Genomic DNA, 72089 nt, shown 5'->3' on the forward strand with positions numbered 1-72089 from the left:
TTGACTCCGTCAAGGCGAGACAAAAATGAGTAACAGAAGATGTGTTGTATACATCAATGTGACAACATCCCAACAACACAAAAATATGACATCCACAGAATTAATTAAAATCTTTAAAACATTTGGTCAAATTTTGGTACTGATATGAAAAAAACAAACTTCTGACCTCTTACATCTTCAAGGATAGAGCATATTTTATTTCCTATAAGCTTATTTTATGATGAAAATAAAACTTGTTTAAATAGAGGAATTATATACCTACTTAAATATTAGACATATTATAGCACCAAGTCTTACTCCCATCCATGAAAACACTGAAATCACCTAAAAAGGAATTAAAATTGACATAAATTATACATTTTACAAATCTTGTTGAAATTGCCAGCCTAATATTTTTAATGAGTAATCTCCAAATGAATGAAACAGTCTTGCCGTTTGTTGTACTAGTCTCCCCTTGAAGGAAAAATTCTCTCTGAATTTTACTTTTGTGATTTGAAAGCTTTATTCATGTTCCTGGAAACCATATATTGAATTGATAAATTATTTTTTTTGTGTGTTGTAAGTGTAGAAAAAAAGAAAACGGATGTTGCCTTCTGTATTTTTATCACATATTTTTAGAGAATATACAGAAATTGTATTGCCTAATTGTACTTACATTATTTCTTTAATGGCCACTCATCAGACTTGGAAGATGATCAATGTAATAATATTCCTTGGAGCTGCTGTCCTTGCTTCTTTATTTTTTTCATGGCAGAGCCTCTGAGTTAGCAATGAAGATCTATGTTACCATCTTGCTTGGAACTGCTATCTCTGCTGCTTTATTTTTTTTTTCACTCTGCATGCAGATGGAAATCAGATAGTTATTGTATATATGTACCGCTCAGAAATAACCTAAAAAGGAATTAAAATTGACATAAATTATACATTTTACAAATCTTGTTGAAATTGCCAGCCTAATATTTTCAATGAGTAATCTCCAAATGAATGAAACAGTCTTGCCGTTTGTTGTACTAGTCTCCCCTTGAAGGAAAAATTCTCTCTGAATTTTACTTATTGTGATTTGAAAGCTTTATTCATGTTCCTGGAAACCAATATTGAATTGATAAATTATTTTTTTTGTGTGTTGTAAGTGTGGAAAATAAGAAAACAGAGTGTTGCCTTCTGTATTTTTATCACATATTTTTAGAGAATATACAGAAATTGTATTGCCTAATTGTACTTACATTATTTCTTTAATGGCCACTCATCAGACTTGGAAGATGATCAATGTAATAATATTCCTTGGAGCTGCTGTCCTTGCTTCTTTATTTTTTTCATGGCAGAGCCTCTGAGTTAGCAATGAAGATCTATGTTACCATCTTGCTTGGAACTGCTATCTCTGCTGCTTTATTTTTTTTTTCACTCTGCATGCAGATGGAAATCAGATAGTTATTGTATATATGTACCGCTCAGAAATAACCTAAAAAGGAATTAAAATTGACATAAATTATACATTTTACAAATCTTGTTGAAATTGCCAGCCTAATATTTTCAATGAGTAATCTCCAAATGAATGAAACAGTCTTGCCGTTTGTTGTACTAGTCTCCCCTTGAAGGAAAAATTCTCTCTGAATTTTACTTTTTGTGATTTGAAAGCTTTATTCATGTTCCTGGAAACCAATATTGAATTGATAAATTATTTTTTTTGTGTGTTGTAAGTGTGGAAAAAAAGAAAACGGATGTTGCCTTCTGTATTTTTATCACATGTTTTTAGAGAATATACAGAAATTGTATTGCCTAATTGTACTTACATTATTTCTTTAATGGCCACTCATCAGACTTGGAAGATGATCAATGTAATAATATTCCTTGGAGCTGCTGTCCTTGCTTCTTTATTTTTTTCATGGCAGAGCCTCTGAGTTAGCAATGAAGATCTATGTTACCATCTTGCTTGGAACTGCTATCTCTGCTGCTTTATTTTTTTTTTCACTCTGCATGCAGATGGAAATCAGATAGTTATTGTATATATGTACCGCTCAGAAATAACCTAAAAAGGAATTAAAATTGACATAAATTATACATTTTACAAATCTTGTTGAAATTGCCAGCCTAATATTTTTAATGAGTAATCTCCAAATGAATGAAACAGTCTTGCCGTTTGTTGTAAAAAATGTACTAGTCTCCCCTTGAAGGAAAAATTCTCTCTGAATTTTACTTTTGTGATTTGAAATCTTTATTCATGTTCCTGGAAACCATATTGAATTGATAAATTATTTTTTTTGTTGTGTTGTAAGTGTGGAAAAAAAGAAAACCGATGTTGCCTTCTGTATTTTTATCACATATTTTTAGAGAATATACAGAAATTGTATTGCCTAATTGTAATTACATTATTTCTTTAATGGCCACTCATCAGACTTGGAAGATGATCAATGTAATAATATTCCTTGGAGCTGCTGTCCTTGCTTCTTTATTTTTTTCATGGCAGAGCCTCTGAGTTAGCAATGAAGATCTATGTTACCATCTTGCTTGGAACTGCTATCTCTGCTGCTTTATTTTTTTTTTCACTCTGCATGCAGATGGAAATCAGATAGTTATTGTATATATGTACCGCTCAGAAATAACCTAAAAAGGAATTAAAATTGACATAAATTATACATTTTACAAATCTTGTTGAAATTGCCAGCCTAATATTTTTAATGAGTAATCTCCAAATGAATGAAACAGTCTTGCCGTTTGTTGTAAAAAATGTACTAGTCTCCCCTTGAAGGAAAAATTCTCTCTGAATTTTACTTTTGTGATTTGAAATCTTTATTCATGTTCCTGGAAACCATATTGAATTGATAAATTATTTTTTTTGTTGTGTTGTAAGTGTGGAAAAAAAGAAAACCGATGTTGCCTTCTGTATTTTTATCACATATTTTTAGAGAATATACAGAAATTGTATTGCCTAATTGTAATTACATTATTTCTTTAATGGCCACTCATCAGACTTGGAAGATGATCAATGTAATAATATTCCTTGGAGCTGCTGTCCTTGCTTCTTTATTTTTTTCATGGCAGAGCCTCTGAGTTAGCAATGAAGATCTATGTTACCATCTTGCTTGGAACTGCTATCTCTGCTGCTTTATTTTTTTTTTCACTCTGCATGCAGATGGAAATCAGATAGTTATTGTATATATGTACCGCTCAGAAATAACCTAAAAAGGAATTAAAATTGACATAAATTATACATTTTACAAATCTTGTTGAAATTGCCAGCCTAATATTTTCAATGAGTAATCTCCAAATGAATGAAACAGTCTTGCCGTTTGTTGTACTAGTCTCCCCTTGAAGGAAAAATTCTCTCTGAATTTTACTTTTTGTGATTTGAAAGCTTTATTCATGTTCCTGGAAACCAATATTGAATTGATAAATTATTTTTTTTGTGTGTTGTAAGTGTGGAAAATAAGAAAACGGATGTTGCCTTCTGTATTTTTATCACATATTTTTAGAGAATATACAGAAATTGTATTGCCTAATTGTACTTACATTATTTCTTTAATGGCCACTCATCAGACTTGGAAGATGATCAATGTAATAATATTCCTTGGAGCTGCTGTCCTTGCTTCTTTATTTTTTTCATGGCAGAGCCTCTGAGTTAGCAATGAAGATCTATGTTACCATCTTGCTTGGAACTGCTATCTCTGCTGCTTTATTTTTTTTTTTCACTCTGTATGCAGATGGAAATCAGATAGTTATTGTATATATGTACCGCTCAGAAATAACCTAAAAAGGAATTAAAATTGACATAAATTATACATTTTACAAATCTTGTTGAAATTGCCAGCCTAATATTTTCAATGAGTAATCTCCAAATGAATGAAACAGTCTTGCCGTTTGTTGTACTAGTCTCCCCTTGAAGGAAAAATTCTCTCTGAATTTTACTTATTGTGATTTGAAAGCTTTATTCATGTTCCTGGAAACCAATATTGAATTGATAAATTATTTTTTTTGTGTGTTGTAAGTGTGGAAAATAAGAAAACGGATGTTGCCTTCTGTATTTTTATCACATATTTTTAGAGAATATACAGAAATTGTATTGCCTAATTGTACTTACATTATTTCTTTAATGGCCACTCATCAGACTTGGAAGATGATCAATGTAATAATCTTCCTTGGAGCTGCTGTCCTTGCCTCTTTATTTTTTTCATGGCAGAGCCTCTGAGTTAGCAATGAGATCTATGTTACCATCTTGCTTGGAACTGCTATCCCTGGTGCTTTATTTTTTTTTTCACTCTGCATGTAGATGGAAATCAGATAGTCATTGTATATATGTACCACTCAGAAACGTGTCCATCCCCCCAAACGTGTCTGATTCCCCCAAACGTGTCCATATGACGTCAATGAACTGCAAAATATGACTTGTTGCTAAAGGGCATCAAAACGTGTTCTGTTTATGAACGCCCCAACATATCCAGTCTATATGGAACCAAAGGTTTCTTTTAAAATTCCCAGAAACAACTTTTGAAGGAAGCCTGTCGTGCAATACCCTCATACATCATACAGATATTTAGGCATCATCGGAATATATTAGTACAAAATAATTCACTAAGTAAATGATGATTTACACTTTACAAAACTAGTTAATTGCATTTTCTGTGCAATTGTTTGCTCTAAATATGCTTGAAATATTTGCCACTGGCATTAAGCAATCAACGGTCAATAGTTAAATTAAGCTTGCAATAATGCTTAATATAAACAATGGGCATTGAACAAATTAATGCTAATAAATGACCACTGTATTAACAGTGAAGCACTGGGAAAACATGCAATATAAATTGTATGAGATTTCTTAATTATGAAGTACCTCCATCTGTTATTTAAAACAATGACAATTCTATTGATAAAAAATTAATAAAACCGCTGTAAGTAAAAATAGCTTTTTATTTTGTCATGCTTTTTCTTACAATGTGTCTCTGTGCACATTGTAATATATCTTGGATATTTGTCTATGCAGATTACTATATCTTTCCTCCAGATGTCCTTTGATAGCTGCTTAGATTTATTTTTAGAATCCAACCCAAACCCGACGTCTTCATCATTGTATTGCCGTAAAATTCACAGGAGACATATATAGTTTTGAGACGTTTTGGCGCTTTAAAGTGGACACGTTTAGGGGAGTGAAATCAGTCACGTTTGGGCAATTTAAGATTCTAAGGCCACGTTTGGGCGAAATGGACACGTTTGGGGTAATCTGACATGTTTTGGGGGAATGGACAAGTTTGGGAGTGTTACATATATATCATGATTTCTTCAACTACTCTTAAATATGTTCACCAAAGTTAAATTGAATCTTGAACAGTTTGTACATTTACAATTTAACTTTTTTAAATATTAATTTTGCACATATGCAGTTTTAGTTGTTATTTCTACAGGTCTTTGAAGCATTTCATATTATTGTTGATATATCAAAGGACAGATGGGCATCTCACATCATCCTTTGGGCTCTCAGTTAATTCTCATCTGTGTTTTTGGACATTTAAGAAATTTTATTGTCTGGATTTATAAACCAAATTATTTTTATTCCCCCAAGTATTCTGTTGTCTGGTCACTATCTTCAGTTCCAACTTGTTTGGCTGCCATATATAAAGCTATAGGGAGCCATGCTGTGTTCCTTTGAATTGAAAGGTGTGTCACGATCTTTGAAGTTTGCTCCTTATGAATGGCTAATAAACTTTTAGGCCACAAACAGTCAAAATTTTTACACAGATGAGATGACTCCAAAAAAAAAATAAAATAAAACTTTTTCGACAAATTGCACAGACTGTAAGCTTACATGATTTTACTTCTTTCAGTCTTTCTTACATCACAGAGTACTAGAATGTCCTACCACAGAGTAGGTTACCTATTGAAAAGTTTTATACTCTGGAGTCAATCGGTAACATAAAAATAGATTATAACAATACATTTTTATTAAAGAATGTATCATTAGAATATTAATTTGAAAGCTATAAATATTAAACCCAGTTGTAATTAAAAAACCAAGCAATTTTCCCAAGGGGAAACTGATTTTATCATTACCTAACAAGGTTTAACCTAACTCATCTTCATCTTCTATGTACAATGGAACCATCTTCAAGCTGTACCACTGAAACTTCTCAGGCCTGCATTTGTAACAAAAACAAAAATTATAAATGAGTGATGTGTTGGATAACTTCTGGCACAAGTAATTTACCAATAATTCAGAAACACTTTTGCAAGGTTTTATTAATCTGAATAATGAGACAGGTTGCAATAATAAGAAACTCCAATTCTGATATCTGTATGAAGAATTTCCTGAAATTCAATAAAATAATCTTACTTTTAGTCCATTATGTAAAAATAGCAATAATAAATGCACACATGATGTACAGTAGTTGTTTATGTAAATCATACATGTTTCTCGTTTCTCGTTTTTACATAGATTAGACCGTTGGTTTTCCTGTTTGAAAGGTTTTACACTAGTAATTTTTGGGGCCCTTTATAGCTTGCTGTTTGGTGTGAGCCGATGCTCCGTGTTGAAGGCCGTACCTTGACCTATAATGGTTTACTTTGATAAATTGTTACTTGGATGGAGAGTTGTCTCATTGACACTCATACCACATCTTCCTATATCTATACACAATAATTTCTGATTTAACAGTAGTTTGCTTTGGTAAGAGAAACACAAAAGTATGAATTTGTGATGTGTATACATTGTAGGATATCTTTATATATATAACTGCTGGTACATCTTTATTTGACTTCAGTATTGAAGATTTTTTAATAATATAATCATTATATCAAATTAATGTGCGTGTCAAATTATAAGAAGTTGGTGTCTAACCAAAACATCTGATGTATACATTTATGTAGATATCAAAATTGACAATCGGAAACTTTACTTTTCGTTCAGGTGAGACTTTTAGAGAAAGGGTTTCCAAATTGTCAATGTTAAGAGACTATTTGCTGTAATAATTAATTCAGAAATTAATGTGATGCATGTTTTAATTCAAATCGTAAATTTGAGAACAAGTATACTTTCTTATTAAAATATATTTCATTAGAGTACTAATTTGTAATAAATTTTCAAGCTGTTTCTCCAGGGAAAACTGATTTTATTACCTTACAACTTATTAACAGTTTAAGTACAATTGTAATGACAAAATACCTACATCATCATCTAGCCATCAAGACATCTTCAATTTAATCGTCTCCAGGTTTAGGACTGTATTTTCTTCTTCTCTCTGGGCTGCCGTCTATCTGCAATACATATTCAAATTATTTTAATATCTATAGGACAACTATTAATAAATAAAAAAAAATATACTTACTTTCCGATTCATACTTTACCTGTTCCGAAGTAAATATCCTGGGGCTGGTATCTGAAACAAAAACAAAATAAGTTCAAAAATATTGAACCAAATATAAAACTTAAAACATTTGCTACTTTAATTTTTTTTTCTTTCAAAATATCTATATAGAAAAACTGGCATTAATGGCAGCCATCATCATTGGTCAATTGCTCTTTTTGACTATATATCATTCACTTATTTTCATTTTAAATCTATATTTCAATCAGTAATGAAGATGGTTAAATGATATAATCATTATTTCCGAAATTAATGTTCCTGTCAAATAACAGAAGTTGGTGGCTGAACAAAACAATCTGATGTATACATTTTGAACAGAAATGATTAAAACTGAACTGAATTTCAAACAATCTAAATCAAGTCATATTTTCCAAATTACTTTAAAAAAATCGACAAAATATGTAGATATCCAAATTGACAATCTGAAACTTTACTTTCGTTCAGGTGAGACTATTAGAGAAAGGGTTTCCAAATTGTCAATGTTAAGAGACTATTTGCTGTTATAATTAATTCAGAAATTAATGTGATGCATGTTTTAATTCAAATCCTAAATTGGAATACAAGTATACTTTTTTATTAAAATATATTTCATTAGAGTATAAATTTGAAAAAGAAAATTTCGACTAATTTGTAATAAATTTTCAAGCTGTTTCTCCAGGGAAAACTGATTTTATTACCTTAAAACTTATTAACAGTTTAAGTACAATTGTAATGACAAAATACCTACATCATCATCTAGCCATCAAGACATCTTCAATTTAATCGTCTCCAGGTTTAGGACTGTATTTTCTTCTTCTCTCTAGGCTGCCGTCTATCTGCAATACATATTCAAATTATTTTAATATCTATAGGACAACTATTAATAAATAAAAAAAAAATATACTTACTTTCCGATTCATACTTTACCTGTTCCGACGTAAATATCCTGGGGCTGGTATCTGAAACAAAAACAAAATAAGTTCAAAAATATTGAACCAAATATAAAACTTAAAACATTTGCTACTTTAATTTTTTTTTCTTTCAAAATATCTATATAGAAAAACTGGCAATAATGGCAGCCATCATCATTGGTCAATTGCTCTTTTTGACTATATATCATTCACTTATTTTCATTTTAAATCTATATTTCAATCAGTAATGAAGATGGTTAAATGATATAATCATTATTTCCGAAATTAATGTTCCTGTCAAATAACAGAAGTTGGTGGCTAACCAAAACAATCTGATGTATACATTTTGAACAGAAATGATTAAAATTGAACTGAATTTCAAACAATCTAAATCAAGTCATATTTTCCAAATTACTTTAAAAAAAATCTACTGAATATGTAGATATCCAAATTGACAATCTGAAACTTTACTTTCGTTCAGGTGAGACTATTAGAGAAAGGGTTTCCAAATTGTCAATGTTAAGAGACTATTTGCTGTTATAATTAATTCAGAAATTAATGTGATGCATGTTTTAATTCAAATCCTAAATTGGAATACAAGTATACTTTTTTATTAAAATATATTTCATTAGAGTATAAATTTGAAAAAGAAAATTTCGACTAATTTGTAATAAATTTTCAAGCTGTTTCTCCAGTAAAACTGATTTTATTACCTTAAAACTTATTAACAGTTTAAGTACAATTGTAATGACAAAATACCTACATCATCATCTAGCCATCAAGACATCTTCAATTTAATCGTCTCCAGGTTTAGGACTGTATTTTCTTCTTCTCTCTGGGCTGCCGTCTATCTGCAATACATATTCAAATTATTTTAATATCTATAGGACAACTATTAATAAATAAAAAAAAAATATACTTACTTTCCGATTCATACTTTACCTGTTCCGACGTAAATATCCTGGGGCTGGTATCTGAAACAAAAACAAAATAAGTTCAAAAATATTGAACCAAATATAAAACTTAAAACATTTGCTACTTTAATTTTTTTTTCTTTCAAAATATCTATATAGAAAAACTGGCATTAATGGCAGCCATCATCATTGGTCAATTGCTCTTTTTGACTATATATCATTCACTTATTTTCATTTTCAATCAGTAATGAAGATGGTTAAATGATATAATCATTATTTCCGAAATTAATGTTCCTGTCAAATAACAGAAGTTGGTGGCTAACCAAAACAATCTGATGTATACATTTTGAACAGAAATGATTAAAATTGAACTGAATTTCAAACAATCTAAATCAAGTCATATTTTCCAAATTACTTTAAAAAAAATCTACTGAATATGTAGATATCCAAATTGACAATCTGAAACTTTACTTTCGTTCAGGTGAGACTATTAGAGAAAGGGTTTCCAAATTGTCAATGTTAAGAGACTATTTGCTGTTATAATTAATTCAGAAATTAATGTGATGCATGTTTTAATTCAAATCCTAAATTGGAATACAAGTATACTTTTTTATTAAAATATATTTCATTAGAGTATAAATTTGAAAAAGAAAATTTCGACTAATTTGTAATAAATTTTCAAGCTGTTTCTCCAGGGAAAACTGATTTTATTACCTTAAAACTTATTAACAGTTTAAGTACAATTGTAATGACAAAATACCTACATCATCATCTAGCCATCAAGACATCTTCAATTTAATCGTCTCCAGGTTTAGGACTGTATTTTCTTCTTCTCTCTGGGCTGCCGTCTATCTGCAATACATATTCAAATTATTTTAATATCTATAGGACAACTATTAATAAATAAAAAAAAAATATACTTACTTTCCGATTCATACTTTACCTGTTCCGACGTAAATATCCTGGGGCTGGTATCTGAAACAAAAACAAAATAAGTTCAAAAATATTGAACCAAATATAAAACTTAAAACATTTGCTACTTTAATTTTTTTTTCTTTCAAAATATCTATATAGAAAAACTGGCATTAATGGCAGCCATCATCATTGGTCAATTGCTCTTTTTGACTATATATCATTCACTTATTTTCATTTTAAATCTATATTTCAATCAGTAATGAAGATGGTTAAATGATATAATCATTATTTCCGAAATTAATGTTCCTGTCAAATAACAGAAGTTGGTGGCTGAACAAAACAATCTGATGTATACATTTTGAACAGAAATGATTAAAATTGAACTGAATTTCAAACAATCTAAATCAAGTCATATTTTCCAAATTACTTTAAAAAAATCTACTGAATATGTAGATATCCAAATTGACAATCGGAAACTTTACTTTCGTTCAGGTGAGACTATTAGAGAAAGGGTTTCTAAATTGTCAATGTTAAGAGACTATTTCCTGTAATAATTAATTCAGAAATTAATGTGATGCATGTTTTAATTCAAATCCTAAATTGGAATACAAGTATACTTTTTTATTAAAATATATTTCATTAGAGTATAAATTTGAAAAAGAAAATTTCGACTAATTTGTAATAAATTTTCAAGCTGTTTCTCCAGGGAAAACTGATTTTATTACCTTAAAACTTATTAACAGTTTAAGTACAATTGTAATGACAAAATACCTACATCATCATCTAGCCATCAAGACATCTTCAATTTAATCGTCTCCAGGTTTAGGACTGTATTTTCTTCTTCTCTCTGGGCTGCCGTCTATCTGCAATACATATTCAAATTATTTTAATATCTATAGGATAACTATTAATAAATAAAAAAAAAAATATACTTACATTCCGATTCATACTTTACCTGTTCCGACGTAAATATCCTGGGGCTGGTATCTGAAACAAAAACAAAATAAGTTCAAAAATATTGAACCAAATATAAAACTTAAAACATTTGCTACTTTAATTTTTTTTCCTTTCAAAATATCTATATAGAAAAACTGGCATTAATGGCAGCCATCATCATTGGTCAATTGCTCTTTTTGACTATATATATCATTCACTTATTTTCATTTTAAATCTATATTTCAATCAGTGATGTAGATGGTTTAATGATATAATCATTATTTCCGAAATTAATGTTCCTGTCAAATTATCAGAACATGGTGGCTAAACAAAACAATCTGATGTATACATTTTGAACAGAAATGATTAAAATTGAACTGAATTTCAAACAATCTAAATCAAGTCATATTTTCCAAATTACTTTAAAAAAATCGACTAAATATGTAGATATCCAAATTGACAATCGGAAACTTTACTTTCGTTCAGGTGAGACTATTAGAGAAAGGGTTTCCAAATTGTCAATGTTAAGAGACTATTTGCTGTTATAATTAATTCAGAAATTAATGTGATGCATGTTTTAATTCAAATCCTAAATTGGAATACAAGTATACTTTTTTATTAAAATATATTTCATTAGAGTATAAATTTGAAAAAGAAAATTTCGACTAATTTGTAATAAATTTTCAAGCTGTTTCTCCAGGGAAAACTGATTTTATTACCTTAAAACTTATTAACAGTTTAAGTACAATTGTAATGACAAAATACCTACATCATCATCTAGCCATCAAGACATCTTCAATTTAATCGTCTCCAGGTTTAGGACTGTATTTTCTTCTTCTCTCTGGGCTGCCGTCTATCTGCAATACATATTCAAATTATTTTAATATCTATAGGACAACTATTAATAAATAAAAAAAAAATATACTTACTTTCCGATTCATACTTTACCTGTTCCGACGTAAATATCCTGGGGCTGGTATCTGAAACAAAAACAAAATAAGTTCAAAAATATTGAACCAAATATAAAACTTAAAACATTTGCTACTTTAATTTTTTTTTCTTTCAAAATATCTATATAGAAAAACTGGCATTAATGGCAGCCATCATCATTGGTCAATTGCTCTTTTTGACTATATATCATTCACTTATTTTCATTTTAAATCTATATTTCAATCAGTAATGAAGATGGTTAAATGATATAATCATTATTTCCGAAATTAATGTTCCTGTCAAATTATCAGAACATGGTGGCTAAACAAAACAATCTGATGTATACATTTTGAACAGAAATGATTAAAATTGAACTGAATTTCAAACAATCTAAATCAAGTCATATTTTCCAAATTACTTTAAAAAAATCGACTAAATATGTAGATATCCAAATTGACAATCTGAAACTTTACTTTCGTTCAGGTGAGACTATTAGAGAAAGGGTTTCCAAATTGTCAATGTTAAGAGACTATTTGCTGTTATAATTAATTCAGAAATTAATGTGATGCATGTTTTAATTCAAATCCTAAATTGGAATACAAGTATACTTTTTTATTAAAATATATTTCATTAGAGTATAAATTTGAAAAAGAAAATTTCGACTAATTTGTAATAAATTTTCAAGCTGTTTCTCCAGGGAAAACTGATTTTATTACCTTAAAACTTATTAACAGTTTAAGTACAATTGTAATGACAAAATACCTACATCATCATCTAGCCATCAAGACATCTTCAATTTAATCGTCTCCAGGTTTAGGACTGTATTTTCTTCTTCTCTCTGGGCTGCCGTCTATCTGCAATACATATTCAAATTATTTTAATATCTATAGGACAACTATTAATAAATAAAAAAAAAATATACTTACTTTCCGATTCATACTTTACCTGTTCCGACGTAAATATCCTGGGGCTGGTATCTGAAACAAAAACAAAATAAGTTCAAAAATATTGAACCAAATATAAAACTTAAAACATTTGCTACTTTAATTTTTTTTTCTTTCAAAATATCTATATAGAAAAACTGGCATTAATGGCAGCCATCATCATTGGTCAATTGCTCTTTTTGACTATATATCATTCACTTATTTTCATTTTCAATCAGTAATGAAGATGGTTAAATGATATAATCATTATTTCCGAAATTAATGTTCCTGTCAAATAACAGAAGTTGGTGGCTAACCAAAACAATCTGATGTATACATTTTGAACAGAAATGATTAAAATTGAACTGAATTTCAAACAATCTAAATCAAGTCATATTTTCCAAATTACTTTAAAAAAAATCTACTGAATATGTAGATATCCAAATTGACAATCTGAAACTTTACTTTCGTTCAGGTGAGACTATTAGAGAAAGGGTTTCCAAATTGTCAATGTTAAGAGACTATTTGCTGTTATAATTAATTCAGAAATTAATGTGATGCATGTTTTAATTCAAATCCTAAATTGGAATACAAGTATACTTTTTTATTAAAATATATTTCATTAGAGTATAAATTTGAAAAAGAAAATTTCGACTAATTTGTAATAAATTTTCAAGCTGTTTCTCCAGGGAAAACTGATTTTATTACCTTAAAACTTATTAACAGTTTAAGTACAATTGTAATGACAAAATACCTACATCATCATCTAGCCATCAAGACATCTTCAATTTAATCGTCTCCAGGTTTAGGACTGTATTTTCTTCTTCTCTCTGGGCTGCCGTCTATCTGCAATACATATTCAAATTATTTTAATATCTATAGGACAACTATTAATAAATAAAAAAAAAATATACTTACTTTCCGATTCATACTTTACCTGTTCCGACGTAAATATCCTGGGGCTGGTATCTGAAACAAAAACAAAATAAGTTCAAAAATATTGAACCAAATATAAAACTTAAAACATTTGCTACTTTAATTTTTTTTTCTTTCAAAATATCTATATAGAAAAACTGGCATTAATGGCAGCCATCATCATTGGTCAATTGCTCTTTTTGACTATATATCATTCACTTATTTTCATTTTAAATCTATATTTCAATCAGTAATGAAGATGGTTAAATGATATAATCATTATTTCCGAAATTAATGTTCCTGTCAAATAACAGAAGTTGGTGGCTGAACAAAACAATCTGATGTATACATTTTGAACAGAAATGATTAAAATTGAACTGAATTTCAAACAATCTAAATCAAGTCATATTTTCCAAATTACTTTAAAAAAATCTACTGAATATGTAGATATCCAAATTGACAATCGGAAACTTTACTTTCGTTCAGGTGAGACTATTAGAGAAAGGGTTTCTAAATTGTCAATGTTAAGAGACTATTTCCTGTAATAATTAATTCAGAAATTAATGTGATGCATGTTTTAATTCAAATCCTAAATTGGAATACAAGTATACTTTTTTATTAAAATATATTTCATTAGAGTATAAATTTGAAAAAGAAAATTTCGACTAATTTGTAATAAATTTTCAAGCTGTTTCTCCAGGGAAAACTGATTTTATTACCTTAAAACTTATTAACAGTTTAAGTACAATTGTAATGACAAAATACCTACATCATCATCTAGCCATCAAGACATCTTCAATTTAATCGTCTCCAGGTTTAGGACTGTATTTTCTTCTTCTCTCTGGGCTGCCGTCTATCTGCAATACATATTCAAATTATTTTAATATCTATAGGATAACTATTAATAAATAAAAAAAAAAATATACTTACATTCCGATTCATACTTTACCTGTTCCGACGTAAATATCCTGGGGCTGGTATCTGAAACAAAAACAAAATAAGTTCAAAAATATTGAACCAAATATAAAACTTAAAACATTTGCTACTTTAATTTTTTTTCCTTTCAAAATATCTATATAGAAAAACTGGCATTAATGGCAGCCATCATCATTGGTCAATTGCTCTTTTTGACTATATATATCATTCACTTATTTTCATTTTAAATCTATATTTCAATCAGTGATGTAGATGGTTTAATGATATAATCATTATTTCCGAAATTAATGTTCCTGTCAAATTATCAGAACATGGTGGCTAAACAAAACAATCTGATGTATACATTTTGAACAGAAATGATTAAAATTCAACTGAATTTCAAACAATCTAAATCAAGTCATATTTTCCAAATTACTTTAAAAAAATCGACTAAATATGTAGATATCCAAATTGACAATCGGAAACTTTACTTTCGTTCAGGTGAGACTATTAGAGAAAGGGTTTCCAAATTGTCAATGTTAAGAGACTATTTGCTGTTATAATTAATTCAGAAATTAATGTGATGCATGTTTTAATTCAAATCCTAAATTGGAATACAAGTATACTTTTTTATTAAAATATATTTCATTAGAGTATAAATTTGAAAAAGAAAATTTCGACTAATTTGTAATAAATTTTCAAGCTGTTTCTCCAGGGAAAACTGATTTTATTACCTTAAAACTTATTAACAGTTTAAGTACAATTGTAATGACAAAATACCTACATCATCATCTAGCCATCAAGACATCTTCAATTTAATCGTCTCCAGGTTTAGGACTGTATTTTCTTCTTCTCTCTGGGCTGCCGTCTATCTGCAATACATATTCAAATTATTTTAATATCTATAGGACAACTATTAATAAATAAAAAAAAAATATACTTACTTTCCGATTCATACTTTACCTGTTCCGACGTAAATATCCTGGGGCTGGTATCTGAAACAAAAACAAAATAAGTTCAAAAATATTGAACCAAATATAAAACTTAAAACATTTGCTACTTTAATTTTTTTTTCTTTCAAAATATCTATATAGAAAAACTGGCATTAATGGCAGCCATCATCATTGGTCAATTGCTCTTTTTGACTATATATCATTCACTTATTTTCATTTTAAATCTATATTTCAATCAGTAATGAAGATGGTTAAATGATATAATCATTATTTCCGAAATTAATGTTCCTGTCAAATTATCAGAACATGGTGGCTAAACAAAACAATCTGATGTATACATTTTGAACAGAAATGATTAAAATTGAACTGAATTTCAAACAATCTAAATCAAGTCATATTTTCCAAATTACTTTAAAAAAATCGACTAAATATGTAGATATCCAAATTGACAATCTGAAACTTTACTTTCGTTCAGGTGAGACTATTAGAGAAAGGGTTTCCAAATTGTCAATGTTAAGAGACTATTTGCTGTTATAATTAATTCAGAAATTAATGTGATGCATGTTTTAATTCAAATCCTAAATTGGAATACAAGTATACTTTTTTATTAAAATATATTTCATTAGAGTATATATTTGAAAAAGAAAATTTCGACTAATTTGTAATAAATTTTCAAGCTGTTTCTCCAGGGAAAACTGATTTTATTACCTTAAAACTTATTAACAGTTTAAGTACAATTGTAATGACAAAATACCTACATCATCATCTAGCCATCAAGACATCTTCAATTTAATCGTCTCCAGGTTTAGGACTGTATTTTCTTCTTCTCTCTGGGCTGCCGTCTATCTGCAATACATATTCAAATTATTTTAATATCTATAGGACAACTATTAATAAATAAAAAAAAAATATACTTACTTTCCGATTCATACTTTACCTGTTCCGACGTAAATATCCTGGGGCTGGTATCTGAAACAAAAACAAAATAAGTTCAAAAATATTGAACCAAATATAAAACTTAAAACATTTGCTACTTTAATTTTTTTTTCTTTCAAAATATCTATATAGAAAAACTGGCATTAATGGCAGCCATCATCATTGGTCAATTGCTCTTTTTGACTATATATCATTCACTTATTTTCATTTTAAATCTATATTTCAATCAGTAATGAAGATGGTTAAATGATATAATCATTATTTCCGAAATTAATGTTCCTGTCAAATTATCAGAACATGGTGGCTAAACAAAACAATCTGATGTATACATTTTGAACAGAAATGATTAAAATTGAACTGAATTTCAAACAATCTAAATCAAGTCATATTTTCCAAATTACTTTAAAAAAATCTACTGAATATGTAGATATCCAAATTGACAATCGGAAACTTTACTTTCGTTCAGGTGAGACTATTAGAGAAAGGGTTTCAAAATTGTCAATGTTAAGAGACTATTTGCTGTTATAATTAATTCAGAAATTAATGTGATGCATGTTTTAATTCAAATCCTAAATTGGAATACAAGTATACTTTTTTATTAAAATATATTTCATTAGAGTATAAATTTGAAAAAGAAAATTTCGACTAATTTGTAATAAATTTTCAAGCTGTTTCTCCAGTAAAACTGATTTTATTACCTTAAAACTTATTAACAGTTTAAGTACAATTGTAATGACAAAATACCTACATCATCATCTAGCCATCAAGACATCTTCAATTTAATCGTCTCCAGGTTTAGGACTGTATTTTCTTCTTCTCTCTGGGCTGCCGTCTATCTGCAATACATATTCAAATTATTTTAATATCTATAGGACAACTATTAATAAATAAAAAAAAAATATACTTACTTTCCGATTCATACTTTACCTGTTCCGACGTAAATATCCTGGGGCTGGTATCTGAAACAAAAACAAAATAAGTTCAAAAATATTGAACCAAATATAAAACTTAAAACATTTGCTACTTTAATTTTTTTTTCTTTCAAAATATCTATATAGAAAAACTGGCATTAATGGCAGCCATCATCATTGGTCAATTGCTCTTTTTGACTATATATCATTCACTTATTTTCATTTTCAATCAGTAATGAAGATGGTTAAATGATATAATCATTATTTCCGAAATTAATGTTCCTGTCAAATAACAGAAGTTGGTGGCTAACCAAAACAATCTGATGTATACATTTTGAACAGAAATGATTAAAATTGAACTGAATTTCAAACAATCTAAATCAAGTCATATTTTCCAAATTACTTTAAAAAAATCTACTGAATATGTAGATATCCAAATTGACAATCGGAAACTTTACTTTCGTTCAGGTGAGACTATTAGAGAAAGGGTTTCCAAATTGTCAATGTTAAGAGACTATTTGCTGTTATAATTAATTCAGAAATTAATGTGATGCATGTTTTAATTCAAATCCTAAATTGGAATACAAGTATACTTTTTTATTAAAATATATTTCATTAGAGTATAAATTTGAAAAAGAAAATTTCGACTAATTTGTAATAAATTTTCAAGCTGTTTCTCCAGTAAAACTGATTTTATTACCTTAAAACTTATTAACAGTTTAAGTACAATTGTAATGACAAAATACCTACATCATCATCTAGCCATCAAGACATCTTCAATTTAATCGTCTCCAGGTTTAGGACTGTATTTTCTTCTTCTCTCTGGGCTGCCGTCTATCTGCAATACATATTCAAATTATTTTAATATCTATAGGACAACTATTAATAAATAAAAAAAAAATATACTTACTTTCCGATTCATACTTTACCTGTTCCGACGTAAATATCCTGGGGCTGGTATCTGAAACAAAAACAAAATAAGTTCAAAAATATTGAACCAAATATAAAACTTAAAACATTTGCTACTTTAATTTTTTTTTCTTTCAAAATATCTATATAGAAAAACTGGCATTAATGGCAGCCATCATCATTGGTCAATTGCTCTTTTTGACTATATATCATTCACTTATTTTCATTTTAAATCTATATCTCAATCAGTGATGTAGATGGTTTAATGATATAATCATTATTTCCGAAATTAATGTTCCTGTCAAATTATCAGAACATGGTGGCTAAACAAAACAATCTGATGTATACATTTTGAACAGAAATGATTAAAATTCAACTGAATTTCAAACAATCTAAATCAAGTCATATTTTCCAAATTACTTTAAAAAAAATCTACTGAATATGTAGATATCCAAATTGACAATCTGAAACTTTACTTTCGTTCAGGTGAGACTATTAGAGAAAGGGTTTCCAAATTGTCAATGTTAAGAGACTATTTGCTGTTATAATTAATTCAGAAATTAATGTGATGCATGTTTTAATTCAAATCCTAAATTGGAATACAAGTATACTTTTTTATTAAAATATATTTCATTAGAGTATAAATTTGAAAAAGAAAATTTCGACTAATTTGTAATAAATTTTCAAGCTGTTTCTCCAGGGAAAACTGATTTTATTACCTTAAAACTTATTAACAGTTTAAGTACAATTGTAATGACAAAATACCTACATCATCATCTAGCCATCAAGACATCTTCAATTTAATCGTCTCCAGGTTTAGGACTGTATTTTCTTCTTCTCTCTGGGCTGCCGTCTATCTGCAATACATATTCAAATTATTTTAATATCTATAGGACAACTATTAATAAATAAAAAAAAAATATACTTACTTTCCGATTCATACTTTACCTGTTCCGACGTAAATATCCTGGGGCTGGTATCTGAAACAAAAACAAAATAAGTTCAAAAATATTGAACCAAATATAAAACTTAAAACATTTGCTACTTTAATTTTTTTTTCTTTCAAAATATCTATATAGAAAAACTGGCATTAATGGCAGCCATCATCATTGGTCAATTGCTCTTTTTGACTATATATCATTCACTTATTTTCATTTTAAATCTATATTTCAATCAGTGATGTAGATGGTTTAATGATATAATCATTATTTCCGAAATTAATGTTCCTGTCAAATTATCAGAACATGGTGGCTAAACAAAACAATCTGATGTATACATTTTGAACAGAAATGATTAAAATTCAACTGAATTTCAAACAATCTAAATCAAGTCATATTTTCCAAATTACTTTAAAAAAATCGACTAAATATGTAGATATCCAAATTGACAATCTGAAACTTTACTTTCGTTCAGGTGAGACTATTAGAGAAAGGGTTTCCAAATTGTCAATGTTAAGAGACTATTTGCTGTTATAATTAATTCAGAAATTAATGTGATGCATGTTTTAATTCAAATCCTAAATTGGAATACAAGTATACTTTTTTATTAAAATATATTTCATTAGAGTATAAATTTGAAAAAGAAAATTTCGACTAATTTGTAATAAATTTTCAAGCTGTTTCTCCAGGGAAAACTGATTTTATTACCTTAAAACTTATTAACAGTTTAAGTACAATTGTAATGACAAAATACCTACATCATCATCTAGCCATCAAGACATCTTCAATTTAATCGTCTCCAGGTTTAGGACTGTATTTTCTTCTTCTCTCTGGGCTGCCGTCTATCTGCAATACATATTCAAATTATTTTAATATCTATAGGACAACTATTAATAAATAAAAAAAAAATATACTTACTTTCCGATTCATACTTTACCTGTTCCGACGTAAATATCCTGGGGCTGGTATCTGAAACAAAAACAAAATAAGTTCAAAAATATTGAACCAAATATAAAACTTAAAACATTTGCTACTTTAATTTTTTTTTCTTTCAAAATATCTATATAGAAAAACTGGCATTAATGGCAGCCATCATCATTGGTCAATTGCTCTTTTTGACTATATATCATTCACTTATTTTCATTTTAAATCTATATTTCAATCAGTGATGTAGATGGTTTAATGATATAATCATTATTTCCGAAATTAATGTTCCTGTCAAATTATCAGAACATGGTGGCTAAACAAAACAATCTGATGTATACATTTTGAACAGAAATGATTAAAATTCAACTGAATTTCAAACAATCTAAATCAAGTCATATTTTCCAAATTACTTTAAAAAAATCTACTGAATATGTAGATATCCAAATTGACAATCGGAAACTTTACTTTCGTTCAGGTGAGACTATTAGAGAAAGGGTTTCCAAATTGTCAATGTTAAGAGACTATTTGCTGTTATAATTAATTCAGAAATTAATGTGATGCATGTTTTAATTCAAATCCTAAATTGGAATACAAGTATACTTTTTTATTAAAATATATTTCATTAGAGTATAAATTTGAAAAAGAAAATTTCGACTAATTTGTAATAAATTTTCAAGCTGTTTCTCCAGGGAAAACTGATTTTATTACCTTAAAACTTATTAACAGTTTAAGTACAATTGTAATGACAAAATACCTACATCATCATCTAGCCATCAAGACATCTTCAATTTAATCGTCTCCAGGTTTAGGACTGTATTTTCTTCTTCTCTCTGGGCTGCCGTCTATCTGCAACACATATTCAAATTATTTTAATATCTATAGGACAACTATTAATAAATAAAAAAAAAATATACTTACTTTCCGATTCATACTTTACCTGTTCCGACGTAAATATCCTGGGGCTGGTATCTGAAACAAAAACAAAATAAGTTCAAAAATATTGAACCAAATATAAAACTTAAAACATTTGCTACTTTAATTTTTTTTTCTTTCAAAATATCTATATAGAAAAACTGGCATTAATGGCAGCCATCATCATTGGTCAATTGCTCTTTTTGACTATATATCATTCACTTATTTTCATTTTAAATCTATATTTCAATCAGTGATGTAGATGGTTTAATGATATAATCATTATTTCCGAAATTAATGTTCCTGTCAAATTATCAGAACATGGTGGCTAAACAAAACAATCTGATGTATACATTTTGAACAGAAATGATTAAAATTCAACTGAATTTCAAACAATCTAAATCAAGTCATATTTTCCAAATTACTTTAAAAAAATCGACTAAATATGTAGATATCCAAATTGACAATCTGAAACTTTACTTTCGTTCAGGTGAGACTATTAGAGAAAGGGTTTCCAAATTGTCAATGTTAAGAGACTATTTGCTGTTATAATTAATTCAGAAATTAATGTGATGCATGTTTTAATTCAAATCCTAAATTGGAATACAAGTATACTTTTTTATTAAAATATATTTCATTAGAGTATAAATTTGAAAAAGAAAATTTCGACTAATTTGTAATAAATTTTCAAGCTGTTTCTCCAGGGAAAACTGATTTTATTACCTTAAAACTTATTAACAGTTTAAGTACAATTGTAATGACAAAATACCTACATCATCATCTAGCCATCAAGACATCTTCAATTTAATCGTCTCCAGGTTTAGGACTGTATTTTCTTCTTCTCTCTGGGCTGCCGTCTATCTGCAATACATATTCAAATTATTTTAATATCTATAGGACAACTATTAATAAATAAAAAAAAAATATACTTACTTTCCGATTCATACTTTACCTGTTCCGACGTAAATATCCTGGGGCTGGTATCTGAAACAAAAACAAAATAAGTTCAAAAATATTGAACCAAATATAAAACTTAAAACATTTGCTACTTTAATTTTTTTTTCTTTCAAAATATCTATATAGAAAAACTGGCATTAATGGCAGCCATCATCATTGGTCAATTGCTCTTTTTGACTATATATCATTCACTTATTTTCATTTTAAATCTATATTTCAATCAGTGATGTAGATGGTTTAATGATATAATCATTATTTCCGAAATTAATGTTCCTGTCAAATTATCAGAACATGGTGGCTAAACAAAACAATCTGATGTATACATTTTGAACAGAAATGATTAAAATTCAACTGAATTTCAAACAATCTAAATCAAGTCATATTTTCCAAATTACTTTAAAAAAATCGACTAAATATGTAGATATCCAAATTGACAATCGGAAACTTTACTTTCGTTCAGGTGAGACTATTAGAGAAAGGGTTTCCAAATTGTCAATGTTAAGAGACTATTTGCTGTTATAATTAATTCAGAAATTAATGTGATGCATGTTTTAATTCAAATCCTAAATTGGAATACAAGTATACTTTTTTATTAAAATATATTTCATTAGAGTATAAATTTGAAAAAGAAAATTTCGACTAATTTGTAATAAATTTTCAAGCTGTTTCTCCAGGGAAAACTGATTTTATTACCTTAAAACTTATTAACAGTTTAAGTACAATTGTAATGACAAAATACCTACATCATCATCTAGCCATCAAGACATCTTCAATTTAATCGTCTCCAGGTTTAGGACTGTATTTTCTTCTTCTCTCTGGGCTGCCGTCTATCTGCAATACATATTCAAATTATTTTAATATCTATAGGACAACTATTAATAAATAAAAAAAAAATATACTTACTTTCCGATTCATACTTTACCTGTTCCGACGTAAATATCCTGGGGCTGGTATCTGAAACAAAAACAAAATAAGTTCAAAAATATTGAACCAAATATAAAACTTAAAACATTTGCTACTTTAATTTTTTTTTCTTTCAAAATATCTATATAGAAAAACTGGCATTAATGGCAGCCATCATCATTGGTCAATTGCTCTTTTTGACTATATATCATTCACTTATTTTCATTTTAAATCTATATTTCAATCAGTAATGAAGATGGTTAAATGATATAATCATTATTTCCGAAATTAATGTTCCTGTCAAATAACAGAAGTTGGTGGCTAACCAAAACAATCTGATGTATACATTTTGAACAGAAATGATTAAAATTGAACTGAATTTCAAACAATCTAAATCAAGTCATATTTTCCAAATTACTTTAAAAAAATCGACTAAATATGTAGATATCCAAATTGACAATCTGAAACTTTACTTTCGTTCAGGTGAGACTATTAGAGAAAGGGTTTCCAAATTGTCAATGTTAAGAGACTATTTGCTGTTATAATTAATTCAGAAATTAATGTGATGCATGTTTTAATTCAAATCCTAAATTGGAATACAAGTATACTTTTTTATTAAAATATATTTCATTAGAGTATAAATTTGAAAAAGAAAATTTCGATTAATTTGTAATAAATTTTCAAGCTGTTTCTCCAGGGAAAACTGATTTTATTACCTTAAAACTTATTAACAGTTTAAGTACAATTGTAATGACAAAATACCTACATCATCATCTAGCCATCAAGACATCTTCAATTTAATCGTCTCCAGGTTTAGGACTGTATTTTCTTCTTCTCTCTGGGCTGCCGTCTATCTGCAATACATATTCAAATTATTTTAATATCTATAGGACAACTATTAATAAATAAAAAAAAAATATACTTACTTTCCGATTCATACTTTACCTGTTCCGACGTAAATATCCTGGGGCTGGTATCTGAAACAAAAACAAAATAAGTTCAAAAATATTGAACCAAATATAAAACTTAAAACATTTGCTACTTTAATTTTTTTTTCTTTCAAAATATCTATATAGAAAAACTGGCATTAATGGCAGCCATCATCATTGGTCAATTGCTCTTTTTGACTATATATCATTCACTTATTTTCATTTTAAATCTATATTTCAATCAGTAATGAAGATGGTTAAATGATATAATCATTATTTCCGAAATTAATGTTCCTGTCAAATAACAGAAGTTGGTGGCTAACCAAAACAATCTGATGTATACATTTTGAACAGAAATGATTAAAATTGAACTGAATTTCAAACAATCTAAATCAAGTCATATTTTCCAAATTACTTTAAAAAAATCTACTGAATATGTAGATATCCAAATTGACAATCGGAAACTTTACTTTCGTTCAGGTGAGACTATTAGAGAAAGGGTTTCCAAATTGTCAATGTTAAGAGACTATTTGCTGTTATAATTAATTCAGAAATTAATGTGATGCATGTTTTAATTCAAATCCTAAATTGGAATACAAGTATACTTTTTTATTAAAATATATTTCATTAGAGTATAAATTTGAAAAAGAAAATTTCGACTAATTTGTAATAAATTTTCAAGCTGTTTCTCCAGGGAAAACTGATTTTATTACCTTAAAACTTATTAACAGTTTAAGTACAATTGTAATGACAAAATACCTACATCATCATCTAGCCATCAAGACATCTTCAATTTAATCGTCTCCAGGTTTAGGACTGTATTTTCTTCTTCTCTCTGGGCTGCCGTCTATCTGCAATACATATTCAAATTATTTTAATATCTATAGGACAACTATTAATAAATAAAAAAAATATATACTTACTTTCCGATTCATACTTTACCTGTTCCGACGTAAATATCCTGGGGCTGGTATCTGAAACAAAAACAAAATAAGTTCAAAAATATTGAACCAAATATAAAACTTAAAACATTTGCTACTTTAATTTTTTTTTCTTTCAAAATATCTATATAGAAAAACTGGCATTAATGGCAGCCATCATCATTGGTCAATTGCTCTTTTTGACTATATATCATTCACTTATTTTCATTTTAAATCTATATTTCAATCAGTGATGTAGATGGTTTAATGATATAATCATTATTTCCGAAATTAATGTTCCTGTCAAATTATCAGAACATGGTGGCTAAACAAAACAATCTGATGTATACATTTTGAACAGAAATGATTAAAATTCAACTGAATTTCAAACAATCTAAATCAAGTCATATTTTCCAAATTACTTTAAAAAAATCGACTAAATATGTAGATATCCAAATTGACAATCTGAAACTTTACTTTCGTTCAGGTGAGACTATTAGAGAAAGGGTTTCCAAATTGTCAATGTTAAGAGACTATTTGCTGTTATAATTAATTCAGAAATTAATGTGATGCATGTTTTAATTCAAATCCTAAATTGGAATACAAGTATACTTTTTTATTAAAATATATTTCATTAGAGTATAAATTTGAAAAAGAAAATTTCGACTAATTTGTAATAAATTTTCAAGCTGTTTCTCCAGGGAAAACTGATTTTATTACCTTAAAACTTATTAACAGTTTAAGTACAATTGTAATGACAAAATACCTACATCATCATCTAGCCATCAAGACATCTTCAATTTAATCGTCTCCAGGTTTAGGACTGTATTTTCTTCTTCTCTCTGGGCTGCCGTCTATCTGCAATACATATTCAAATTATTTTAATATCTATAGGACAACTATTAATAAATAAAAAAAAAATATACTTACTTTCCGATTCATACTTTACCTGTTCCGACGTAAATATCCTGGGGCTGGTATCTGAAACAAAAACAAAATAAGTTCAAAAATATTGAACCAAATATAAAACTTAAAACATTTGCTACTTTAATTTTTTTTTCTTTCAAAATATCTATATAGAAAAACTGGCATTAATGGCAGCCATCATCATTGGTCAATTGCTCTTTTTGACTATATATCATTCACTTATTTTCATTTTAAATCTATATTTCAATCAGTGATGTAGATGGTTTAATGATATAATCATTATTTCCGAAATTAATGTTCCTGTCAAATTATCAGAACATGGTGGCTAAACAAAACAATCTGATGTATACATTTTGAACAGAAATGATTAAAATTGAACTGAATTTCAAACAATCTAAATCAAGTCATATTTTCCAAATTACTTTAAAAAAATCGACTAAATATGTAGATATCCAAATTGACAATCGGAAACTTTACTTTCGTTGAGGTGAGACTATTAGAGAAAGGGTTTCCAAATTGTCAATGTTAAGAGACTATTTGCTGTTATAATTAATTCAGAAATTAATGTGAAGCATGTTTAAATTCAAATCCTAAATTGGAATACAAGTATACTTTTTTATTAAAATATATTTCATTAGAGTATAAATTTGAAAAAGAAATTTTCAACTAATTTGTAATAAATTTTCAAGCTGTTTCTCCAGGGAAAACTGATTTTATTACCTTACAACTTATTAACAGTTTAAGTACAATTGTAAGGACAAAATACCTACATCATCATCTAGCCATCAAGACATCTTCAATTTAATTGTCTCCAGGTTTAGGACTGTACTTTCTTCTCTGGGCTTCCGTCTATTTGTAATATATATTCAAATTATTTTAATATTTTTGAGACAACTGTTTATAAATTTTGTAAATTCAAATACAGAGTCTTAATTTCTATGACAAAATTAGGAAGATAGTGGAAGATTTTGTAATAATTTTAGGAAATTATAGACCAGGAGTCACTTGTAGATCCTTTATCCAGAGTTAAAAAGATACACCTGAGGTCAAGGTTAGATTGAAAGTGACAGATTGTGATTGTTTTAATATGAGGGAGACATTCTACTCTATCCCATGGCTTATATATAGTCTAATGCCCATCAAGGAGATGCTTGATCATTTGTGTATTTTTTTCAAATGGATGGTTTTCATGTACATGACACAATAGTTTATTTCTTTCAATTTAAAATTTAAAAGACTGTGCATCTTAATAACAGAACATTCAGTATAATAACTTAAATAATTCATATACAGCTGAGAGGGTGATAGAGAAGATTGTTACCTCTAAAAAAAATTGTCAACCTTAGTGTGACATTATTTTTATTTTTTCTCACGGTAACAATCTTCTCTATTACCCCCTCATCTCTGTTATTTTTATATTGGTTTTAGAATAAGAGTTATATCCTTTGGTGCACTGGTAAAGGATTGTGTTAGTTCAACAATTCCTTAATATATGACATAGAATCTGTTAATATTGTGAAAGAAAAGTAAACAGTATGGTGCATAATAGCAATTATTTTGAAAGTTATCCATGACTTATTGTAATTATGATCTCCATTTCACTATAAACAGCCAGCTGTTTGAGCCTCTTTTGTTACAAATTTAGAATTAAACCATCTCTTATTTAATTTATAAGAGAAATCAAAGAGAATAGAAAAAAACTCTTTTATTTGAAAATTATAACATAACATGTAAGTTTCTGACACTAGAATCCGTAATTTTGATTACCGACAGTAATCATGAGGCACCCAAACTCTATATAAAATACAACAGCTATTACTCCACAGGCTATCCATGACATTGTTAAAATAATGCATTAAAAAAAACCCATATAACCCTTAATTTCATTAAAAGTAATTATAACTATGTAAACGATTTTACTACAAGTATCACATAAATTTAACATTTTTAAAGATCCATGAATACCAGACCAAAACACAAAAACTTAACATTGACCAATGAACCATAAAAATGAGGTCAAGGTCATAGGATACCTGCAAGACAGACATGTACACCTTACAATTATTCCATACACCAAATGTAGTTGACCTATTGTTTATTATATGGTAATTGAATACCAGAACAAAACACAAAAACTTAACATTGACCAATGAACCATAAAAATGAGGTCAAGGTCAGATGATACCTGCCAGACATACATATACACCTTACAATCATTCCATACACCAAATATATTTGACCTATTGCTTATATTTTAAGAAAAACAGACCAAAAACATAAAAACTGAACACTGAGCAATGAACCGTGACTACTGTACAGGTTTCATAACAATCCATGAAGGTTTACAAATTCATCATGTATATTTTTTTTTATCCCACTGTCTTTAAATGTTAACTGTAAAAAATAAAGTCCATCTATCAGAAAAATACTTAAATCAAAGGTTTGCTTCAGACATTATCTCTTAACCATTAAAAAGCTACAGCCAAAATTTCATAAAACTCTATGAAGTTTTGACAAAGTAATTTATGTGTAACAACTTTAACCCCAGACTGTATCTACTTGTTAACTGTAAAATAATAAAGTCCATTTATCAGTAAAATACAGAAAAATGAAAATAAATATTTGAAAAATTTTGCTCTGGATACTGTCTTTTTGTCATAAACAAGCTTCTGTCCAAATTTTATAAAATTCCATGAAGGTTTGACAAAGTTATTGATGATTGAAAATTTAACCTCAGACAAAATCTGAAGTTAACTGTAAAAAAAAAAAAATAATTTCAAAATTTTGCCCTGGATACTGTATTTTGGTCATAAACAAGCTTCTGTCCCAATTGCATAAAATTCCATGCATGTTTGACAAAGTTATTGATGTCCAAAAAAACTTTAACCATTGAATGAACCTAAATGTTGATGCCGCCGCCGACGGAATCTTGGATCACTAGGTCTCCCTTTCGCGAAATAAATTTCACAATCTCGACAAAAATGAACTTTAGATTTTGAAAAGTTTCTGGTTTGTCATTCTAGAGTTATGAACTTATTAACAACCATAATTGCATAGAAGGGTATCTTCATACATTTGTTTCTACAGAATCATTTATTTTGCTTCTGATTAAATTCCTTCTAGCAATGTCTAGATATCCAATTTAAATTTTTTTTTCATCAATTTCAAGATGCACAATAAGTCCAAACTTTACATTGAGTTTAATGGCAAAATGTCCTGATCAGACAATTATTTTTTACCCTTCTGCTTGGTCACAATATTTATTTCTTGGAAAGAGGTGAAAGATACCAAAGGGATATTCAAACTTACAAGCCAAAAATAAACTGACAATGCCATGGCAAAAAAGGAAAAGAGACCAAAAGACATTAAACATGGTAAAGGAAAACCCCAACACTTCCTCAGAGTTTAACAACTGTTCTCTTACTGAACATTTAGACCATTGAATTGTCAATATTTCTCTACCCAACGTCAGACAGTCCTTTTAAAGACATTACCTACAAATTTGTTTATATAAATGCAATGAATATATATTGGTCAATGTGTGAACAAAGGTAAAAACAAACCAAAGACAAAAAGACTAAAATTATAGACATTGAAATCCAATGTTTGTTACCCAGTGTTTGTTGAAAGGTTGAAGTCAGTTTATGTGTCAAAATGAGAGGCACGGTCAGCTCTTGGCATTTATATTGTGCAAGTAGTAACTACAACTAGATTAGCACTGAATATTTGTGTTATAGCTTACTTTGTATTCTAGTAGAAACATTTTTTTTTATTTTTTTCAGGATCGCCATGGAGTTTGGTAACAATCAGTTGTAAATTATTCAAGTTATCATGATTATATCCAGTATTACAAAGTATATCACTGAATTGAGTTTTCTGTCTAAGTGTAGTTTTAAAAGTCCTTTGCATTAAGCTCAGTTTATTGCTATGCATATACATTACATGTATGTATGGAATTCAGATTTGAAAACAGACAACCCATATATAAAAGTGCATATGAACTGCAAGGTAAGACGTTGAAACATTTTGTATAATCTATCAGAACTCTTTAACAACTGTCAACAGCACATGGTACTATTGAAGCATAACATTAACTAATTTAGTTGAGGGGAATCATATTTAGTATTTGCATCAGAAACTAACATTCTAGGTCTACCAGACAGTCAAATAAATAAAAACATGATTAAATACACAAAAAAATGCTTATTGCAATATATGTATGATGCCAAGTGTTTTTGACAAACATTTTTAACCATCTGTACTGCCTACTAAAGCGTCCCAAGTACAAATGGTCATTCATTTATATACCTCATCATTATGTAAGGGACAAAACTCACATGGCCTTACTGACTTCTAAAATTAAATTTACTAACAGCACTGCTTTATTCTTATTTCATGATGTAAAAACTGTATGCTCCTATTTTCAACAACATTTTCTTACATGATGGTTTATTATTTATATCTTTCCCCACAAAACAAACATTTTTTCTGCATTACCTTTTTCCATTTCAAATTCAGTTAAATACTATAGTCATGATATTAAATTCTTCACTTGTGAAATTCTTATGTTTCATATTTATTTTTTTCCTCTTAGAAACAAATAAATTGAATTTACCATTTTATTATAATTAATGTTATATCATGTGAAAAAAAAAATTATTTATTGCGACCCAAATGAAACATTTCCACAGAGTCATCTCCACTTTTCTGATTGTCTTTATAATACTCCTTTTCGACAGTCACCAACATAAACTGCACATTCATTCTGTGTAAAATCTACTATTACTAGACCATTATTATGTTATTTATAAAGAAAGAATAAAACCGACCTTGTATAAGAAAACTTTCCAACCAAAAAGATGTTAAATCTTTGTGAACACTCAGTTCAATGTAACGTGTTAGCTACTCACATCAAAATTAATTCCCTCTGGCTCATGAAATGAGTTGTAATTAGAACAATAGAAATACCCCGCCAAATCATAAGTAACCAATAAAAACAGAGAACGTTTTGACAGTGTGGTCTAATGACCCGTGACGATCAGAGGTGTTTTGTCGCAAAATAAAGCAACCGGATTCGTCAAACAATAGAGAAACTTTGCAAGAATACTTTAATATTTACCTACACCCCAGTTCTATTGTTATACTTCAGTTTCTATTTCTGAAGCAAGTGTAAATTGAATAGATCTATTGTTACGAATAACAATGGATTTTGACCACAGGATATGAAGAGCGGGGTTTCTGGAAACCTCTGCTTCTACATCCCGAAAACACAGTCCATTGTTATTCAGAACAATATGAATTGGTTTTTTTAATAGCATGAACACAAGAGATTACGAATAGTGTTCACTACAAGTTGTTTCAAGACATGTTAAAAAATTCCAATAGCGAAAAAAAGTCTTTAGCATCTATTTTGAATAAAAAAAATCATTTAAATACTCCTTGAAGCTTGAAGCTACAATTTTAATCCCATATGGCAATGTCTTAAAAACATATATAAAAAGAACTTTTATGTAAATTATACATTAAAACATATAGTTTACATTTGGACTAAGTCTTAATAAAACTTGAAAACTAATTTTATTAATTTTTGGATTGTTGAAGATAATGATGGCACCCAGGGGCGGAGCCAACATTTTAAAAGATGCCAACCCAGGATTAAGGGGTGAGGGGGTTCCAACCATATGTCCCCATTCAAAAGAATTGATCGTAAAAAACCGTAAGTTACATGTAAAATAAATTTTTGATTACCTTTATGGGTTATTAAAATTGCGTTATTTTAAGACTCTTCTGCCAAATCCAACGCCTGACTCAAAATGTCGTCCGTCTCATACCAGTCCATATTGACAACTGCATACAAGGAGCATGATGTATTTTTTTTTGTATTAAGAATGCACGATATATGGCCAACCTTGACCTGCTGATCCATATTAGCACATGGAATTAACGGGAATATGCAAAAAGGCTACTCACTTGTCAAAGTTCGAATGTAGACCGTCAAAGTAAGGTTACTAGTGGGGTTTCATTTAAAAAAAAATCTTATTAATCATGGTTTGATATTGTCCAAAAAATGCAATCCCTTCTTTTTCATTTGATATTCAGTGTAAACAAATATAGGGTTTAGCATCGGGTGTAATATAGTTATACACTTCGGGAAACGGTGTGTCTGGATAAGAAACCCTCCAGCCTCCGGCCGTCGGGTTTCTTATCCAGACACACCTATCCCTCAGTGTATAACTATTACGTAATGCAGAGTTTTGCAATTGTTTGTTAAACTGCATGGGCATGCATTATTTTACAATTTTCATACAAACTGTACACAATGAGCAATAAATGTATATTCACTTGTAAAACTGTGCTTGGGCTTTTATAGCTGACTGTGTGGTATGGGCTTTGCTCATTGTTGAAGGCCGTACGGTGACCTATAGTTGTTAATTTCTGTGTCACTTGGTCTCTTGTGGAGAGTTGTATCATTGGCAATCATACCACATCTTCTTTTTGATATATAGCTAATTATGCACGTAAAATAATGCAGCTGGGTTGGGCAAACAATTGTAAAACTGTGCAAGCTTTATAATTTACGTAATGCACAGTTTTATAATTGTGTGCATTGTTTTACCATTTTCATCCAATCTGAACACCATGCATTATTCCCCATGGAAATTGTAAAATTGAACAGTACATATTTCCACGCAAAGTAACAGGCCGGAGCGGATTCAAGCGGGGCCGTGGCGGGCGTGCGCCCTCCTAAAATTTGCAAAGCATGGGTTGTCCTCAGCATAATTAAGAATATTTCGATAATTTTACCTAAAAAAAATTATGTTTGCCCCAGTAGTAGTGCACAGTTTTACAATTGTGTGTTGGACGGGGCATGCATTGATTTACAATTTAAGTACGATTTGTACACCATTCACAATTCCTCTTAAATTGTAAAAAGTAAAGACATTTTAGTCTAAGATACATGATTTTTTTTATTAGTTATTTGCTTTGAACTATCGCTGTCAGCAACTGATAGTACTCTCAGATCTGTACTTTGTGGCTTTTTGTCGTTAGTGTCCCCAGGTATTTTTCCCATATGGCTATATCATTTCGTAAGTGCCCACAAATATTTTTTCTGTAAAAATATTCTTTTTCACTTTTTTTGGTCTTTTGGATTTTGTTGTTTGTGCTGTATTTAGACCCCTCTACCAAGAAATTTGTTTTACGTGCACACGTATAAAAATTGCGGTTTTTATCCAACGCAATCATAGGTTTGAACGTTGTTTTCAATTTAGACTTTTATATATTTTTCTTTTGGGCTTGTAGTATATTTTCCTTCGTGTTTATATGATCCGTTCATCCTATTTCGACTCTTTTAAATTCAAAAGTCTTTCCTAAATTGAGGTAAATTATATGGTCTTCCAAATACCGTTCGATCCCTAACATCACTGAAGAGACATTAATTGTCGAAATCCGGATATGGTGTACAAATTTTTGCACCTCATGTTTGTGGTATACCATCTTTTCCACAAGTTTATTGTTTTCTGTTTGGTATTACAGTCGAACCTCGTTGTGTCGAACTCGGTTGTGTCGAAAACTCGGATGAGTCGAAGTAATTTCTCAGTCCCCGTAAAAATCCCGTTTGATCAATGCATAATTACCTCTGATGAGTCGAACTCGGTTGATTCGAATACTCGGTTAAGTCGAGTAAATTTTATAGTCCCGTCGAACCTCGTTGTGTCGAAGTCGAAGGGACCGGACCCAAGTATTAAAAGGACCAACTGAATAAATTGATCACCAGATCTAACAAAATTAATATTAAGATCCATTTTGTTAGATCTGGTGATCAATTTATTCAGTCAGGATTCTACTTCGTCAAAATTATCTCCCCATTACGCCAGTTCATTTTTACAATTGTAAAAATGGAAGCCATTGTAGGGATGACGCGCTGCCAATTTAGCTCTTGAAAACCGATAAATTTATCCACATAGCACCATTACGATCCTTATATGCCAGTTGTATTTTAAAAGACAAATGTATCTACTAGCTAATGAGCATCAGTTAATGTACATGTCTGCATTCAGTCAACTTAAAAATATTGTCTGATCGGTTGTCAGGTGGAATTTTCGATAATTCATAAACATTTAAAAAAAAATCTAATTCAATATTTCGTGGAAGGGCAGACTAAAAATTTTCATTGGTTGAAGGCTATAAACCCTAGATATCACACACACAAAATGAAGTTTGTTCGAAGATATGCATTTTTAAGATCCAACTTAAAAGTCTGTCGTCAAGTACCTTTAGTAAAAGTTTACTATTCGAACACACATACTCTGTTTTTGTGATTCATTAGTAAGGTATTTCACTTGACCCATATATTTCATTTTTCAGTACTGTAAATTTTCGATGTTATAAAGTCCACCTGTAGCCTTGATGTATAAAAATGATAAAATCTGAAGCGAGGTGATGTATCAAATACTTTTGCTTTTTATACGACCGCAAAAAAATATTTTGTGGTCGTATATTGGTATGACGTTGGCGTCGTCGTCGTCGTCGTCGTCCGAAGACACATTAGTTTTCGCACTCTAACTTTAGTTTAAGTGAATGGATCTCAATGAAATTTTACCATAAGGTTCAATACCACAAAAGGAAGGTGGGGATTGATTTTGGGGGTTATGGTACCCACAGTTAAGGAATTAGGGGCCAAAAAGGGGCCAAAAATAAGCATTTTTGTAACTCCCAGACATAACTTGTGTGTAAGTGTATGGATCTCTCTGACGTTGTACCACAAGGTTCCATATCACAAAGGGAATGCTGGGATTGATTTTGGGGGTAATTGCCTCCAAATTTTAGGAATTAGGGGCCAAAAAGGGGCAAAAATACGCATTTTTCTAGTTTCATGACAATAACTTGTGTGTAAGTGTATGGATCTCTCTGACATTGTATCACAAGGTTTCATATCACAAAGGGAATGCTGGGATTGATTTCGGGGGTAATTGCCTCCAAATTTTAGGAATTAGGGGCAAAAAAGGGGCAAAAAACAAGCATTTTTCTAGTTTCATGACAATAACTTGTGTGTAAGTGTATGGATCTTTATGAAATTGTACTACAAGGTTCCATATCACAAAGGGAAAGCATGAATTGAGTTTGGGGGTAATTGCCCAAAAAGTTTAGGAAAAAGGGGCCAAAAGGGGCCAAAAATAAGCATTTTTCTAGTTTCCAGACAATAACTTGTGTTCAAATGTATTGATCTCTCTGAAATTGTACTGCAAGGTACCATATCACAAAGGGAAGGCTGGGATTGATTTTTGGGGTAATTCCCTCAAAATTTTAGTAATTAGGGGCCATAAAAGGGCAAAAAAAACAAGCATTTTTCTAGTTTCAGGACAATAACTTGTGTGTAAGTGTATGGATCTTTATGAAATTGTACTGCAAGGTTCCATATCACAAAGGGAAAGCTGGGTTTGAGTTTGGGGGTAATTGCCCTAAACGTTTAGGAATTTGGGGCCATAAAGGGGCCAAAAAACAAGCATTTTTCTAGTTTCCAGACAATAACTTGTGTTCAAGTGTATGGATCTCTCTGAAATTGTACTGCAAGGTACCATACCACAAAGGGAAGGCTGGGATTGAGTTTGGGGGTGATGAATCATAAGGGGGTTCAAAAAAATGAGGGGGATTTTTTTTCCTTTTTTTTTTTTAAATTTTCCATTTTAAATTGGTTATTTCTGATTTATATATAAAAGCAAATAATAATGATATGATTTGAATAGGTAAATTAAAAAAATTTTAATTTCTTAGACCACTCTCATTCTGTGTGAGAAACCTATGCTGTGTCAAATATTTAATTACAATCCAAATTCAGTGCTGTATCAAGCTTGAATGTTGTGTCCATACTTGTCCCAACTGTTCAGGGTTCGACCTCTGCGGTCGTATCAAGCTGCGCCCCAGCGGAGCATTTTATTACGTTTCCAAGACAAAATATTCAACTCAAACACGCCCTAACATAAAAAGGTGCACTCGATTTTCTCTTTTCGGTGCAGTTGTTACCCATTTTTTGGAATTATTTCTCAAGTCACATAATGGAAGGGCAGAAACGAAAATTAAGGAACAAATAGATTGATATGTCCTTCGTCCGTGGTATTATTTTTAGCTCACCTGGCCCGAAGGGCCAAGTGAGCTTTTCTCATCACTTGGCGTCCGTCGTCCGTCGTCGTCGTAGTCGTCGTCGTTAACTTTTTACATTTTGAACTTCTTCTTGAGAACCACTGAATGGAATGAAACCAAACATGGCATGAATGTTCATTATGAGGTGCTGACCAAGTGTTATTACTTTGAAGCCGATCCATCATCCAAGATGGCCGCCAGCGAGGGGGACTTAGTTTAACATAGGACCCTATGGGAAATACATACAAATGTCTTCTTTTAGAGAACCACTGAATGGAATGAAACCAAACATGGCATGAATGTTCCTTATGAGGTGCTGACCAAGTGTTGTTACTTTGAATCCGATCCATCTTCCAAGATGGCCGCCAGCGGGGGACTTAGTTTAACATAGGACCCTAAGGGAAATACATACAAATGTTTTCTTTTAGAGAACCACTGAATGGAATGAAACCAAACATGGCATGAATGTTCCTTATGAGGTGCTGACCAAGTGTTGTTACTTTGAAGCCGATCCATCATCCAAGATGATCGCCAGCTGGGGACTTAGTTTAACATAGGACCCTAAGGGAAATACATACAAATGTCTTCTTTTAGAGAACCACTGAATGGAATGAAACCAAACATTGCATGAATGTTCCTTATGAGGTGCTGACCAAGTGTTGTTCCTTTGAAGCCGATCCATCATCCAAGATGGCCGCCAGTGGAGGACTTAGTTTAACATAGGACCCTATGGGAAATATTTACAAATGTCTTCTTTTAGAGAACCACTAAATGGAATGAAACAAAACATGACATGAATGTTCCTTATGAGGTGCTGACCAAGAGTTGTTACTTTGAAGCCGATCCATCATCCAAGATGGCCGCCAGCGGGGGACTTAGTTTAACATAGGACCCTATGGGAAATACATACAAATGTCTTCTTTTAGAGAACCACTGAATGGAATGAAACCAAACATGGCATGAATATTCCTTATGAGGTGCTGACCAAGTGTTGTTACTTTGAAGCCGATTCATCATCCAAGATGGCCGCCAGCGGGGGACTTATTGTAACATAGGACCCTAAGGGAAATACATATAAATGTCTTCTTTTAGAGAACCACTGAATGGAATGAAACCAAACATGGCATGAATGTTTCTTTTGAAGTGCTGACCAAGTGTAGTTACTTTGAAGCCAATCCATCATCCAAGATGGCCGCCAGTGGGGGACAATGTTTAACAAAGGACCCTATGGACAATACATACAAATGTCTTCTTTTAGAGAGCCACGTACTGAATATATTGAACCCAAACATGGCAAGAATGTTCCTTATGAGGTGCTGACTAAGTGTTGTTACTTTGAAGCTGATCTTTCATCCACGATGGCCGCCAGCGGGGGGACTTCTTTTAACATAAGACCCTATGGGAAATACATACAAATGCTTCTTCTAGAGGTGCACTGAATGGAATGAAACCAAACATGGCATAAATGTTTCTTATGAGGTGCTGATGAAGTGTTGCTACTTTGTTGCCGATTTACTTGTTAAAGATGGCCACCAGGATTTTTTTATTATATTACAGGACCAATATTAAACCAAATTTGGCCTCACTCTTTATTAGGGTATCATAAACAATGTTATGATTTTAATCTATTTTTACATGATTTCAAAAATCAAAGTAGAATCAGGTGAGCGATTCAGGCTCTTGAGAGCCTCTAGTTTTTTTAATCGGAGGTTATGCATTTTTTTAGATCCAACTGAATAGACACCCATGTCGTCGACTTGATATCTAATTGTTCTACTTAATTATGTAATAGATAAATTGAAAACTTATGCAAATGGTTTTTTTTATGATAAAATACTTCGTAATTTAGCCGAAAACAGTCATTTTATTTGTTTCCATTAACTTTTAAAATTTTTGTTACTATAGTAAACATTACAGTAAGCATGTATTAGTAGGGTGCTCAATGTCCAAAAAGTCCTCTTGTTAACGAGTTTAAGTTAACGGATAACACACGGCTGATTTTTTTGCACATTATAGGAAAATCATTATATTTTACAATCATGATTGTCGTCGTAAGTTCCCGTGGTCACGATTTTCTAAATTTCGTGTTTTGACAGGGTACCACCAGATATCGTATTGTACTGGGAATCTTTAACATGAAAAATAAAATTATTGCGTTCTTTGTTGGTAGATAAAACAGTACCTATAATATAGTTTATATATTACATATATCATATAACGAAATCGGAAAGTATTTAAGTGATTTTGATATAAGTATTTCAGCAATTTAGTAAGAGTAAAATTTTACCCGAAATTTACCCTATTTTCATCGAAAGCAAAATTATTACGTGTATCATCATAATATTTTTTACTCTGCTTTAAGCAATAAGACACAGTGCATGTGTGTGCCAAATTGCATGCGTGAAATAAAAATCGTTTTGAAGAAATTAGCAATTTAAAACACAAATTAAGTCAACATTTTGGTATTGATTAAACACGGATTATCTCGTGCCATTAATCATTTTGTTGCTTACACTATTAGGTCATTAACAAGGACAGAGGTCACTCAAAACATTTGTCTTTTTTGCTTGTTGTGTGGTTGATTTATTTGTTGTGAATAGCCAGCTAACTTTATAGATTGTCACTTTGTTCGGAGAAATCTGTTTTGTGTCTGTTTTTCAAAACTTTAAACTTTTGAATGAATAAATATTTTGTTATAATTGTAGTATAAGAATCAAATCGGTCGGTTTTGTTTCACACCCGGAATATGGCACATCAAAAGTCTTGTATGATGTTTTCGACCTAAATCCCTCTCGGTGGGAACGACAACAAAAATATACCACCGTTCGTGCAACAACAAAAAAACCGGATACAACAGACAGCAACCAACGACAACCACTTAATTGCAGGCTCCTGATTTTGGACAGACATATACAGAATTTAGAGGGGTAAACATGTTTGTGATCCTTCAAACCCTCCTCTGACCTGGACAATGGTATAACAACACAGCTTATGAAAAATCTTTTGAAAAAAAGGTTTGAAATGGCTTGACTTATCAAATCGGCATGAAGCACAAAAACAACTAACATGAAGACAAAAACACAAAGTACCGACATAATAGTACTCGCCGTTAGGGTAGAACATTTTATATTCTGAAAAAAGGGATGGGCTGTCGGCGCGAAAAATTTATTTTCACTTTTGTACACATTGATATCCTCAACTATCCTGCATTTCATGTTGAAGAGTGTTCATTCTCATCCTATCTTCTGGGGCATTTCTAGGATATTTGAAAGGGGGGCGTAGAATCAAATCTGTCAAAAAAATTTTGGACTTTTTTTTGCTAAAAAACATAAAATAATTGTGAAATACATAAATTGCCATATTCAATACAATATTAGCAGATTACGATAGTTTTTCTTTTCTTTTTTTTTGAAAAGGGGGGTGGGGGGGGGGGGGGGCGTACGCCCATTACGCCCTCACCTGGAACCGCCCCTGAATTCTTGTGCAAAGTCAATTATTTCAGTTCATACCAGGCCAAGTAATTCATTTTCAAAATCCTCATTCCCTCCCTGTTTTCGAAATCAAATGGGTGTTCCTTTACTGAAAACTAATGAAAGGACGTCATCAAAAGTCTGAGAAAAGTATGATCATAAACATCATTACCGTTAAAAATAGCTTTTGTTATAAATCAGGCCGTTAGTTTTTTTTCAAATGAATTCTTTCATTTTTTTTTCATAACTGGCCTTTTTATAGCCGACCATACGGTATGAGTTTTTCACATTGTTGAAGGCTGTACGGTTGCCTATAATTGCTTGCTTCCACGTCTCCTAATTTTTATATTATACAACAAGTATTACATAAAATTAACACTATCAATGTTCCATGTAAATGAGGTAAGGTCAGATGACCTCTGCCACAAAATCACGTACAACTTGTTACAATTCCATACATCAAATATATTTAACCCTCTACTATCTGAGACTGTACGGACTTGACCACTGAAACTTAACCTTATTCACTGATCCGTGAAATTACATGTAGGTTGAGGTCAGGTGAATTATGTCTGACGGTCATGTAGACCTTGCAAGGATACCATATATTAGTAACCAAATATAGTTATCCTAGAACTCGTGATAATTGAGACATTCACATGACGAAAAAAAGCTATACATTTTTTTAGCAGTCACTTAACCATGAATATGAGGTCAAGGATAATATTATATGACGGAAACTGCGTAAAACAATGGATCTATATACAAAGTATGAATCATCCAGTTCCTCTGCTCTCTGAAATATTAAGCTATACAAATAGTTTACGGTGTTGCCGCCACAACCATCAGATTGTATTATGTATGCCTCGCATTCTGCTACTTGCGTCGAATGCGATTTAAAAACGAACAACTGAAATTATCTCTCTTACCTAAACCTAGTCGATGGGCTTTCAACTTTACAGTAGACAATGGAACGTAATAGCTACTACTAGCTTCGGTATTTTTTCTATGTTGTTTCGCTCTTATTAAAATTCTGATCTTTATTAACTCGCGTGCTCTTATATATAAGCTCAAATGAGGATAACGAAATCAGAGATCTATATTTTAATTAGATTGATGTTGTTTACAAGTGTTTGTAAAATATATCGATGCTGTACAAAACTTTCTTTTTGTAGATAATCTTTAACTTCATGTCAATTGTTGGACAATTTATGTTCGATAAGTCATGTACATTACACTTGATATAAGTGTGTAAGATGGAGTGATTAGCCTGCTGTTTCTAATTCTCATTTTGTTTTCATAACTTGTAACAATTACCCTCCCCCTTTTTCACCGTTTGCAGTTTGTTTTTTATTTCTGTAAAGCAAATATATACTCAGACCTGCTAATTCAATCAATTCTGCGTTAATATTCATCAGTTTTGGAACTAAGTACTATTTGATGTGCTTCCACGTTCACCAAAAGAAAATTGGATATTTACCCAGAAAATCATGACGAACACCTTCTATCAAAAGACGAAAAAAAATAACATTTTGGGAGGGCAACTTATAAATGTTAATATCTAAAAAAACATCTCTAAAGATCACTTGTATCGAATTTTATGTAAAAATTCCGATTTTGGAACTTTTAAAAGGTCAAGGTCACTGTTATTTAACAGCTGAATGAAAATTGTTAATGTGCACCCTATAAGTACAAATGTCAATCTCGAACCATATTTGGCAATACAATTATCAAATTAGTCCTAAATATAGAAACTTTAGTTATAATCCTTTGAAATATTTGAATTTATTTTGCTATAAACGCAAATATGTAGGGGTGGCCAACTGTCTTAACGTGACTCTACGTTTTCCTTGAAATTTTAGATTTGACCTTTGACCCAAATTTAAGAAAATCGTGACCACTGTAGACAACGACGACATCAATATTTCGACGAGGCTTGTTCTCCTCTTTCCAATGATATAAAATATAGCCGTGTGTTATTCCGTTAACCCAAATCGATCAAATTTGTTGACTGGGCACCCTACTATATCGCCTTCTCTAACAAAGAGCTTCGATTCTTTTGTTCTAATTCAACTGGGTTTTCGCCTGTATTTGGCAATCGCCAATGGCAGTCAGCAGGGTTTAAGAACATCAGTTGTTCGACCTGTTAGTCAAATGCGTTTTGTTAAAATGTACTTTTTCACTTTTTTTTTGTCTTTTGGATATTTTTGTTTGTCCATTATTTAGACCCCTCTACCAAGAAATTTGTTTTACATGTACACGTATAAAAATTGCGGTTTTTATCCAACGCAATCATAGGTTTGAACGTTGTTTTCAATTTAGACTTTTATATATTTTTCTTTTGGGCTTGTATTATATTTTCCTTCGTGTTTATATGATCCGTTCATCCTATTTCGACTCTTTTAAATTCAAGAGTCTTTCCTAAATTGAGTTAAATTATATGGCCTTCCAAATACCGTTTCGATCCCTAACATCACTGAAGAGACATTAATTGTCGAAATCCGGATATGGTGTACAAATTTTTGCACCTCATATTTGCGGTAAACCATCTTTTCCGCAAGTCTATTTTTTTCTGTTTGGTATTAAATTAATAATTTTTAAGATCCATTTTGTTACATCTTTGGATACGTTTATTTGGCAATCGCTAATGGCAGTCAGCAGGGTTTAAGAACATCAGTTGTTCGACCTGTTAGTCAAAAACTGAAGAACTGAAGAACAGCATCATCACAATATTGAAGACCGGGTCATGGCCCGTATGCATAAAACATCTTAACTTAAGTGTTTATTAAACTTCTATTTCACTAAGAATTCCCTTAGTTAAGTAAAATTCTTAAATGTTATGCATAAAACCACTTAAATAAGGAATACTTAAATCGGAACATTTCTCTAATTGCTGTATGATATATGTTAGCTCATCGCATGTACTCAACCGTGTAAAAAATTGTTTTCTATTATTTACATTGATCGAACAATACATACTTTTATTAAGAACTGGGTTTAAACATAGGCACTTGGGGACAGGTCAATTTTTTTTAACCCTCCCCCTTTTTTCCAAAATCCGTTATTTTTTTTTTATTTTCGCGTTTTTCGGTATATTACTATAAATAACTTGTGTTTGTTATTTACTATCAAAGCCTTCTCTCTATATAATATAACAGTGACCGCAGTGAATAGTAAACTTGGAATCGCTGGATTGAAGGCTTGTTTATTTTCTAGAGACAACAATATATTTTTTTAACTCTAACAATACATGATTAAGATTCATTTAAATATATTTCGAGTTAAAAAAGGGGGAGGATCAATTTTCCTAGAATTCATAGCAAAAAAGGGGCATTTTTCAAAAGCCTTTCAATCCTTTATTAGAATAGAATAGAATAGAATATTTTATTTCCAATTAAAGGGCCCTATAAAGAGCTTTCATCACATTACATACAAGTACATAAGATTAGACATAAATTAGAGACATATAAGAAAACAACATCGTTTAATACTATTAAAAATGTTATAAAAGGCCAGGACAGAACCAGATAATACAATTCACATCTTTGAAATATACCATTCAAAATCATATACCACTTAAAATATATGTATTTGTGGCTTATTTGCATTTATTATCTTTGAACTTCTCCTTCTACGAAAGCCTATTAGGGTCACAAAAAAAAATATTTATCTCATAATAACGAGATAAATATCTCGTAATTACGCGATAGTTTTCTCGTAATTACGCGATAAATATCTCGTAATTACATGATAGTTTTCTCGTAATTACGAAATATTTATCTCGTCATTACGAGATAAATTTTTTTGTGTGACCCTAATAGGCTTTCGTACTACGCTTTCGTATCCTTCTATAATTTCCCAAACATTTATACATATTTAAATTGTCTTGTGTAAATAGCCATGAAAACTTTGAAAAATTGTCTAAAGATTGAAAATTATTACAAGTTAGAGAAATTTCAGTAAAAAACTCATTTCTGTTACCAACATATAGTGGACAATCAGTCACAAAGTGTATCTCATCTTGAACTTTATTTAATGTACAGTATAAACATTTTCTAAGTGTTCTATTCACATAAATTTTGGCATATCTATCAGTCTCAATCCTTAATGGATAAGCGCTTATTCTAATCTTACAGATTGATTGCCTTAATCTAAAATCTTTTAGATCCAAATATTTTTCAAAACAAAGAGTTTTAAAGGAAAAATAGGTATTAATTATAAAAAAGAAGATGTGGTATGATTGCCAATGAGACAACTCTCCACAAGAGACCAAATGACACAGAGAAATTAACAACTATAGGTCACCGTACGGCCTTCAACAATGAGCAAAGCCCATACCGCACAATCAGCTATTAAACGCCCCAAAATGACAATTAAAACAATTCAAACGAGAAAACTAACGGCCTAATTTATGTACAAAAAATGAACGAATAACAAATATGTAACACATAAACAAACGACAACCACTGAATTACAGGCTCCTGGCTTGGGACAGGCACATACATACAGAATGTGGCGGGGTTAAACATGTTAGCGGGATCACAACCCTCCCCGTAACCTGGGCCAGTGGTGTAACAGTACAACATAAGAACGAACTATAAAAATCAGTTGAAAGAGGCTTAACTCATCAGATGGATAAGAATACAAATACAACAATTACAAGTGGACGTGGCCGGGTACTTGTACATCCAAACATCAAAAAGACACAAGTACAGATCTGAGAGTACTTGCAGTTACTGACAGCTAGTTCAAAGCCACTAACAACTAATAAAAACAACCATGCATCTAAGACTAAATTATCAATCCGTACACATCCAACACCCAATGGATTTAGTGTAAAGTCATAAACAGTCAGAGAAAAACATGACCTTGTGCAATGCCAAGATACAGGTATCGACAGATTGTAGATCAATGAATGTGTATATGTATATAACAATAATATTTAGTTTGCTTTTAATTTACTGATAACAAAATCAATATCAGCACCAATAAAAACAATATTTAATGATCTAATTACAATGTTGAATTGGTAACCTTTTAGAATAAGTCTATTAAAGGACCGATAAATTTACCAGGATCGTTTCTAAATTTCCGGGCACGGTAAACAATATTGCCGTAAAAATGAGGATGTGCAATCCCGTTTGAAATAAGTTTTCTACAGGTACAACCAAATTTCAAAACCAAATATTTATATATGTGGAAGAATTTAGTAAAGGTTTTAAGTAAATTGTGGTAACGAAATCCCTGGCTTAATAATTTACCAGCTAGTAATATATAGATTACGTTCGTTAAAATCAAAAACGTCACAACAGACACAGGCATAGCGAACGAGTTGTGAATTATAAACACCGTAAGATGGTGCCAAAGGAACATCACCATCCAAAAAGGGAAAATTAACAATAGGGAACGAAAAATCGTCCCTTTTGTCGTAAATTTTAGTGTGGAGTTTCCCGTGTAAAACCGAAATATCTAAATTTAGGAAAGGACAGTTGTTACCGTTTAAATTTGATTTATTTAAGTAAGTTTACCTTGATCTGATTGTAAAACTTTATTTCTATTTTCCTTCCAGAAATGGAGATAGTTTTTATATAGCTTATCTTTGATAAATTTTGTGGAAGAGTAGATACTGGTTTTTAAATTGCATGTTTGTATGCCCAGCTTTTGTAAAATACAGTCTATACTTGAGCTTTATTATTGTGAAGTTCTTTACTACATTGATATGCATCATATAATAACATGTTCTTAGAATTATCTAGTCGATGATAATATTTTAACATATAAAAATACATTGGGTATCTCCCTAGTTCAGAAGTCACTGCAAGATTACTGGATTTCTTATTTACACCTAGAACATATTTCATAAATTTGATATGTGATTTTTCAGATGTATCATTTGAAAACACCTTTTCTAAAATATATTGATCATTTTTCTTACATGCAGCTGAGTTTACAGAAAACATACCCCAGACTTCACCTCCATAGGTTAAAATTGGTTTTACAGTATGGTCATATAAATGAAGTAAAGTTGAAACACTAGGGTTTGACGATGACATACATTGTTGTAATTTAAAACATGCTTTCATAGATTTTTTGTACAGTTCATCTTTACATTGAAAAAAATTTCCACTGGGTATAAAATTGATGCCCAAATATTTATAATTATATGTACAACCAATAGCTTTCTCACCTAGGTAAAAAGGGAGATTAAAATGTCTCCCTGTTTTATTAAAAATCATAACTTTTGTCTTGTTCTCATTTACATTTAAACACCATTTAGAACAGTAATTGTTAAGCATCGTTAACCTCTCTTGCAATCCCTCTGCTGAATCTGAGAAAATTACAATGTCATCAGCATACATTAAACAATCATCCTTTTGGTTATTAACATTGGCATGGTTAGCACAAGAAGAGAAGACATCAGGGAGATCATTAATGAAAAGTTTGAATAAATTAAGGCTTAAAACATCCCCTTGTCTCACTCCAATAAATGATCTAAATAATGGAGTTGATTGGTTGTCAATTTTGACACATAGCTTACTTTTATTATACATATCTTTAACTATAGCATAAAACTGTCCTGCTATGTTGTGTTGAAGTAGTTTAAATTGTATACCTGTATGAATAACAGAGTCGAATGCTTTTCTGCATGAGATCTACAAAGCATGCAAAAAAGTTTACCATTTTTATACGACCGCAAACAAATTTTGTGGTCGTATATTGGTATGACGTTGGCGTCGTCGTCGTCGTCGTCGTCCGAAGACACATTGGTTTTCGCACTCTGACTTTAGTTTAAGTGAATGGATCTTTGACCATAAGTTAAATACCACAAAAGGAAGGTTGGGATTGATTTTGGGGGTTATGGTACCAACAGTTAAGGAATTAGGGGCCAAAAAGGGGCCAAAAATAAGCATTTTCTAGTTTCCAGACAATAACTGTGGAACGGTGTATGGATCTCTCTGAAATTATACTACAAGTTTCCATACCACAAAGGGATGGTTAGGATTTGCTTTGGGGGTTATGGCTCAAACCGTTTAGGAATTAGGGGCAAAAAAGGGGGAAAACAAGGTTGTCCTGGTTAATGGACTAATACTTTAGTACAAAACATAATTTAAAGCAGTGTAAGGGAGATAAATCAAATACTTCATTGAAATTATCTCCCTTACACTGCTTTTAAATTATGTATAAAGTAATGGTTAATGAACAATAAAGATAATTTAAAACAGTGTAAGGGAGGTAATCCAAATACAACGTTTTGGTTACTTCCCTTACACTGCTTTTAAATTATGTTTAAAGAAATGCATATTTATAAAGGAAGACCAGTAAAAATATCTGCAAATGTTGCATCTTTTTTTTTTACAAAAAAAATCCATATGAAAGATTTGACACTATATTTTTAATTCTATTATAAAATAGATTAAGTTAGCACTATGGTAAATTTAAATGGGTAATTATGGTTGCCAACTCCATTGGAAATTTGAATTGAGATTATGATCATATCTTGAGGGAAAGAATTTTTTGGGGGAAAAAAGGGGGGGGGGGATAAAAAGAAATTGTGGGAGGTCAATTTTTTCTCATTTCAGATTTCAGAAATTAAAAAGAATTATTCTTCAAATATTATTTTTTTTTTCAAATTTCAAATATTGAAAAATTTCAAGAAGTAATCTTTAATTGCACAGTATGGCGCATTAGATTTGTAAAATCTTTGATCACATTTATTTATTTGTTATGCCGAATATAACAGTGTATTTAGGTTTTTAATTTTGGGTCCAGTTTTCAAATTGGTCTACATTAAGGTCCAGAGGGTCCAAAATTAAACTTTGTTTGATTTTAGCAAAAATTGAATATATATGAGGTTCTTTGATATGCTGAATCTAAACATGTATTTAGATTTTTGATTTTTGGCCCAGTTTTCAAGTTGGTCCAAATTGGGGTCCAAAATTAAACTTTGTTTGATTTCAACAAAAATTGAATATATGGGGTTCTTTGATATGCTGAATCTAACCATGTATTTAGATTTTTTATTTGTGGACCCCGTTATCAAATTGGTTCATATTGAGGTCAAAAGGGTCCAAAATTAAACTTTGTTTGATTTCATCTAAAATTGAATTATTAGGGTTCTTTGATATTCCAAATCTAACCGTGTATTTAGATTTTTAATTTTGGGTCCTGTTTTTTAAATTGGTCTACATTAAGGTCCAAAGGGTCCAAAATTAAACTTTGTTTGATTTTAGCAAAAATTGAATATATATGAGGTTCTTTGATATGCTGAATCTAAACATGTGTTTAGATTTTTGATTATGGGCCCAGTTTTCAAGTTGGTCCAAGATAGGGTCCAGTATTTAAACTTTGTTTGATTTCAACAAAAATTGAATAAATGGGGTTCTTTGATATGCTGAATCTAAACATGTATTTAGATTTTTGATTATGGGCCCAGTTTTCAAGTTGGTCCAAATTGGGGTCCAAAATTAAACTTTGTTTGATTTCAACAAAAATTGAATATATGAGGTTCTTTGGTATGCTGAATCTAACCATGTATTTAGATTTTTTATTTGTGGGCCCCGCTATCAAATTGGTTCATATTGAGGTCAAAAGGGTCCAAAATTAAACTTCGTTTGATTTCATGAAAAATTGAATTATTGGGGTTCTTTGATATGCCAAATCTAACCGTGTTTTTAGATTTTTAATTTGGGTCCCGTTTTTTAAATTGGTCTTCATTGAGGTCCAAAGGGTCCAAAATTAAACTTAAGTTTGATTTTAACAAAAATTGAATTCTTGGGGTTCTTTGATATGCTGAATCTAAACATGTGTTTAGATTCTTGATTATGGGCCCAGTTTTCAAGTTGGTTCAAGTTGGGGTCCAAAATTAAACTTTTTTTGATTTCAACAAAAATTTAATATATGGGGTTCTTTGATATGCTGAATCTAACCATGAATTTAGATTTTTTATTTGTGGGCCCCGCTATCAAATTGGTTCATATTGAGGTCAAAAGGGTCCAAAATTAAACTTTGTTTGATTTCATCAAAAATTAAATTATTGGGGTTCTTTGATATTCCAAATCTAACAGTGTATTTATATTTTTAATTTTAACTCCCGTTTTTTAAATTGGTCTACATTAAGGTCCAAAGGGGCCAAAATTAAACTTAGTTTGATTTTAGCAAAAATTGAATTCTTGGGGTTCTTTGATATGCTGAATCTAAACATGTGTTTAGATTCTTGATTATGGGCCCAGTTTTCAAGTTTGTCCAAGTTGGGGTCCAAAATTAAACTTTGTTTGATTTTAACAAAAATTGAATATATGGGGTTCTTTGATATGCTGAATCTAACCATGTATTTTGATTTTGGACATTGGACCATAATAGGTAAATTAAATAAATTCAAGTTCTTAGACCACATTCTTTCTGTGCCAGAAACCTATGCTGTGTCAAATATTTAATAACAATCCAAATTCAGAGCTGTATCAAGCTTGAATGTTGTGTCCATACTTGCCCCAACTGTTCAGGGTTCGACCTCTGCGGTCGTATCAAGCTGCGCCCCAGCGAAGCATTTTATTGCTATTGATACACTTGTCAATTAAAGTCTTAAAAACAAATATATGATCGGATGTTCATGATTTTTTTGTAAATCCAATTTGACATTTACTTATGATATCATGTTCTTCAAGAAAGTGGTCTAGTTTATTATTTACTAAAACATACATTATTGGATTCATATATTTACTGTAAGGTATTATCAACATCTTTGCGTATTTTCGAATATTTCACTTGAAAATTATCAACGCCTAAAGATGACTCAAAACTGCATGCATTCTTGCTAAATTTGAGCAATATCTGGAAAAATTGCGAGAAGGACTTTCTTGACCAAAACACATTTATTGGACTGTGGAAGTAGTTACATAAAAGTCTTCCTTCTTTACAGAATTTGAAATATGCAATCTTTTTGTTAATAGCAATATATCACTGAATATATAAGGAAATTTGAAAAATAATTGAAAACGATATAAGTATCATGACTATATTATATAGACTTCGAATTCCATGGTGTAGGTTCTAACACATTTTGTTTTGTCCCAGTTAGTGAAACAAATTCAGGGTATATTTGCCCAATATCTTCAGAATAAAACTATAAAATTGAAAATTAAACCGATGCTCTACAGGTACCTTATACTTTAGTAACTTGAATCTTAGTCGTTTTCTTAGTGTAAGGGGGTTTATGCATACCACTTAAGTTTTGTGGGCGTCACTTAAACCAACTAAGATTTTACCGAGGAAATACTTAGTTCAAGATTTTTTAATGTATATACCACTTAGGTAAAAAGGGCGGAGTTTCCTTAACTTTAATGTTTACTAAGGAAAATCTTGTATACCTTATACGCTCATATCTATTATTCTAGTATGAAGGCATGAATTAATACAATATATAGTGTTGCCGATAGCCCAGCAAGCATAGTGGACAACGGAATTTATTAATCATTTACATACATGTGTCTTAATATATATAAATATATGAAAAAATAATAATCACAATTACTCCGAATAACGAAACCATGATATACACTATTAGGTAAAACTTAGCTAGAATAATGTAAACCTTATACGAACAAGAGCTATTATATGGTTGACATGAATATAAACTGAATAACTGAATAAATGAATAACTCGATCATGAACGACCTCGCCGGCCAGTAACAACCAAACAAACCCAATAATGGGATCAAGTTAACTGGAAACCTGGGTCCGACCCAATGCGACAAATCGTCTCACGAGACATACTCGGACGTGTATTGTTTTAAAAAACATATAAATACATGTATCATAATATATTCATAATATGAATGAAACTTGAATGTTGCCCTGTCTGCGGCGGGATAGAAAGTAATAGTCTCAGGGGAAAAATTTCCCGCTATAAAATTAGTCACGTGTCTTATACCTAGTGACGTAAACTTATAAAACTATACGCTAGTACCGTACATACATGTACAATAATTTCTCCCTATACTAGCGAAACGTGAGAAATTATACGTATACGGACCCTGAAAGCTAGAACAAAATAATATGAGCCATGAAAGGAAAAACTACGAAATTTCTGAAAACTCCTGGAACATAAATATACTATAAATAACTTGTATTTGTCAAAGCCTTCTCTCTATATAATATATCAATGACCGCTGTGGATAGTAAACTTGGAATTGATAGTAAATAGCAAATACAAGTTATCTATATTATATTTATGTTCATTGTATACAGAAAACTCGAAAAGTCATTGAAATGAATAGAAAATAAAACTTTAAAGGATTTTGAAAAAAAGGGGAGGGTTAAAAAAAATTGTTCTGTCCCCAAGTACCTATGGGTTTAAATGGATGTTGGTAGGTAAAACAATTAAAAATACGTATCCATCTTAATTGTCCAAACAAATGAAAAATTGATGCATAAGAGAAAAAATATGTGTAATGCAAAACTTCCCCCTACTGTTACTTAAGCCGGAGAGATGAAACGGGCTTGACAAGAACTTGATTGATTTACTGATGTTTGCTTAAAGTCCTGTGGCAAATATGTCATGCGTGTTCAGGACGAGAACAAATGTACCAATACCAATCTCTCTCTACACGAGGCATTGGATTTAACGTCCCCATTCTGACCGGACATGGTTGCGTACTTATAAATCCTGAAAAAACGGACGCCACACTTTGGCAAGATTTTCCTGCCGGTCGGAAATAGACCAAAGTGACCGTAATTTCTATTCGCAGTCACCCTTAGGGATGGAAGAAAATTACAAATACAAAGCAATATAATAAGTAGAGAAAATAACATGAGGAGAGATTCTTAAGAGATCCAAAAGAAGTGGGACAACTTATGCATGGCGTGATAAATGTAAAATATCAAAAAAATTTGAATTATCCACTAGCAATTTTTTTTAATAGCAAACAAAACTTCAATCACAGGAGTCGCTAAATGGATACTCAACATTATCTTATAGCAAATCATCCAGCTAATAATGATACATGCTGGTAAAATATTCATTTAAAGGGGCATTAGCTGTCAAATTCATGTTCACCGATTTGACTCAAATTCTCATATTCGATGTATACCATACTAAAACGTATATCCAAATTATAAAAAGTCCAAAATAAACAATTTACAATACATGGGCTCGATAATATGTATCAGTATTTCGTGTGTATTTTAGTCTAGACGCCATCTAATTAACCATCGAGGTGACCCCCGAAGACTGCCGACGGTCATATAACCCAATATAAACATAAATATAGATATAAATAGACAGCGAACTCGTGCAATTGGATTTTTCTAGGTCTGTTTGATTTCATATTATAGGTTAAATATATATGTTAATCATCGTTTTTACCTGTATAAGAATGAGTTTTTGTGTATCGAATCGGCCAATCAAGTGATTTACCCTTGTTTCACTTTCAATGTTGACATTCTTTTCCTTTTAATAATTGAACACGCCTAAATCATGCGTAACCCATCTCTAGCTAAGGGGTTAAATTGAAGGTCACATGAATACGGATTCAATGAGGTCGAATTATACACTTGTAAGCGAATAATTCATCAGCGATGTTTCTTAGCTTATTGTGACAAAATTGAACTAAACTGACTTCTAAAAGCGAATTATTATTTCGGTTCCAAATTGTCGCATTTATCAAACAGATTTCAGTGTTCCATATCTAAGGCACCGACTTTTCATCTTTCATTGGTGTTGCTGGATGGAAGGCATGTTTATTTTCTAGAGACAACAATAGTTTTTTTTTTTAACTCTAACAGATTTATTTAAATATATTTCTATATAAAATACACTTTTTTATCATTTCCTTTTTACAACAATAAAAAAAGGGGGTAGGATCAATTTTCCACGAATTCATAGCAAAAATGGGGCCTTTTTCAGAAGCCCTTCAATCGTTTATTAAAACATACATTATTGGATTCATATGTTTACTGCCTTTGCGTATTTCCGAATATTTCACTTGAAAGTTATCAACGCCTATAAAGATGACTCAAAACTGCATGCATTCTTGCTAAATTTGAGCATAGATGTATATACATCTATGATTTGAGCAATTATCCAAAAATAGCGAGATGGAATTTCTTAACCAAAAACTAATTTCATTGGAAGTAGTTATATAAAAGTCTTCCTTCTTTGCAAAATTTGAAATATGCAATAGTTTTGTTAAACTGGCTTCTAAAAGCGATTTATTATTTCGATTCCAAATTGTCGTATTTATCAAACATATGTCAGTGTTCCATCTCTAAGGCACCGACCATTCATCTTTCATTGGTGTTGCTGGATGGAAGGCATGTTTATTTTCTAGAGACAACAATAGTTTTTTTTTTTAACTCTAACAGATATTTTTAAATATATTTCTATTTAAAATACACTTTTTTATCATTTCCTTTTTACAACAATAAAAAGGGGGAAGGATAAATTTTCCACGATTTCATAGCAAAAATGGGGCATTTTTCAGAAGCCCTTCAATCGTTTATTAAAACATACATTATTGGATTCATATGTTTACTGCCTTTGCGTATTTCCGAATATTTCACTTGAAAGTTATCAACCCTAAAGATGACTCAAAACTGCATGCCGCGATTCTTGCTAAATTTGAGCATAGATGTATATACATCTATGATTTGAGCAATTATCCAAAAATAGCGAGATGGAATTTCTTAACCAATCAAAGTGCTAGGTAGCACCTGTGGAAAGTTTGCAACGGTAGATGTGTATTATTTCAAATAGGTTGTAGATGTGTATTATTTCAAATATGTATTTAATCTCAGCTTTGGTGTTTTTTCCTAAACCATTGTCTCATCAGTAATTATCAAAAATCACTTTTTTCATAGTTTTGTTTACAGCAATATATCACTGAATATATAAGGAAATTTGAAAAATAATTGAATACGATTTAAGATACACCGTATATATCTCACCTTATTTTTCTAAATACTCATCAGATGATGTTGTTAAAATTTTCAAGAAATACTGAAAAAGTTGCTTTGATCGGTGATATTAATTCAAGAACCAGAAGATTAAGTGACATCGTTGAAATAGATGAACATTTATTTGAGATTCTAAACATTGATACTGAAGTGCCAAATGATCGAAATTTTATGTTATTCAGTCTTATGACACAAAAAGGTATTCCTGAGAGATTTAGTTTAGAAAATACACGTGTCAATAAATATGGTAACAAAATTGTTGAACTATTTTAACGATGTTCAATTTGTATTGCAACTGATCGTCTTTGTAAAGACAAATGTATTGGTAATACTACTTGCAAAGATGCAAACCTCGTTGACTATTTATTTTTGTCTCTGCATTTATTTGATGATATTGTAGATTTTGAGGTATTTGAGTACAGACAGGTTTTGAACTCAAGTTTCAACGATTACTCTGAAAAATGTTCATCTAGATCGGACACTAAAGCATTCTGGAAAACATTACATAAATTCCCTAGAAGGCGAAAAGAAAATCCCAAAATAGATATAGAGAATTTTAGGCTTCCACTAAATTTTATGAATATTTAAAAAAATTAAACGCCGGTGACTATGTCGGTGATATTGCGAATGATGACTTTGATATAATTTGTGATGAAATCTTGAACGGCGTCATAACCGAACTGGAAGTGATTGAAGCTATAAAAGATTTAAAAAATAATAAAGCACATGGTTTGGACAAAATACTGAACGAATATTTGAACTCCTAGTCTAATGTGCATTCACTGTAAATTAATCTCATTTTAAATACAGGTATTATACCTGAAAATTGGACATCTGGTATTACAATATGTATTAAACCTGTTTTCAAAAACAAGGGATCCCAAATTGATCCTGATAATTATAGAGGCGGAGCAATTACTCTCATCAGTTGTCTTGAGAAACTTTTTATGTCCATTATAAATACTAGGCTTAATATTTTTGCAAATGAACTGAATATTATATCTGAGAATTAGGCTGGATTCCGTATGGGATATTCTACACAAGACAATATTTTTGTATTACGCGCACTTATTGAACTTTACTTTTCTTTTGGGAAGAAACTTTTTTGTACATTTGTGGATTTTAGAAAGGCATTCGATTCTGTTTGACGTACAGGGTTGTGGAAAAAAATGACAAAAAAGTGAAATTAAGTGTTTTAAAGTAGTGTTTAATATGTACAGTGGAATAAAGTCTTGTGTTCAGTTTGATGACTGACAGTCAGAATTCTTCCCTCGTCTGACAGGTTTTAGACAGTGGGAGAATTTATCACCTTTTTTCTTCTCGATCTGTTTAAATGCCAGCTAGATGGACTGCAATTAGAAAGGATTAAAGAGAAAAAGATAACCGTAATTTCAAATTTACATTACAAGGTCAAATTCTTGATATTATTGATACATATCCTTACCTAGGAGTTATCTTTAAATATAATGAATGGTGTATTCATTGAGACTAAGAAAAACACTTGTAGAACAATCAGAAAAGGCAATGTTTTGTGTATATAAACTTATTAATAAGAAATGAGTCTTTACCTGTCGATATCCAATTAAAGCTATTTGAATCGATGATAGAACCAATTCCGAAATTTGGGGATTCGAAACCTTAAAACTATTGAACAAATCCATTTGAAGTTTTGTAAAAGAGTACACAAAGTAAGGAACACTACGCCAAATTTTATGGTTTTAGGTAAACTTGGGAGATTTCCCCTCGAAATTAAAGTTAAACTTAGAATGGTATCATTCTGGACAAGACTTGAGTAGTATTTTATATCAACTGTCAGATGTTATCCTTACAAATTAAAACTAAATATACCTTCAAATTAAATGTGTTGAAGCTATTTTTAATGAAGTTGGAATAAGTTACAATTTTAAAACTAGTTTGCATTTTGCGATACAATTGTTGTGAAGCAAATTTTATCATGTTATGTGACCAGTTTATACAACAATGGTACATGTATAGTGATATACAAAATTCCTCCCGTGATCTCTTTTATTCTATATTTAAAAAACATTTTTGTTTAGAAAATCACTTGTTGAGACTTAGTGAGTTTAATCGCACGTGTCGTTAACCAAACTGCGTGCATCTAATTTACATTTACCTATAGAAACTGGTCGTTGGTACAATATCCCAAGGGAGGATAGAACATGTAACTTGTAGAAATGGTATTGGGAATGAATTCCATATTTTGTATATATGTAAAAATGAAAATATTGTATCATTAAGAAACAAATAAATACATGGACACACTACACAGCTTAACCGAGCATTCTCAAGTTTGAAGGTTTACTGTCTTATTGTAATACTGAACTATACGAAAAGCTATCCTTGTTAATCGGAAAAGTTTATGTATTTTTTTGATTTATGTCATATTGATCCATATATGTTATATGTCTATTTGCATAATTATTCACGCTGTATGATGCTAATCACGGAGCTATGTGTATTGACTTTAATATGTTTATGTGTTCTTCTGTCATGTTATTTATATATATTGTATTATATAGATAAACGGAAAAAAGTCACAGGAAATAAAGTCACAGGAAAAAAGTCACAAATCCCTAGGAAAAAAGTCAATATATGATTAAGTGAAGTTATTTATAAGAAGGGAAATGAGCCACAAGAAGCCACTAATTAATTTCAATCGTCCCTATCAATAATTGTTGTAATCACTTAACTATTTTTAATGGGGATGATTTGTTTGACATTAATAAAAATATGCCCATTTCCATACAAAATATATATTGGGAATATGTTTTCAATACATATGTGCAGACCATATGACAATTTACATACAAAATATACTAGTCAACATAAGAAACGATACATAAGTTTGAACTAAAATTTATCATGAAATACAAGGATTTGTATAGTGTACAACTATAAGAATCCTTGTGAAATATAATAAATAGGAAAATGTTTTAAATTATCCAATGAAAAACATTCATTTACAAAGCAAATGCATATGATCAAAAGAATATGACCAAATTAGAAAGTTACAAAATCCGATTTATTGAACACAGGGGTCAAATTTATTTTGCGGAAAATGATGACAAAAGTCGGCACTTAATTTCGAAGATGATAATTAAGTATTAAAATGTCTGCAAAGGCATTCAAAATTTTAAGCAGACCATGTTTAACACCGATTTTAAAATTTTTGGGTGAAAATACAATTTTTGAAATAACAAAAATTCCTGAAATTTTTTTTCGCGTTTTTGCCTTAAATCATTGGTTTTGATGAGAAAAATAACAATCTGTAAAAATTAGACCAATAGGGCAATTATTTACCTCGCTACAGTGTATCCAATTTCATGTCATTTCAAAAGCAACTTCACAAACACCAATGCACCAAACATAAAGAAATCTCAGAACTACAAACAAACTGTGAGAATGTATGGGCTGAAGTGAATATAGCTAACTCCAGAAAATTAATTCTTGGTTGCTACTACAGACCACCTTCAGACACAGGTTCTTCACTTGAAGAACTTAATACATCTCTAAGCCGTACAAATGGGAACTCAAAAGCTACTATAATCTTAGGGGGGGGGGGGTTCAACCTTGGTCATATAGACTTGCAAATACCATCAGTAATTCCTGGAAAGCCAGATAACAAACAACACCAAACTTTTATTGACATAATAAATGACCACTCTCTTGAGCAAATAGTAGACAAACCAACAAGAGGTGAAAGAATACTCGATCTAGTCTTAACAAATGCACCAAACATAAAAAATAAACTGGAATTAATGCCACCTATTGGGAATGCAGATCATGACATCGTATTCACTGAATGTACAATATCACTGAAAAGGAACAAAAAACCAGCAAGACAAATTTGTCAATTCAAAAAAGCAAACTGGGAAAACATTAAATAAGACATACAAGTACTAGAAGAAAAGATAAAAACTATATATAATAAAAGTAACACCAATGAACTTTGGCTAACAGTCAAAGAAGAACTTATAAAGACCATCAGTACTAACATACCACAAAAACAAATAACACACAAAATGAAATTGCCTTGGATCACAGACCAACTAAGAATTAAGATTAACAAAACAAAACGTCTGCATAAAAAATCTAAGAAAAATCATCATCTGCAAATTAAATACAAACATATGAAAAAAACATTGCAGGCAGACATGCGCTCAGCTTATTGGCATTATATTGAAAACATGATCCTAGACCTTCCAATTGAAGAACCTGGAAGCACCAACAAAAAGCACACACTAAAAAACCTGTTCTCATATATCAAGAGCATGATAAATGATAATTCAGGTGTAGCTGCACTAAAAAAGGATGGATTGCTCATAACAAACACCAAAGATAAGGCGAACATCCTCAACGAGCAATTTCAAAAAGCATTCACTACTGAATCATCTGCAGATCCAATACTAGTAAACAACTTATCATCACATCCACAAATGAATGAAATTAAAATATCAGAAAAGGGCGTCAACAAACTACTTCATAACATCAATCCGAATAAAGCCACAGGCCCTGATGAACTATGTGGAAAGGTATTAAAGGAAATGAAAGATCATCTCAGTCCTATCATCACACTCATCTTTCAAAAGTCAATTAACACTCATAAAATACCTACATACTGGAAACATGCAAATGTCTGTCCTGCATTCAAAAAAGGCGACAAAAACAATGCCATAAATTACAGGCTACATTCACTAACATGTATACTTTGCAAAATTATGGAGCATATCATAGCTAGTCAAATAATGGAACATCTCGAAAAAAACAATATTTTATATGATTTACAACATGGTTTCCGATCAAAACGCTCTTGTGAGACACAATTACTATCTTTCATACAGGACCTTGCAAGAGACAACAATAACAACATACAAACTGATGTCGTTGTGATGGACTTTGCAAAAGCTTTTGACAAAGTCCCTCACAAAAGGTTACTTTACAAATTAAAATACTACGGCATAGACAATAGTACCTTGGAATGGATTGGTGATTTTTACATCAACGTACACAGACAGTCATGCTAGATGGAAAACAATCAGAAAAAAATGGGGTAACATCTGGAGTGCCACAGGGCACTGTCCTTGGCCCAATCTTATTCCTCGTTTACATAAATGATTTCCCAGAATATTTACAACACAGCACCTTAAGGTTATTTGCCGATGACAGCAACATCTATAGAAACATCAAAAACATAGATGATGCATCCAAACTACAACAGGATTTAAATTCAGCGGCACAATGGGAAAAAGACTGGTTAATGTCATTTCACCCAGACAAATGCTCGATACTTAGAATTACACAAAAAAAAACAGTCAACCATGACTACATCCTTCATGGTCACATTCTCCAAACTGAAACAGCTACAAAATATTTAGGCATAACCATCCAATCTGATCTCAAATGGAATAAACACATAAATAATATAACAGCTAATGCAAATCGACAACTTAATTTTCTAAAACGTAACCTTAAAGTTTCATCCAAACAAATTAAAGAAAGGGCTTACATGTCATTAGTTAGACATAAGCTTGAGTACAGCTCTTGCGTCTGGGACCCTCACAACAAAAACCAAATCAATCAAATTGAGATGGTCCAACAAAGAGCTGCTCGCTATACATGTAATAGATATCACAATACCATCTCAGTCTCAAATATGCTTGATCACTTACAGTGGCCTACATTAGAATTGAGACGTATACAAACACAAGGCCGACACTCGGCTAACCGAGAGATTGGTCGGTTAATCTATATTGAGTATGCGGCTATATGGGCGGTTGGTCTGTTAATCTGATCAGTTATACGTCTGTTAAGAGTAAAACGCACAATTTAAATGTTCAACTCTGTTAAATATACAGATTTTTGGCATATTATAAGAACCAAATAAAAAAAAGAAAAGTGTCTGACAAAATGATATCTATCATAGAACATTTTCCACATGTAAAAACATTTCATAGTCTGCGCAAACTTCAGTAAAACTAAAAGGCGTCGCACAAGTATGTGGTATTTATGGTTATACGCATAGCAATTGTTTTAATAAAAGGCGAAACAAACAATTTTAGATATTATTTAAAGGACACAAAATAGTACTTTGGTTCTAAAAAATAAATTGACATTAGTAAATATTTCATAATTGTAATATAACGTGAGTAATACCACGTTTTAGTGACTATTAGGGGAATAAAGTCTGTTAATGGGTTGGACAATTAAAATTGTGTCAGTTAAGAGTTATTTAACCACGACAATAGTTTTGCTACCTTTATAATTTCCCATTAAAAAAGTTAAGAATGAGATGTACTTGATTAATAAAAATGACAATACGGTGCAACAGTATCCTTGTAGTAAGAGCATTTTTATTTTGACTTTCTTTGCATTTTATTGAAAGGTGTATCACTGCAATATAGCGTGATATGGATTGGCCGCTGGAATATGCATGAATTTATTATTAACGTTTTCAATCAGCCTTGATTTTTGTGTCTGTTCAAAGAAGCACGTTCAAAAATCCGACTGAAAGTGTCTGTCTTATACAACACCGGGTACATATAACGTGTTGTCGTTCTCATATGGACATGATATTTGCCACTGGACGTTAAAGCCTAATTCGTCAGCATCATCCAATTGGTTCTTTTGTTCTATTACTTAATCATATGCTGTTTACAAAACATTCTAAAGAAGTAAATGGAAAGAAGCGAATGCAGCTACATTTGATTATCTTAAGTTTTAATTCATTTTATTCCGTTTAGTGCAGAGAAGAACTGCAGTTGTGCGCTTGTAAAATTCTATCATTTGTCACCAATTTGAGTACATCGCAATCCGTTACTGTTTCAACCACCCCCTCCTCCTGAAATTTTGTTTTGTTTGCACTTTACAATATTTACTGAGCTATCAGATTCAGCGGTTGACAGGAGGCCAATGTTTATCGGACTCCAGTCTCAAATAACATAAAGTGATATACAGTAAAATAAATACATAGCATCTATATAGATATCGTTGTCTATACTATTAATTTAAAAATAAAGGAGATGTGGAATAAATGCCAAAATTGTTTTAACAATCATCTTGGAGAGTGTAAATAGTAAAAAGGGTTGTTTCATGTCTGTATTCTTAAACAATTGTTATTTTTCTCTCTTTTTAGCAATGCATCACTCTCTACTGTCCTTATCTATTATTCTATATTCTGTGTCTCCTGAGTCCATCCAGATTCTCGTGTATACCATGAGGGTCCGGATTGGGGGTGTTGTTTATTTCTGTATTCTTTAATTGTTATGTCACTTTTCTCTACATTTTATTTATTTTTCTCATTATTCTTTCTCTATTCTTTAAATTCTAGTATCCCAATATATTTTACTTACTGATGTTTAGTTACATTACGACGTTTATCTCTGATATAAAAAAGCAGATGTGGTATGACTGCCAATGAGACAACTCTCCACAAGAGACCAAAATGACACAGAAATTAACAACTATAGGTCACCGTACGGCCTTCAACAATGAGCAAAGCCCATACCGCACAGTCAGCTATAAAAGGCCCCGAAATGACAATGTAAAACAATTCAAACGAGAAAACTAACGGACTTATTTATATATAAAAAAAATGAACGAAAAACAAATATGTAACACATAAACAAACGACAACCACTGATTTACAGGCTCCTGACTTGGGAAAGGCATATACATACATAATGTGGCGGGGTTAAACATGTTAGTGGGATCCCAAACCTCCCCTAACCTGGGACAGTGGTATAACAGTACAACATAAGAACGAACTATAAAAATGATGTATATACTGGTTACCAATGTAGATGACAAATTGGTGTTATTCATAACAACGAAACAGAATTCACATGACATATACGACCATTCTTGAATGAAATTAATATTACTTTAATATTACACTTTTTGAAACCATTTTTATCAATTTCCAATTTCCATTGTCTAAATTTATTTTTCATTATTCATGTGTTGTTTCCGTATATTTTAGCCACTCGTCTTGAGCCTACCCATTTGATCCGATAACTCCCCATAAAGCAATCAATTTATATTTTCATTGCCATTCACAACTCTTAACAGACCAAATAACAGACCGGGTTTTATACATCCGACCCATTAACAGACCAGGTTTTTAATAAAAATTGATTAATATCACCAAAATACAGATTTTCGTGTAGATTTTTCACACAATGATATTGATATGGTTAACAAACATAATGCCTGTCTTTTTTCGATGTTCAAAATATTGCATGCAAGTAAATTCAGCCAAGTTGTCATTTTGTGTACATTTTGTGTGTGTAAAATGTGTATACATTTATTGATGAGTAACCCGCCTTTTCATTTTATTGATTGTTTATCGAAGCTAGAAAAAAAATAATTACACCACTGGATTCAGTACATTGAATTGTTTTGTCAGACATGAATAATTTTTATGATAAAAAATATATTTAAAAAGTTATACAATGAAACATACTGAACTTGCAAGTATTTTCTCGATAACACCTGATTAACAGACTTTAGCCAACCCAATTAACAGACCAACCGCCGATATAGCCGCATACTCAATATAGATTAACCGACCAATCTCTCGGTTAGCCGAGTGAAGGCCGTGAAACAAGACTAGTGGTATTCTATAAGATCATACATCAACACATAGCAATCTACCCTAAAGATCTTCTCGTTAAATCAGACAGTAGAACAAGACATAAACATACCAACCACTTTAAACAAATTCAAACAAATAAAGATTCTTACAAGTTCTCATTTTATCCACATACAATAGTACAATGGAACCTACTTCCTACACCAGCAATCCTTTGTACAACAGTCGACGGCTTCAAAGAGCAGATTTCTATATCTGCTCTTTCACAAATATTCTATTAACTGCATAACATGTACATAGTTTTACCATGAAATATACATAGGATAACAGAGGGTAGGAATGCCCTTTACCGTCAGACGTTTAACAGTCATTTTCGGCTACCGTTAGCGTCAAATTGGTTACTGAAAATTTTACCGTGATTCGTCAAAATATCGTTATCGTGATTCGTCAAAGGCCTCAAATAATTATCGTTACCGTTATTTTTGGAAAAATATTAACGTGATTCGTCAAAATCAGTCGATCTTTTTATCGTCATAAAGAAAGTGTACATTTTATCGTCATGCATCAAAAATTACCGTTAACGTCATTTGGCAAGATTTTTTACCGTTATTCGTCATGAAGATACCCCCATTACGACCCTCATAACAATCCACAAAAAAATTTATTAAATCACAGTTATATTTTTACTTTATTTTTCTATGCACCAATGCAATGTAACGTAAAATTACTGTAAATTTATTTCTTTTAAATTGTAAATAAGCCACGCATGCAACGACACGTAATAGTCAAAGTTGTGACTGAGTGCGGAAATATGGAGATAGATGATCAGTCGGAGAGCTGACCCCGGTTTGACCCCGTTTCTTAAAGCAACAATGGAAGTCATGTGACTACCATATTTGGGCATTTTTGGGGTCATTTTTTCCTCATCTGAAACGACTCTGTTTCCTCCAAAAAGTCATATCAAATGAAATCAAAGCATGCTGTACGTTACAATGCAAATTTTGTATACTTTTTAGAAGTTGTCACATAAAAATTGATTTGATTAAACGTAGGTACTACAAAGCCTTAAATTAAAACCAAAGGTCGTCACTCGTCGCGTGAAGTTTTTTCAACACATCAGTTGAAATTTCTTTCTTAACTTCTTGGGAACCTATGCTGAATTTAAAATATGTGATGAGGCTTTTTATAAATGGCCCGTGTCAAATTTGTGCCACTTAATATGCTGTAATACGCAAATGTGCCACTTCGATGTGTCGATATTTCTGACGAAGCGGTGCCGATAGTAATTTACGAGTTACGTCCCTTTGTTGACACTTTTCATGAACAATCTTATTGGTACTATCTGGGAACAGTATATCTAATCAATATATATGTTCCTGGTACTATCATATTTATTATTATATATTAAGCACCATATGCTGTATAAACAAGTGGATATTATTAAAATAATTTTACTTAATATATTTTGATACTAAAGACATATGTAAAACAATTAAGTAAACATATTTTATCACTTTTACAACAATTTCAGAACTGAAATAGGGCTTTGACATTACTGTGCCATAATATATTACTGTTACAAAGATAACTTTAATATTTATATTTTGGTAAATATTTTTTACTGCTGTAACCAAATTATATCAACACAGAAATAAATTTCTACTGCATAAAGACAAGTTGTAGCCAAAATATGCATGAATACTTGACCTAGACAGGGTTAAACTGATGATCACAAACAGGAATTCTGTTTCAATATTGATTCCTGATCCTACCTTTTTCATTTAAGTTACTTTTAAAAGAAAAAAATAATCACAGTATTCACAATGTAAATTCTTCATTATTTGAAATAAAAGGAAATTGGCTTGCAATCCTTGTATGATTAAACTAAATATCTCATTGATTCCATGCAAGTTCTAATGAATGGACTCAAATTATAAAAAAAAAAAGCCTAAACCAATGGATAATTATTTAAATGGTTTACTGCCTAATCATGAACTTGCGAATAAATAAGCTCGGTCTCATATTTTTCTTCTTCTATTTAAAAAAAATAAATAACTTTGCATATTAAAAGTATTTCAGAGCAGTTTCTGAGTGCTAAGTCAACAATTATGTTTTAGATCACAAGTCATACATGTAAGTCACACTTCATGTAAGTATGAAAATGCGTTGAATAAGAGTGATTAAAATGCAAGTCTGAAAGAGATTGTTTTAAGTTCAAAGGACAAGACTTTTGGCAGTTTTGCATTTACTTTGCAGGATTCCTTCATAACAAAAAAAAAATGATACTAACAATGAATGAGTTTTTTTTAGTCACCTTACATAGACGGTAAAAAATTTCCTCACCTTATTGTTTTAGTTAACGTCAAACATTTCACTTAAAGAGAATAGTTAATCCAGTCAAATTCACAGCTGAACTCGCCATTGCTTTTTCAAACAAACACACTAAATGTGTGTACATTATGTTCAGATGCATGTTGACATCGATGTGTAAGACCAAAAAAACTAATGTCAAAAAATGTCTTTCTTTTGGAATTTAGTTCAAACGGGGTTTCCTAAGGGGTGACAGAACGTTAGACTTGATTTATTTTTTAACTTTGAGATACGTATTATTAATTTGTTATAGATCGTTATATAGTACAATCTTTGTTTATCTGTGAAAAAAAGAAGAAAAAATAACAGACAATTTCGCATAATCTATTAAGATAATCTATTAACGTAATTGTTAAAAGACGGCCAATTTAGGTATTATTTTCTTTAATAATAAGACACATGCTTAAAAGATAGAAAGAAATCTATTTCTGACCCTAATTAATGGCAAGTAAGAAACAGAAAATAGAAAATTTTCCAAATTGCCGCCAAATTATTTTTTCCGCGAAATTAACGCAATTTCAGAATGGCGGGCTTTAATATCAGTCCCGATTGTTGTCTTAAAAAAGTAGCAACAACGGTCGTTTCTAAGGGCTTGCTTTCCGACTGGATATATGGAAAATACATTACCTTGTATCGTTTCTTTTGTTGACTAGACTCTATATATATTGTGACTAATATGAGGCAGGCATTACCTGTGAAAGGGGACGAAGTCTATATAAATTTTTTTTTTTTTAATTCAAACATATTTTAAGGAGGGTGGTAAAGGTGGGGGGGGGGGGGGGGGTGCTTGCACGGAAAAAGCGTGAAATAAGACATAATTTCACGTTGAACGTGAAATAATTTCTGTCATGACCGTTGCACGAAAAATAAAGACTGTTGTGAACCTTTTGTGACTGAGTCACTGTCTTCTTGTATATATAAACTCTCTGTTTTACTTGTTATTCCCGATTTAGTATACACATGTATGATGTAAATGGTTTACGGCTTTTAAAAAAAGTATTTCTTGACGATCCCTGCCAAGTATTTGAATTTTATTTAAAAATTCCGAGCACGCAAAATAAGCATTTGAAAATCACGATGCACGTAAAATTAAATAAGCAGAACATGCTGAACGAGGCACCTGGCTATCGTTTCACAAAAGATCGTAAATCGTACGATTTACGACTGGTCGTAGGATATGTTACCGACCAAGTTTACGAGTGTTTCACAAACGTGTCGGAATAATTATCGTACGACTTCCGATTACCGACCTCGGTTTTAAGGTCAAGTTACAGTAAATGAACGCCGTCTTGCGGATTCCGCGAAATATTGCGACGTTTTGTACGAGTTACGTCCCTTTGGCCAGATTTTGCAATGTTGCAACCGCCAACTTTCCGACGGGACAACGGTAAATTTGATGGAAAGTATGTAACTTCTAGGAGAATGAACTTGTTTGCTAACACTGAAGACGAAAAAATGCTACAGGATTTTGAAAATGAATATGAAAAAAGTCATGAAGACGATCTTCAAGATGATAATCAAGAACTTGACTGGCGTCAGGGACGTAGGGTGGTAGAGCTTGGATATCTTGCCGACCAGTTAAAACAATGTAAAAACTGTAGCTCACCACTATTTCTACATAATTGTGATGAGGAAAACAGTGTGGTCTCGGAAGTATTCTATATGTAGTATGTCAAAACTGTCCCTACAGAAACCCTATATTCACTGGGAAAAGACATCGTCCGGCAGAAAATAAGAAGAAGGGGATTCAAGTTTGGGATATTAATACTAAACTTAGTCTTGGTAAGATATTCCCATTTTTGAAAATTACTACACCAGTCGGAACAAGTAAAAATATTTTCAAATTCAAGAAAAGGAAATAAACCACATAAAATTCTCAGCTGCGTCAGTCAGTCTTGAAACAGATGACACAAAACGATTTTATTTTTACATGATCTTACATTAACCGTCTTCACGATTGTGACACTCATTTAATATTCATACATCATAATTTTTAAGACTATAACACATAAATAATAAAAAAAATGATGTTTCACAATCATTGAGATCCATTGCTACATTTTGTATTCTAACGTTTTTTGTAATGGTGTTTTCTTTCACGTCCGCAATTTTGTGGCAAGTTTCGAAGCTAAAAATAGAACACAAATCCTTAAATAAATCAAGTTTAAATAGAATATGGTTTGAAGAGTTATACATGATATATTTTCCTAATAAAAGAACATTCAGTGGATCCTCAGAAAAGAATTTTCTTAGTATTGATTCGTATGGGTGACTCTTCAAAGGAAATTGTTATATATATATGGTAAAAAAAAAAAATAACTGAAATAAAATAAAAATTTGTACCCTAAAGTTGCATTTCAAATATAGAATAGAACTGTTCTCAATTCTATTTTACTCATAAAACTTTAAGGTTGAGAACAAGATTCTATCGATCATGTCGATATCATACTAATAATATATATCTACAAAAAAAAAATATACACACACACTTTCAGTACCCAAAGTAAAATGAAAATCCCGCAAGTAGTCTGTACTTCAACAGCAACCAGACAACACCAGGCCACAAAAAATGGAAAAGGAAAAGACATCTGATGAAATGCATTTGTGCTGATGGACAATAACAAAAGACATAATTTCCAGTCATGATGTTTCAGCCTGTGTGCGATTGTTTTTTCTGTTTTTTTTTTTGGGGGGGGGGGGTATTTTGGTAGGCATATTAAACATAAACATGATAAATATGTACATCTGTCTTTATGTCATGTCTCAGCCTCCGTATGTTTGGTTATTTTGCAAATGTTTTACACGATATATGCTTATTAATAGCTCTAAAACGTAATGAGAAACATATCTTCATTTAGCCTATGTAGATGCAGGAATGGGCCCAGTCCAAACTGTGAACTTTATAACTGCTCTCAACTTACCTGCTGTCAGTATTACCACTTTGAAATCCAGAGAAAGAGAAATTGGAAAAACCCTTGAGGATTACGCTAAATGGTCATGTCAGAAAGCTTTAGAAAAAGAAATAGCAATGAGCAAGTACGTAAAATACACCATTATGAATGAATGTTACACAATCTACAAAACCAGATATAACTTGTGACTGACAGCAAATATATATATATATGCTTTCAATAAAAAGCAATCGCTCACACATAAGAGATAATAATCAGGGGCAGATCCAGCAATTTCTAAAGGGGGGAGGGGGATAAAGGGGTTGGGTTCCAACTATATATGTCCCCATTCAAAATGCATTTATCATCAACAAAAGGGGGTTTCCAACCCCCCCCCCCCCCCCCCCCCCCCCTGGATCCGCCACTGATAATGATTACATTACTTAAAAAATATGCACATTAACAGAAGGGATAGGGTGAACACTGGCATATATAGGGCATTTGAGCGGGGGAAAATACAAATAGGGTAATTTGAGCGCCGACACCACTGGACATTTTAGCGCCGGAATATTAACCTTACCTTGATTTTCAAATAGGACGTTTGAGCGAAATTTCTTGTGGTACTTTTATATGAATTGATAAAATATTTTTAAAAAGTAAGAAAAAGAGAAAGTTTTTAAAAATGTATATACTCTAATTTTAAAACCGGGAAATTTGATCTGTTCTAGTTGTAATGGTAGTTTAGTCCTCGTTGATCTTTTCTTACCAATCAATCCGAGTAATCGCAAAACGTAAAGCCGATGATGTTATAGCTCAACGTCCATCGAAAATTATCAGTACCGAAGTACAGAAATTGATGAGGCAAACCTAAAAACTGAAGGCATTAGCAGCGTTTCAAAGCTAAGAGACATAAATTTCAAGCCCGAACTGATTTGTAAATAATAACATTGCCGAGTTTTGATATTTTTTATTTTATGGCTTCGTTTTTTACCATTTTTTTTAATTTTAAATAGCTTATTTAAAAAAGAAGATGTCGTATGATTGCCAATGAGACAACTCTTCACAAGAGACCGAATGATACAGAAATAAACAACTATAGGTCACCGTACAACCTTAAATAATGAGCAAAGCCCATACTGCATAGTCAGCTTATTTTTATTTTCGCTCAAATGCCCTTAATATCGGCGCTGAAATGTCCTATACTTTTGCGCTCAAACGTTCTATTTTTATCGCTAAAATGTTCTGCCATTTCGCTCTGTGTGACATTGAATTTTTGCATCTGTTTTAACGATTCCGTTTTAATGCTGTTCTTCAACAAGGAGTTTAAAATTCCTATCTTATTTAGAGTTTATATATATGACAGTCCCTATATATTTCATCTGAGGCATTTACTTTTTGGGCACGTGTGATTCAATGTGTCATAAACTTGCATATAAAATAATTGTTCTCAGTCGTGGAATAAAATCATATTTGATATATTTAAGTTGGTTACTGCAGTAAATCAAGCTATGATAAGTGTTTTCCCTCTATATACGTATGCCTATTTAGGACCAACTAAAATCATACTTTGAACGTGATCACGGATAAAACTCGTTATCACGGATAATATTTTGAATACGAAAATAAGAAGCAGTTAACACGGATTAAAATTGGTTTTTTTCTTATAATAGAATTTGTGTAAACCGATTAAACTGTTTTTCTTTCCCACTTAGAATACCAGAAACCACTGCTAATATCGCAGATAATGAGGAAACTGAAGCAGATGGAAAAGATGCAATACATGTATCGTTTGATGGTGCGTGGCGAAAACGCGGTAGTGGTAGATGTTATAACAGTCTCACAGGTACTTTAAACCATAAATCAGAATCATTTCATAATTTCAAATTCAAATACATGTACATTCATCACATATTTTTGTTTCTTGTTGTCGTATACAAAGCAATTACACTTTTTTTCTGTTCAAGAAGAATCAATGCGTAATCTAATCATTTTATTTCATTAGGACATGCAACACTATTAGGGGAGAAGACTGGAAAATGTGTAAACTTTGGTCTGAAGTATGGGGATTGCAGGAAATGCGACCGTGTAGATGGAAAGGGAGATGGCCATGATTGCAGAATAAATCACCAAGGAAGTGCAAAATCCATGGAATCTGAGCTGGCAGTGCAAATGGTGAAGGAAATACAGAAAACAGGCTGTGAAGTAAGCAGCATAACTATGGATGATGACAGCACAACAATTGCCAGACTCCGTAAAGAGGTTAATGCTGAAATAATGAAATTTAGTGACAGAAACCATGTTCGCAAAAAAGTATCGCGAGATCTGATAGGACTGCAGGAAAAGCACAGAATTTCGATAAATGTTGTAAACTACCTCACAAAAGATGTTTCTTATGCTCTCTCTCAAAACAAAGGAAATTCAGAAAATCTAAAAAAGTGTTGAAATCCATCATCCCTCATGCATTTGGAGACCATCTGTTGTGTGACAAGACGTGGTGCCACTATCACAAAAATCCTGACACATACAAACACAAAAGTCTACCATACGGTAAAAATTTGACTGGAGACGAATTGAAGAATGATCTTAACAAACTTTTCGAAACATATGCATCCAACTCTGAAAAATTGTCGCATCGAGGTAGTTCTCAAGGAAATGAGTCATTGAACTATATGATCGCTATGAAGGCACCAAAAGCAAAACATTTTGGTGGCAGTGAGTCTTTGGCGTTCCGTGTTGCCTCTGGTGTTGCCCAGAAGAACGAGGGTCGCTCGTATATTACAGAGGCAAGTATTGCTATACAACTTAATGAAATAGAATATTAGACTTTTTTTTATATTTTATGCATAACCAGAATTCAGCAGATTTAATTTTTTTAATGCTTTTTTAAAAGATAAAAACCAAAATTTCTCCGTTTTTTTTACATAAAGGACATAGACGATGTTACGCCGTGCATCAAATGTAAATTTCCTTGACGCCGTCAGGATTTCTCGCTTTTACAACTTTTCTTTGTTGGATTTACACACTTTAAAAAAAACAGAATTCATGATCACACATGTTAAATGCACTTGATTTAAAAATTTAATGATATATATCTTCTTTATGGAGAGAGAAAGGAAATTGTCTCACGATATAATGTAATAAAAAGAATGACCCCTAAATTTATTCAAATTAATCCCCTTAGAACTCTATATTTTTCAAATACAGATGCTTGTATGTAAACCTATTGCAAAGGGAATTGTTACTATATATAAAATTCAGTATCAATGAGTCATTGAACTATATGATCGCTATGAAGGCACCAAAAGCAAAACATTTTGGTGGCAGTGAGTCTTTGGCGTTCCGTGTTGCCTCTGGTGTTGCCCAGAAGAACGAGGGTCGCTCGTATATTACAGAGGCAAGTATTGCTATACATCTTAATGAAATAGAATATTAGACTTTTTTTTATATTTTATGCATAACCAGAATTCAGCAGATTTAATTTTTTTAATGCTTTTTTAAAAGATAAAAACCAAAATTTCTCCGTTTTTTTTTACATAAAGGACATAGACGATGTTACGCCGTGCATCAAATGTAAATTTCCTTGACGCCGTCAGGATTTCTCGCTTTTACAACTTTTCTTTGTTGGATTTACACACATTAAAAAAAACAGAATTCATGATCACACATGTTAAATGCACTTGATTTAAAAATTTAATGATATATATCTTCTTTATGGAGAGAGAAAGGAAATTGTCTCACGATATAATGTAATAAAAAGAATGACCCCTAAATTTATTCAAATTAATCCCCTTAGAACTCTATATTTTTCAAATACAGATGCTTGTATGTAAACCTATTGCAAAGGGAATTGTTACTATATATAAAATTCAGTATCTTTCCGAATTAAAAAAAAGTTTTATACATGATTTAAATGCGTTCATCGTCCTAAAATCCTAAAATGAAATTTTGCTTTTATCTAAAATTGGCAAAAAAACGATATATATACGTTAGCTATCTGAAGGAACAAACTAAATGAATGCGACGAAAATACCAAATAAGAATATTACTGTCTATATGAAACTTTATTTTCTTGCTTTCTATGGCAATTAATGTCGAACGTGTGATCTATACTTACAAAGGTTAATGAAATTCACCATCTATCTCCTGGAAAATACACTGTACTACAAAGACAACGTCTTTGAGAGAAAGCGAAAATCAGAGAGAGATAAAGAGAACACAATATCACACACCTATATCCCCCTCCAAAAAAAAAAAATTTGACCCCCAAAAAATTACCCTCATTTCAAGTAAAAGAGCCCTAAATTTTCATAAAAAAAAAAGCAAAAAAAAACGCAAAAACACCAAAATTTTCTTACTCCCAAAAAATTTTTTTTTTTACTTTGGAAAAAACGTTATTAAAAACACCCAAAAAACAACAAAAAAATTCCAAAAAAAAAATAAATAAAAAAACCGGGAGAACAGGCGAAGAAAGAATTCTGTGGGATTTAAGAGAAAAAATAATTTCCCCAGTGCGCCCCAACCTTGATTTTTAATTAATTTTATCAATATAGTCTAGAAATAAAACGGATCAATACGACTACAACTTCAATTGCTTTTTACATTTGTGAAGTGTTATAGACTAAATCGATCATTGAAAATATTTACATGGTTGTCAAGAGTGTGTTTACATGTTGCCTGGGTGATGTAAACATATAGCAGACGTTTATTGACAGTGGAGAGATTGGAGTATTTCACAAGAAAATCATCTGTAGGTGTTTATTCATTCTATTATTTTGTGTTGTGAATAGATTCCGTTGTAACATTTTATTGGAATTTCGTCAATTTGATCATATACTCAAAAAATGATTG

The 72089-nt window shown here is 31.0% G+C and overlaps 1 long non-coding RNA gene across 9 annotated transcripts; it reads right to left on the reverse strand.

Annotated features, from left to right (window-relative positions):
- Positions 1-261: 261 nt before the first annotated feature.
- Positions 262-26615, reverse strand: LOC127735177 (uncharacterized). Of its 9 annotated transcripts, none has more exons than XR_007998172.1 (10): positions 26580-26615; positions 6040-6122; positions 4076-4254; positions 3508-3744; positions 2941-3176; positions 2366-2601; positions 1791-2026; positions 1224-1459; positions 656-891; positions 262-324 (listed from the first exon to the last, which is right to left on the reverse strand). It is a non-coding gene; the product is annotated as an uncharacterized LOC127735177 (long non-coding RNA). The 9 variants fall into 9 exon arrangements; XR_007998169.1 differs by lacking the exon at positions 26580-26615 and adding an exon at positions 25653-25805; XR_007998168.1 differs by lacking the exon at positions 26580-26615 and adding an exon at positions 24726-24879.
- Between the last annotated feature and the right edge of the window lie 45474 nt (positions 26616-72089).

The sequence above is a fragment of the Mytilus californianus genome, unplaced genomic scaffold, assembly GCF_021869535.1.
Source record: "Mytilus californianus isolate M0D057914Y unplaced genomic scaffold, xbMytCali1.0.p SCAF_3, whole genome shotgun sequence".
NCBI classification, from domain to species: domain Eukaryota; kingdom Metazoa; phylum Mollusca; class Bivalvia; order Mytilida; family Mytilidae; genus Mytilus; species Mytilus californianus.